We start from the raw sequence: 64,910 nt of genomic DNA, 5'->3' as shown, positions 1-64,910 counted from the left end.
AATACTTGATCAAGGCGTCTTTTCTGTATGGAAACTACGACTTCCGAAGCAAAACACCAGTGTTTGACTTACACCATGGAGTCAATTTTTGGGATACGGCGTCCTTGAAGTCGGTCTCGACTGGATTAGTGGGCACCGAGATAATACATACCCCTCGGCGAGACTACATTTATATATGCCTTATCAATACCGGAACTGGGACACCTTTCATTCAAGCCATAGAGTTGAGAACAGAATGGTGGGCAAATAAACAAGATTTCGAGTATGGGTTCTTGGTCCTAGTGTTTATAATAGAGACTTGCTACTTTTTCACGTAAGTTCTAGCTGACTAAAAATTTGAGCCCGGTTGTCGGCATTGCCTAAAGCCTAATATCTCTATTTCATGGGCCGACATAAAGGTGTCAAAAGGGCTGGGCCAGACTGAGCCGGCCCTTCCTCTTCAAGCCCAAACGAGGCCTGGGCCCAACCCTGGCCCAAACCCTTTTATTTGAGGGACGGGTGGAGTTGGTGATAAGCATGTTCTAGACGTGTTTGTTAGTTCTCTAGACGACGAAACGACGCTAATTTAAGAGCGTTTTGATAGTGTTTTGGAGTTTTTCTTATATTTTCAGAGTTTGGGACTTCATGGCGGCATTTGGAGCATACGAGAAGGATGGGAAGTCTCAAGGAGTGCATAACATTTTCCGGATCACAATTTCGACACCCAGAGCTCAAGATAGGTGGTTCAGTGAACCACCCTAGTCTGGACGCCGCACAGGCTTCACAGAGTATTGTGCGTTTGCATGTGCCGGTGCACTACTTTCCAGTTTTGGCATGTGCAGCGCACAGAAGTGGTGTGCGGTGCACACCCCCCGAAAACAGCAAATCCGACCTTTGTTTTGTAAATGTATTTCGAGCCGTCGGATCATATCCGACGGCTCATACGAGCTCCGGAAAACCTAGAATCCGACGGCTCATACGAGCTCCGGAAAACCTAGAATTCCTTAAAAACACTTTAGTTTATTCATAAACACATCTTTCTTTAGTTTTTAGTTTTTTGCTTTATTATTTTTTGTTGAAAGAGCTCAGGAGAGAGGTTCAGTGAACCATCCTCGTCTGGGTGCCGCACATGCTTCACAGACACCTGTGTGTTTACCTGTGCGGCCCATGTGCGACGCACGACTGCCCATAATTGGAATGTGCGGCGCACACCCCCGAAAACAACAAATCCGACTTTTGTTTATTAAATGTATTTCGAGCCGTCGAATGAGCCAAAAAACTTATGTTGCCTACAAAAACACTTTAGTTTATTCATAAACATATTTTTCTTTACTTTTTTGCTTTATTATTTTCGGTTGAAAGAGCTCGGGAGAGTAGAAGCGTTCGGAGGAGATCATCACCACCACCATCTCGTTTTAATCATTCACAGTTTTTATCTGTACTCTCTGAATCTTTGGAACTTTCGTTTTTATAATTTAATTTAGATTTCTTATTCATTATCATGAGTTCTCTTTATTCATCTTCTTCGTTCATTCTCCGTTCAAGCATGCACTAAATCCATTAAGGACTATGGTGTAGCAAGTTAGGAATATGGTTATGGATTCATGCATGCACGATAATTAATATTCATATGCTCTGTCATGTTTATTTAAATTAATTCCGTGTTTTATGCTTGAATGTGATTAGCTACCTCGTTCATGTTATTAGAATTGATTTGATGCTCGGAAGAGATTAGGTTAGTCGTGCAAAAGAATTAGTTTACCGTAATACATTCCTAGACAAGGGATAGCTAGGCTGTTACGGAGTCGTGTGAACATTCTTATTTTTAATGCTAACCGTTGTTTGTAGGGATTGAGATCGAGAGCAGATATCTCTGCACAGGTTTATATTTTTAGATGTTCGAGAAAAATCTAGGATTACCATTACCATTGACGTGATTAGTAAACTAGGTGCATGTGTATTTGTGCGTTATTTCGGAGAATCCAAACCATAGGAATAACTTGTGAAATCATAGTTCTTTCATTCTCATTATCGTCAACAACTCTACTTTAAATTAATTTTATTTTATTGTTTGAATTTGTCACAATCACAATCACCGCAATCCTCAAGTTCAATTGTGCTAGTGAGTCTTGTCAATTAATTAAACGTTTTCCTCGTGGGATCGATACTCGTACAATTCGTGTACACTTTACTATGGGCAACACGTGCGCTTGCGTATGCGTAAAAATTGCAACAGCCGGGCCTAATGAATATGACCTTAGGCCAAAACCATGATCAAACCCTCGACCCTCGGGGCCAATGATTGGGTTCGGGCCCGGGTTTGAAAAGGGCATAAGTTGGACCTCAAAAAGGCCAAATTATAATCATGAAAAATATAATAAAAAATATTTATCAAATTCATAAAAAAATACAATTTTAATCAAAACAAAAAATTTGGTAGTGAAAAAATTAATTTCACTTATATAAAATTAAATTTATGTCTTAAAAGTATTTACATAAACATATAAACATAAAATTTGAAATAAAAATATAATTTTATTTTATTTAAAAAGGTTTGGGCCCGAACTGAGCTTAATTAGGGTTCGGGCTGGGGCCGGGTTCGGCTTTTTTGACGGCCCGAGCCGGGCTTGGCTTGAGAACCTATACCCTTAGCACAACTCAAGCCCTTCATGAGGCCCGGTTTGGCCCGACTTTTTTCCAAAGAGGACCGGGCTGGCCCGAAACTTAAAAAAAAAGGCCGAGATGTTTAGCCCACGGGCGGTCCGATCCAATTAACAGCACTAGACCGGCATATAAATGATCTTAAATATGTAACTAGCCCCATCTTACACTTCTTATTAGAGGAATAACCCAAGTTTCATTTAATTAAGGAAATAGCCCATTTTTTCTTAGCAGACAATTATACCCTTCGCGAATCAGTTAATTAATTAACAGATTGAATTGAGTTACGTTAATTAATTAACTGAATGTTTGGATTGGAAATTCATAAAAATCAGAACTTGAGTTACGTTAATTAATTAACTGAATGTTTGGATTGGAAATTCATAAAAATCAGAACTTAAGTCAATTCCTATTCATAGCATTCAATTAATTAACCTAATTCCTAATTCAACCAGTTAATAAATTAACTTTACTAAAAAAAAACAGAACCTAAGCTAATTCTTAATTCAACCAGTCAGTTAATTAATTAACCTAATAGAATTTAATCAGTTAATTAATTAACTGATTCGCGAATTAGCACTGAATCAACAAATAGCCCAACAATTCAAGACCAAACCAAGTTCCATATCACTTCAATTCAGACATCAAGCTTATAATTTGTAAATCCCCAATTATTCTCAATCTGAAACCCTAATTCCAAATCTCTTATCTTCGCTTCGTCCTCGTTGCTCTTCTTCCTTGGTCGAAGCTTGGTGAAGGAGGGAGCTCGGAATCGCCGACGTCGAAGGCCGGTCAGGTCGCGCAAAGGGTTGGAGCTCCCCGGAACTTGCGCCGGGCACGCGTCAAAGGTGCGCGTCGGGTGAGCATCAGAACAGAGCGAACATACGAGAGAGAGAGAGAGAGAGAGAGAGAGAGAGAGAGAGAGAGGACGAAGGCGATGGATGGTCGCGCGCTCGGTGTTCGGCGCTGGTGCAAGAAAGGGAGCGCTCGGTGTTCGTCGACTATACTGACGGCGATGGCGAGTCCGACACCGGAGAAGAGAACTTCGGCGACGACGGCCTGGACATTTCGCGCGAGTTTTTTGTATTTTAGAGTAAGCGTCAATGGAGATTTCTAGGGTTTTGGGAAAATTTTGGAGAAAGAGACGGAACAGTGGACCGGTGAGATTGAGTTTGTTTAACTATGAGGGTAATTTTGGAACTGAAATATCACTTGGGCTATTCTCTTAATTAATTCAAACTTTGGCTATTCTCTTAACATAGATGGGTTGTTTGGGCTAGTAGGTTAATTCACCCGGAGGGTTACACAGTCTCTCAATTTAATTGTATCAAAATGGTGAGCCTTTTTTTTTACCTTCTTATCCTATCATTAATACATTAAAAAGGAGTAGATGGTAAAATCGTATTAATTATTGTGAAAAAAGTAGTAAAATTGTATATAAAAAGGAAGAGTCCCTTAATTTTGAGCAGATAGCATATATGAAATAATTTCTTTTTCTTTTGTAACGACATAATAAAGTTTTTAGCCAGCGAATATACAAGGAAGTTTTTTTTTATTTTTTTATTTTTAGATTCTTCTATTAAACCTAATTATTTTTTTTTAGAAACGCCACGTTCGATCAAGCCGGTCTATTGGACCCAAGTGTGGTAAGGCCCAAAATAAAATGTCTCTTTTCATGGGCCGACATAACTAATCGAACCTCAGGTTCTTCTACGTGCAAACTGCAAAGTACATGGAGTCGGAGTAGGTTAGAAAAGTGTCTCCTATATATGTGGCTGAGAAAAGAGAAAAACAAAAACAAAAGAAGAAAAAGATGGAAGATCGGATCTGTAGTTGGGGCGACGGGCTTCCAAACCACTTACTGTATTGTGTTTTAGAGAAAATTGATTCAAGCAAAGATGTTTTGCGTTTCGCTTGCGTGTGCCGAAACTGGCGTTCGACGGTCAAAGACTACGTAGAAAGAGAGCGCGTGGCTGACACGCCGATGCTTCTGGTCGGCGATGAGAAAGACAGCCAAGCGTTTTGGGCCTTCGACGTGGCGGCCGATCGTTTTCTGATATCCAAGCTCTCGGTGCCGTACGGAAAGCGATTCTGCGGGTCGGCCCATGGCTGGCTCGCTGCCGTGAACGAAGACTGGTCGGTGACTCTCTACAAGCCCTTTTCCTCATCAGCGACGGAAATAATGCTTCCGCCGGTGTATCCTCCGCCAGCGGAGTCTGTCGCCTTTCCGGGTAGTATCTTGCCGAGATTCCAACCTTACCACGTCAGGAAATTGTTGATCTCAGCCGATCCAGTGAAGAATCGGGACGAGTGCGTGGTAGCTGCCTCGGTGTGGCCCTCGGAAGACATTGCGGTTTTCAGGGTGGGCCGAGATTCGGCGTGGAGTACAGTGAGAAGCCCCTGGACCGGCTTTCCACCGCATGACTTGATGGTGTTGCGAGGGACGAGTCGGGTTTATGCCGCGGGATGCCTCGGCGACGTTTTTTCCATCGACCTTAACCACATGGACCGAGATTCCGTGCTCGTTCGACCGCCCGACCGAGAGGTGGACACAAGAGAGTTCAACAACTACCTCGTCCAGTCACGCGGCTGCGGCGAGACTACTTACTTTGTCCAAAGGCTCTTCAAGAAGCGCTCCGAGTGGGTTCAAACCCGAAGATACACTACCGGTTTCAACGTGTATTCCCTCGACCTCGCCACCGGAAAATACGAGAGGGTCACGAGTATCGGAGACAATAACGCCTTGTTTTTGGGCGATAATACCTCCTTGTGCATCAAAGCCTCCCCCGCTTATCTGCCCAATTGCATATATTTTACTCACGACGTGGACTCGGATAGCAGTACTCGATGGGAGGTTCGTGATATGGGCATTTATGATCTCCAAACTAACAAGTTTCATGGGCGATACCGCATCCCTGAATCTACTTATCAAGCTATGGGAAAGCGGCCTCCTATTTTTGTCTTCCCCACTTTAACTTTCTAGTATAATGTATACGCTTGGTTTTCTTTGGTAACTTATGCTTTGAATTTGTTATAGTCTACATACTCATGTTTCTTTCAAAATCAATTGAACTCGCCTAATATATGCATGTACTTTTTTTTTTCTTTTTAAAAAAAATATATAATATTTACTTGGATATGGTTCCTTAACCATAAACGTGCAAGTCGAGAGACTTTTATTGGATTTCTAGGGATTTGAGAGAGAAATCGAATTTGGGATGATAAAGCTGTGATCTTGAATGATACACAGTGAAGAAAATTCTTATTCGATTCAATTGAAAAGTGAACAAGACATTCAGTTTATATACAGCTTTGAACTAGACTAAACGACATACTAACTTTCTAAAACACAAAACTAATAAAATGACACACAAAAGAAAAACTGTACAAAACAAAAGAGGAAACAACACAGACTTTTCTATCGCTCCAATACACCCCCTCAAGATGAACCTTCTTGAAAGTTTATCTTGGAATGAACTCGAAACGTAGAAGATAACAGCTTGGTGAAGAAGTCCAAATGCCGGTGATGCGTTCGAATCGGTATAGCCAAGAACATCCACTCCGACAAAGAGCTGTTTCTATTCTTGAGAAACTAAGGCATACGTCTTGTATATCCGAGGAAGCTAAACCAACATGAACCAGCAAAAACTTGACCAAGGTTTTGTGATTTGACTTGCTCAATTTAATCGAGAATCACATAACAAATTCTACTATTCTAGCGTGAAAAGACAGACTCTGAATGCCATCGTAGTACACGTCCACGAACAGCCTTCTTGAAGATACGATCACAGCCCTGAACGCCGCGAATTCCCACGCTCTCTTCACCACGGCAGTGCTGCTTCCCTCCTGGGTCCACGTCTCCAAACTGCAGTTGAAACACAGGAAAAAATTATGGACATTGGAAATTGAGAGTGAGATCGGGACTGAATCTGATATCGGCGACGGATCTACGTGGCTTTGCAGGCAAGGTAGGCAGACTGAATCTGGATGGCTTTGACACGGCGGGACTCGCCGGAGAAGAATCTTGACGGCGTTGACACGGCGGGACTCGCCGGAGAAAAATCTTGATGCTTGACGCAGCGTCTTCGTCAACCTTTCTTGATCATGAAGATCCATCTGAACTTCGAGAATGGAGCGTCGTCTCGAGCCTTCACTGGAATGAGAGAATGTAACGCCATCTCGAGTCTTCATTGGACCGAAAGAATAAGCTCTCCATCGATGAGATTCTTGAATCGGTTTGATATCTTGCATCATCGCCGGTCCAATTTCTTGTTGAAAAACGCTCTGAACTATCCGAAGCATCTCCGTCGATGAAGTCTCTTCCGTCATTGAAGCAGCGGAGAGAAATTCTTGAAATCGAGAAGAAGAGATGCTGAAGAATCGGAATTCTCAGAGGGGAAGGAAATTCGACCTTCGTGAGTTTCCATCTGAGCTTGCGTCGGAGACCTCCATTTCCATCTGAGTTGCCATTGGAGTCCTCGAGAGAAGGAGATGCAGAGATCGATCACTGATTGCAGGAAATCGTGGATGACGAAGGAATCTTTTTGACCTAGAAAAACATACGCGGAAGATTTCGCTCTGATACCATATTGGATTTCTAGGGATTTGAGAGAGAAATCGAATTTGGGATGATAAAGCTATGATCTTGAATAATACACAGTGAAGAAAATTCTTATTCGATTCAATTGAAAAGTGAACAAGACATTCAGCTTATATACGGCTTTGAACTAGACTAAACGACACACTAACTTTCTAAAACACAAAACTAATAAAATGACACACAAAAGAAAAACTGTACAAAACAAAAGAGGAAACAACACAGACTTTTCTATCGCTCCAATAACTTTAGGCCAGAAACTCTAGAAGTCCATATTTCCAGCTTTTTTCGATTTGTTTGGCCAAGTTGACCATCAGCTTTCCCCGAGAAAGCCTCCAATCTTGCACCATTCGCGCCTTGGGACTTGTGGAGCTGTCTCATCTTGATCTCTTTTCAGGTTAAGTCCATGTGACCGTTCAAAAAATTTCCCAGTTTGGGGATGAAGAAACAGAAAACAGCAAGGAAGATTACTTTGGCCCAAAATGCCACCGAGATGTCAACATTGTTGACATTTATGTCAACAATGTTGACATCTCATAGTGAACGGAAAAAATAGATGTCAACATTGTTGACATAGATGGTGACATTTTGGGAAAAAATAGTCTTTTGGTGGAAAGTGAGAAAATGTTATGAAATTGGTGACAAATGAGGCAATTTCTCTATAAAAAGCGCATAGTATTTGTTAAAATAATTGGACATATCAAGATATAAATTTAGAAATATTAACTTTACAGTAAAGTTGTTTTTTGTTAACACGTTATTTAACTACTCCAATTACACATTGTTTAAATATGAATATGGTCTAATAAAAATTATGAAGATCATCGCGCCTATTTATTTTGAATCTTGAACGTATTACTCAAAATAAAATCGTAATAAACTCAATAATCTTTCCCACTTAGCCGTGATATAACAGATTATGTTTAAATTTTTTTAAAAAAGTCAATGTCGTTAATTGAAAGTAGCGGGATAAATTAATTTTGATTTATTTTCTATTTTGTTACAAACGTGTAATACACACAATTTCTTCTTATTTTCGTATAGAAGGCTGTTTCCGCTTATACGCCTAAAATTATCATGTCATCTTTTATGGCTATATTTGAAATTTTATCAAACGTTGGATAAATCACAATCTCAATGTTTATGGTAGCGTCGATCGTCCAATTTTTCATGAAATGATGCTCAATGTTAAAGAATAACTTGGTATTTTAAGGTCAATTTATTAATTAACTAGTTTCTTTTACTAAATCAATAAGCTATTTATATTTTAAATATGTTTAGAGTTGCTTGGTTTATTATTTTTCTTAAAGCACGGCCAAAGTATTTCTACATCGTTAGGAAGGAAATAAAATGCTAAAAGACAACTAAGATTAAGGACCAAAACACCGCAAATATAAAAGATAGAAGGACTATATACGCCAATAAATCATCAAACAAGTGCTCGCATATATCGCGTATCAATGATTGATTGCCTACGACGACTTTAAAAATGGACGGACCCTAGAAAAGTCTTGATGAATTTTACATCCAAGAATGCATGATTATCCACGTTCATACCAATAAATCTCCCTTAAAATTAATAATAAAAACGCAGAGTGAAATCTTTGACCAAGTATATAATGTAATACTTTATTCAACGTAGAATAATTTTTGCAAACCGAACGATCGTTGACATATGCTAAGCTTTATTTACACAGTAAGAGAATTTATATTATTCTTGTTAACACAGTTGAGCACTTATTTTATACGAAATAGAGCTCCATCATGGCATCTTCCTAACCTTTGACTTATTTTATTCCTACGTTGCACGTTATTTAACCGATGAAGTCTAATACCCATAATTCAATCCCTATCATTTTTAGTACGCAGGATTATGGAGATGCCGAAGCGTCATTTCATCTTCATATCGCTTGTTGTTCTTGCTCTTCTCTATCTTGTCAATGCACAGGATCCAGATCAATCAGGCAAAAAACAACTATCTGAATCTTTTTTTTTTCTTCTTCTATAGTCGATTGATACTCATCCACGGAATTTCTAACAAGGTTTATTTCATATTTTTCGTGCCACAGGCTTCATAAGCTTGGACTGTGGTCTGACCGAAGGCTCGAGCTTCACAGTTGAACAGACTGGACTAAATTACACATCAGATGCTTCGTTCATCAGCACCGGAGTGAGCAAAAGCATAGCGCCCGAATACAGAGCCGGTTATCAACAACAGATGACATATCTCAGAAGCTTCCCCGACGGAATCAGAAACTGTTACAAAATAAGCGTAAAGAAAGGCACAAAGTATTTGATTTCGACTACGTTTCTCTACGGAGACTATGACAACAAGAACGTGACACCGAAGTTTGACTTACACGTGGGAGGAAATTTATGGGACACCGTTTACTTCATATCGGCCTCCATCGCGATGGGCAGCGAGATGATATACACGCCTCCGCGGGGCTATCTCCGTCTATGCCTTGTCAACACTGGAAATGGGACACCCTTCATTAATTCCATAGAGCTGAGGCCACTATCGAACGACACGTACGCGATGGCTGACTCTACTGCATTCTTCATGACCCGGCGTTTGGACCTGGGTTCCACCACCAATTCAACGTACAGGTCAGTTATTTTTTACCAAAAAATTAAGTAAATAGTCAACTTAAACTAAACGTTTGAAGTTGCTATATAGCAACCCTTTCGTAAATATTAGGTAAATAGCCACAAATAATACGTGACATTCCTGATTTATATATTATTTACGTCTGACTTTTACATTTCCATTTACTTACTATTACGAAATATTGACTAAATATATATATATATATATATATATATATATATATATATATATATATATATATATATACCTGCTAAACCATTTATTTATTTTTTATACTGTGATTATGAAAATCTACTTATATAATTGTAGCCAAACACTACCTAAATTGTTATGCTAAATTTAGTCCATCAACTTATTGTTTCTAAATATAATAACCTATAACTGTAAATATTATTAGTTTTTTTTTAATATTGTTTATTTATGATGAAATCTATCACCTAAAAAACTTAAACATACATATACCAAATTAAATCATTTGCTAATTTATTATAAAAACAGAGACAAATTTAATTATAACTTAGCAATGTATATCCTAATTAAGAGTATTCTTTTTATGTCAAGTAAGATTCTGTTTACTAAATGTTTATTAAATTATAAGCAAGCTATATTACTTTTTAAACATCTATTTCAGGCATAGAGACTATTTAATGAATATCATTATAAGCAGGTAATGTAAGTTTTCAAAGAATTTCAAGTTGGAATTTTATAACAAATAATTAATAAATTAGTCATATTTGGTGCGACATGTCGTACCGAATATGTTATTTTAATTAAATTTTTTTTTACAAATTTATATATTAGAAAATTAAATCAAAATTAATTTATAATTAAATAAAAATTAATTAACAAAATTATAAATTAGAAATAATATTCTGAAAATAGAATTCTGAATTAAACATATAAATCCAGTCTAATAAAAATGAAAAAGTCAATTCCTAATTTTTTTTCATATACAACTTATCGATAGTAGAATTCCCTCTACCAAATAAGTTGGCAGAACTTCGGGAACCGCTTCCTCGTCCTCGTCCGCCGCTGTTTGACACTGTTGCACACCGAATATGAAATCACACAGCCAAAAAAGTTCGGGGGGATTTTCCTGACCGTTTTAAATTTTAAAACCTTTAGGTGCGACAAAGTCACACCTAAAGGTTTTAGGTGCGACGTTTTCATATTCGGTGCGACACTGTCGCACCGGATACCACCAAACATTAGCAAAATTTTTAATCATCCGGATGGGTATCCAGTGCGACATGTCGCACCTAATATGTGCTTAGGTGCGACATTTATGTGCGACATGTCGCATCTAATACCCTTCCGCACCATAAATGTGAATTTCTAGTAGTGAACTGTGTTCATATATTTACACGTGTAAATTGATTTAAATACCTCATTTTATTTCTCGTCTAGTGTGTTAATAAAATGAAATATTTTAGTCAATTTACGTGTGTAAATAAGTGGACGTGACTATGTACCAAATATTTATTAAAAGTTGACTAAATAAAAATCTAAAATTATAAATATAGTTATATGTGTAAAGGACCCATTTTATAAACAGCAAACATTAGAAATTTAGCTGATGGACAAAAGAAGTGTAACAAACATAATTGTTCACGTGGAACTCTTCTTGCCGACTATGCAATGATCATTTTTTTTTAATGATATTAGATATCCATTAGACGAATATGATCGAGCGTGGAGCCCTTATACTAGCGCAGATTGGACAACAATAAGTACGAATGTGACCTTGGACAAAGAGAAATTCTCGTACCGGCCACCAAGTAGAGTAATGCAAACCGCGGCGGTGCCAAAGAACAACCGGACGGGAGCGATAGAATTTAATCTGGAAGCACCAAATGTAAATATGAAATACTACATGTACGTCTATTTCACGGAGCTCCAAGTCCTCCAACCGGATGAGTTCAGGGCTATGAACATCAAAGTCAACGGAGAACTTTTCTACGGCCCGGTTGTGATGAATTACTTATCCTGGACCGTAATCTTCAGCAAGAAGGGCAACGGCTTCACAGGGAAAACTAACTACAACATTTCCATTGAAAGATATGAAAATTCAACTCTGCCCCCGATTGTCAACGCCGTTGAGATATACTCGGAGCTGGACTTTTCGCAGGCAGAAACTGATGAAATCGATGGTAAAATGCTTTTTATTTACTAGTTCATTTAATTTACTTAAAAAAAAATGCTAGTTAAATTTTTAATTACTAGTATAGGAGAGAGAGAGAGAGAGAGAGAGAGAGAGAGAGAGAGAGAGAGAGTATAGGAGAAGATCCGGGTTCTTTATTTAAGATTTTATTAACGAATTTCTATACCTTACTTTTTATTTTTTATTTTAAATGGGCTGTGAAATGATAATTTTCAGTTGACGCCATTAATAACATAAAGTCAACTTATGGGGTGAAGAGAAATTGGGATGGAGATCCTTGTGTTCCCTCAAAATACCTTTGGACCGGCCTTAATTGCACCTCCAATGTCTTTGACTCTCCTAAAATTACATCCTTGTAAGTTAAATCTGCCTCAGTTATATATAATTTTTACCTGATGTATATATAAATTATTTAGAACTAGGCATCCCCGAATAGTTATTGATGTCTTATTTTATTATTGATCCTGAACAGGGACTTGTCATCCAGTGGGCTGACGGGCAATATAACTGAAAGTTTCTCCAACCTCACTATGATTGAATCACTGTGAGATATGATTTGATTTGAACCCAACTCGATTACAATTTAACGACTAGACTTTGTTAAAAAGAAATAGCGGTTTTACTGACAATCCGGGTATATATGACATTTGTAGGGACTTGTCCGATAATAGCTTGAGTGGATCAGTTCCTGAGTTTTTGGCTTTCTTGCCAAATTTAAAAGTCCTGTAAGTACCGATTCATCGAAGCAGTCATACGACCTATTTTTTTTTTTTCAAAAATTAAAATTTTGGTGTTTTACTTTATTACATCTACAGAAACTTGAGCGGAAACAATTTTACTGGCTCTCTTCCGGCTAAGCTTATTGAAAGATCAACAAATGGCTCACTTTTAATAAGGTACATTATTAGTCTGGTGAAAGGAACATTTACAATTTTCTTGATAATCCAAAATATTGATCCTTGAACACATCCTTAATTTAATTTTATGATCCATCAATTAGTTTTGGAGAAAGTGATGAAAGTGATCCATCAACTGCTAAAAAGAAGAACAACATTGTGATCCCAATAGCAGCATCAATAGGTGGATTGGTCCTCCTGGTCATAATAGTAGCAGCCATTTTCTTTATAATTAGAAAGAAAAAGAAACAAGGTACTTTTTATATTGCCACGTTCAACTATTTTATAGTTTGATGGATGAAAGATAGATAAATCGATTAAAAATACTGGAATATATTCAATGATGACCAGGTGTAACCGCGGTGAATAATGCTGAATCTGTAATTGATAGCGAACAATTCGAGTCAAGAAACAGGCAATTTACGTATGCAGACGTGATAAAAATGACAAACAACTTTGAGAGAGTCATCGGAAAAGGCGGGTTTGGAACTGTTTACTATGGGTTGATTGACAACAATATTCCGGTGGCGGTCAAGATGCTTTCTTCTTCGTCAGCTCAAGGCTTCAATGAATTTCAAGCAGAGGTATGTGATTTATATCTCCCACCGCATTGATTTCATCATAAATTCCTATTATAAAGGCTTTTTTTAGGATTGCTTCCGTATCGCATATTTGCACTTTGGACTCTTTTTTTTTTTTTTTTTTTGTTGGTTATTTAGCACTCTTGATATTGATTGTGCATGTATTTAATCCATTTAAGATAATAACGTTGGGATTTATAAAAAAAGGTTACTCATTTGAGGCTTATAATTAGGGTTTTTTATTTTTATTAATTTTTGTTTTGTTTTTGGTATTAGCGATATCACTAATCATTGAAAGAAATATATTATTACAAATCAAAATATAACTTTTATTTATTGTTGATTTTTGCAGTTTAATGTTGAACTAAATATTTAATGAAATACTTATTGATATATTGTTAAAATATACATTACAAAATGGGTCCATTAGCTATATAATCATATGTACATTTTTACGTTGCTATATAGTCAACGTTTTGTAAATACGAAATCAATGGCAATGTCCATGTATTTACACGCGTAAATTATCGTAAATACCCCACTTTTTTATTTCAATAAAAGGCCAAACTAAGAATGTCACGTTATGTTTGTGGTCGTTTAACTAGTATTAAAGTTGACTATACACAATGAGAAAATGTAAATATGACTAGTTACCTAATTATTTGTTAAAAAATTAGGTTCTTGTTTGAAGTATGAAACCTTTCCGATGAAAATTTGAACATAAATTTAAGAAGTGCTAGAAATTCCCACAGTCAACAAAAGGAATCCAGACCCTCTGTCCACTTTTTGTGTCTAATAAAAATAAGCTAATTTTTATTTTAATTTATTTTTAGGTAATTAAAAATAAATAAAGAATGAAATAAAATGATGATACGGATTATTTTTATTGGAGCGACACAAAATGAGACACGGAAAAGAGAAAGGACAGACGATCCGGGTTCAAAAGGATCTGAATAAAAAAAATTGTTTAATAATAATTAAAGTGCAACTATTCGACAAGTTCAAGGACTAGTACCAAAAAACCTAAAGCATACCTATATGTGCATGTATTTATTTCTTTTTACCATTTTCTTCTTGTCTTCCATTTCCATTATGTCGGTTGCTATATTTCTTTAATTCTCTTTTCTTGACAAATAATACCATTGCGTTATAACTTGACATTCGCCAACAGGTTAAGCTTCTTGTCAGAGTCCACCACAGAAACTTGACCGTCCTGGTTGGGTATTGCAGTGAAGGAACAAACAAGGCTCTCATTTATGAGCATATGGCCAATGGGAACTTAGATACTCATCTTTCAGGTAACTCACATCGCTAAAATTAATCATCACATTTGATAAAAATACGAGCAAAACTAGATATACGGGAGCCAAAAGAATTCATAACACCTACCTTTCTTTAAATCTATAGGTAATAATAAAGGACATTTGAGTTGGGAAGGAAGACTGCAAATCGCAATTGATTCAGCGCAAGGCGAGCAAAATTTTGACTTTATTGGTGCTTAAATCTATTTTGTTACTTAGAAATTAATATTCATGTATAATTACAGGCTTGGAGTACTTGCATAATGGTTGCAAACCTCCAATTGTGCACAGAGATGTGAAGACCTCAAATATATTATTGACTGAGAATTTCCAAGCAAAACTCGCTGATTTTGGTCTCTCCAGAATTTTTCCAACTGATGGCGGTACTCATGTCTCCACAATTGTTGCTGGCACGCCTGGTTACCTCGATCCGGAGTATGTTTTTATTTTAATTCCTGAAATAAGGATATTTGGCTATTGACACAAATAAACTTTTTTATTTTTTATTTTATTCAAATGATAGTCTCTCAAGTACTTTGTGGATAAATGGTTTTTGGTGCAGGTACTACTTAACAAATAGGTTAAATGAGAAAAGTGACGTCTATAGCTTCGGGGTTGTCATGTTACAAATAATCACAGGTAGACCAGCAGTTATTAGCTCAAGCAATGACAGAATTCACATAGGTAGTTGGGTCAATGCCATGGTCAAGAATGGAGACATTGAAAGCATTGTTGATCCGCGACTACTTGGAGATTTTGATATTAACTCAGTTTGGAAAGCGGTTGAAGTGTCATTGGGTTGTGTATCTTCGTCGGCGAACAAAAGGCCAAATATGAGTCAGATGGTGAGCGAACTGAAGGATTGCTTGGCTGTGGAACAAGCTCGAAGAGCCGTTAGTCGTGTCACGGATTCAACCAATTCTATGGAAGCGTTGTCTATCACTATGCAGACAGACCTGAATCCATTGGCAAGGTAGATAATTAATGTGTACAAGATCTCTCAAATCTCTCGGGTTTAATATCCTTCCCTATCCCTATGTAATCTCTTTTCATTGAGAAAGCTAGCCTCTGTAAATTGTAACGTGTCAAAATAATGATTTTAAGGTGGTATGAACAAACTATGCATTCAAATATACACAAAATATGTATCTAAAAATTATATAAATCCCAGCTAATCGTCAAAATCTACAAATGATTGTAGATGAATCTAAAAATAATAGAGAGGTGAAGTATATGTTTTTGTTGTTGTTGAGAATTAGGTTGAAGAATAAACATTGTTTGATTCGATAGAAACTGTATTTTAGAGTGGAAAAAATTACATTTTGGAGTTTTGTGTTGGATATGCTCTTAGGTCATCGAACTTACTTTGAAAAAAGAACTTCAAATATGCCCAAAGTGTCCATTGACTATTGGGAATTAGCCAAAGGTTTTACGAATCGTATAGTCCACCCAACTTTTTTACAAAAACTCTGAATCGTAGCCTTATAAAAATAGACAAATAAAAATGGTACAAAAATACTAGAAAAATTACACAGGCTAGCAACGTTGGAATTGTAAATTAGCCGACATTTCAGATTTTTTTTAAAAAAAATGGCTTTATGAATGACGTAGTAGATTGAAACAAATTTTAACTTCCAAAAAGGCCCTTTAAGAAGCGTTATTTTACTAATTAATTATTAGAGTTTTTTCCCTTATGTGTAGCAATTTCTTTCGTTTTTTACTCTCTCTCTCTCTTCCTTCTTTCTTTGCACGACAGTTTTTTTTTTTTTTGAAAATTATGTGTGGAAATCGATAATGCTCATGGAAGAGAAAAGTCTATTCTTAGAAACCATGTCCTATTCCAGGAAGTCATTAAACTCATTGTCATTATTATATATCGTGTAATTAATCCGATATTATTATTTCAATGGCTGAGGAACGAGAAGTGGTTGACAACCACGGCGGCACTCATGCCACGGTTGTAGTGCGGTCGGCCGGGGCGGAAGAGGACCTTAGCAAGTCCCACCGCATCGAGATCAATTCCACTGCCATTCGAGCTCTCCGACGACCGATCCGAGCTCCTCCGTGATGGCACGGATCACCACCAATTTGTAGTCTTTGTTTGGCTTCATCTTCTCCGTGAGCGGTCTATCACGGCGGAGAAACGCTCCGTCAAAGAGCTCTTGGAGAATCTCGACGAATTGGCTATTCCGATCACCATAAAGGATTCGGACAGAGAAGACGTGGACTGTACGGATCTGAGGATTCGAATCAGCGAACGACGTTTTGCCTTCATTGATTAAGATGTGCGAGCCAAGACTCGTTCCGTCTCTGGACGCAATGCACCGACACAGATCTGCGGCACCAACAACGAGACGGCCATCACGGCGCCGATATATGTAAGCAAATTTGTGTTCATTTATGTTAATTCGGTTTACTTTTGTTTATTTTCATAATTAATTCATGTTAATTCGGTTTATTTTTATTTATTTCATAATTAATTCATGTTAATTCGGTTTATTTCTCTTTATTCTTATTAATTTTGATTTATTTGTAGGAGAATTGGGGACTCTGTATCTCCGGTCGGAGAATTGGCGGTTCGAGACGAATCGGCGGTGAAGATCGGCGAAAAATTGCGTAAGTTGACTTGGCGTTGAAGACCGACGGTGAAGATTGACGGTGAAGACCTCGTAATATCTTTAGAGAATTTTTTAATCTATTAATGAAAGAGTTATTTATTGTAATAATTTTTCATTTATTTATTTATTTTTGTTTACTGATTTATATTAGATAATCATTTATTTTAAATGAAGGGTATTATTGTCTCTTCAAGTGAGTTTATGTAGTTTATTAACTATTGTACAAAATAAATATAACGTTGATTATTTTGACAATTTTATCCTTCAAATTGACTATTATACTCAATCACCCTAAATACTATTGCACTTTCAATTATGGTAGGACGTCAATTACCCTTGATGAATAACTACCCTTAGGTCTCTAAATATTAAAATCAAGACATGTGAACTTGTGAATGTGGGGGAACCCCACTTTCCAAAAGTTGGAGTCGGAATAGATCACCAGAAACATAAAGGAGAATTTAAAGAACATGGATTGATCTAGTTTTACTGGTCAATTCATCGTTTGCAAATGTAATGTCAATTTGATTTAGGTACACTTGAACTTTTTAAATTTTAACTATTTTATTCATTTTAGACAATCATGTTTTATAATTAATTAGTTTCAATGACTCTATAAACATCCATATAATTGTAAGAGACTAGTGCGAACGAGTCTAGTACGAACATGAAATGCAATTTTAGTCGAAAGTCAAATTCTCAACGCATGAAAAAACCACGACTTTCAATAAAAATATATGGTCGGTCACTAGGTTGGAACTTGGAACTTTGGGTATGAACGTCCATGAGCTAGTAATCATTTGCATATTATTTAATGATTTTAATATGTATTTTCAACTTCGAAAAATAAAATGTAATGCCACGACTTTTTGTATTTTTTGTCTTTGTTTTATTACGTGTGGATTGAGCCTACTCGTTGGAAACAGCGTGGCACTAGACAGCTCGCTCCGTTTTGAATTTAGGCAAGACATCTAAGATTCTATTAAAAAAAATGGTATTTGATTGGCAAATGGAATTATTAATTAGGAAATTAGAATTATGGATTAATATGAATCATTAGTCAACATTTTGGGTAGACTTAACTAAAGTATTCGTAACTATGTTATATATTTTAGAATAATTTTTTTTTTATTGTCAAGTGAAGAATCCCATCATTTTTTTTTTAATTTTAAAATATATAAAAATATATGGCTTCACTGTATTGATTATTTGATCACACATATAAGACGACTTTAGCCACTTGATGGTAACATATTTTTTTTTTTCAAATCGTTTCGGGTCTTTTTTTCCGGTTCTTATGACCCTAGAAAAGTCATTATGAATTTTACATCCCCATAATGGTGTATCCACGCAGTGACGGAGCCAGCTAAGGCCCAGGGGGGCTTAAGCCCTCCCTCAAATTTTTTTTTTTTTTTTTTTCACTTTTTGCCCATTTTAAAAAAAAAAATACATTTTTTTCCCTTGAAAATTTATACTTTTGGCTCAATTTTTATAAATTTTTTACAATCAAGCCCTCCCTGAATTTTTTTTTTTCAATAGCCCCCCCTGATGGACTTTTCTGGCTCCGTCACTGAATCCACGCTTATACAAATAAAACTCAGTTGCACTTAAACTTTTTGTATAATATTTTAGTCATAATATGAGTCATTTTGCAACAAAACACATATTAATTATATTCCATTCTACTAATAACCAAACATATTATTATTATGTATTCAATCACCCATTCTGATATGCTTACCAAACAAAATAATAAAAGTTGCATTTCCATTTTATTCTTTCTTTATTCATTATTATTCTCATTCCAAACATGCCGTTAGCATTTAAAAAAAAATTAGCATAGTAAAATATTTGGCCAAGCCTATTGTATTAATTTATTCAACACGAAGTACAAACCAATTATTCAAGTATCTTTTGTGCTTCCACCCTGACATATCTACTACCGAGATAAATCACAAAATAAGAAATAAATTAGTTTGAGCCGGTATTCACGAAAATATACAAAATCTAAGTATTAAATATAAATTAAATTGAATAATTTTGGTTATATTATATTATAATTTTATTACTAATAAAAATAAATATTCGAATAATTATATTAAATTTAAAAGTTATTTTAAATAAGAGTTATGATGAGTATAAAATATTAGTAAGTTAAAAAAAATTATGATGAATTATATTATATTTAAAAATTATTCTAAATTAGAATTATGTGAGTTTAAAATATTGGTAAGTTAAAAAACAATAACTAAATTTTTATAAAGGGTTGTATACGAAAATCAATATGAAAAAAAGATTATATAAAATAATTAAGCGGTTACCATCAATCAAAATTATAGCCTAATTATTATAAGATTAAATATAGATCAATTATATATATATATATATATATATATATATATATATAGCCTTATTTACATATCTAATTTACTATTAAGCCAACATTTAGTAAGTTTTTGTAAATAGCTATAAACCATTATTTACACGTTCAAAAAGCTTAACAGCAACAATAAAAAGAAAAATAAAAATTTGTAAATACATTAGGTTTGCGGCTATTTACCTAATATCTACCAAGACTTGACTAGTAATTTCAAAGTGTAAGTGGATTAGTTTCCTATTTTTTGTATATTATATATAGCCTTACTCGTACATTTGTTCACCTTGTATGACATATGCAAATGATCTTTTGAGCTATTTTGTTAAGTATTAGATTATTAAATTCAAATTTTAACGAAAGAGATCCAAAATAGTCATATACCTCCCTATAAAATACGTTACAAAAAGTTAATTTATTACTAGTAAGTATCTTAATAAATAAGAGGTAAACTGATAAATATTTTGCTAATAACTCGATTACCGTTTAGAGTATACTGTGCCATTTGACTGGTAACTTGTTCCGCCTGGTATACGGATATCGTATGGGTATTCCCCAAAATAAGGATATTCCGAAAGCATTTGAACAAAAAAAAAAAATGATATATAGAGCTCTAGTAATAGATTGTATTGCATAGTAGTTTCATACATAGATAGGCCCACTTACTCTTTAATTTTTTTTTGTTAATTTTAGTTTTGATGAAGACTGCAGTTTTTATGGAATCACGTTACCCCGGTGTATTAATCCAACTAGACAGTTCTTGAAATATTGTAAAGCTGTACTGACATCCACGTTTGTACATGATATAAAACTCACTTGCACTTGATACCACAAGTTGAGCACTTTTTCTACGATATTCATCTCCCTAAACTTTGAATAACTCTGTGTACTAGACTTCCTAAAATAAAATACAAATCATACCAGAAAACAGGTTGTTAATTATTTATTTATTTATATATTTCTTGATAGTCGTCTAATACGAAGACAGCTATTAATATCGTATCATGATCATTACTTCAGAATCATGCCTCTCTGCACTGGCGTAGTTTTGACCAAGACCAAGCACTAACACTTTCAACAATTGATTGAAATAAAAAAAATTTGGTAAACCTCTGCCGAGTTATATATGTTCGTCATTAACAAAAAAATTTATGCTTAACGGCTGCTCCTGGGAATGTAAATGAGGATTATGGAGATGCCAAGACGTCATTTCATCTTCAAGTCACTCGTAGTTCTTGCTCTTCTCTGTCTCGTAAATGCACAGAATCCAGACCAATCAGGCAAAAATTAACTATCCGATCTATAGTCAATGGATAGTTTTACTTTTTTTTTTAAAATAAGATTTCATATTTTCCGTGCCACAGGCTTCATAAGCTTGGACTGCGGTCTCCCTGAAGGCACTAGCTACACCGAGAAATTGACGACACTGAATTACATATCGGACGCTTCGTTCATCAGCACTGGGGTGAGCAAAAGCATATCGCCGCAATACAGAACCAATTATCAGCGACAGATCACATTTCTCAGAAGCTTCCCCGAAGGAATCCGAAACTGTTACAAAATAAGCGTAGAGAAGGGCACAAAGTATTTGATCGCCACTTACTTCTTTTATGGAGACTATGACAGCCTGAACAAGACGCCGAAGTTTGATTTACACATGGGAGGCAATTTCTGGGCAACGATTGCATTCAAGTTGGCCACAGATCCGATGAGCAGCGAGATCATTTACACTCCTCTGCGGGACTATTTCAGTCTATGCCTCGTCAACACCGGAAACGGGACACCTTTTATTAATGCAATAGAGATGAGGCCGCTATTGAACACGACGTACCAGATCGCCAACTCTAGTGCATTGGTCAAAGCTGGGCGTTTGGACATGGGTTCAACCAACAATGTAACATACAGGTCCGTTCATTAATTCACTATAATACTACTTGACCCTCCTTTATTTTTGGAAACCTTTGATTAATCTTTAATTAGTTTTCGGCACAAGTAGTCCATGAACTAGTGTAAAAATAAACTTTTGCTCCTTACAAATATATATGAGTAGAATGTATCGAGGAAGAAACATAAATAATATATGCATCACAATTGTTGGCTTTATAAAATGCAAATTACTTACAACTTAGCCTTAAAAATTCTAGGTAAAAGTTGAACAATTTCGGATTGTTTAGGTGTTACGTTTTAATAATTTTTTAAAAAATTATAAATTAGGTTTTAACACACTATAGCTTGTTTGGGTGTCGGATTTTAATAAAGAAAGTTTAATATTTACGAGAATAAACTAAAAGGCTTGGACACAATTTTACACGTAGAATCAGTATACTGATTTTCAAGATTCTATATCAAGAGTTTATAAAGGTTATGAGTTAGTTATGAAATAGAACCTCTTGATCCATACCGACGGGCAAAGTGGTACACGCTGATAGTTCACATATCATTTGCACAAAAACGCTTTCAAATTTGTTTTGAGATTGGCCGGTGAACTTAACGATTGACAGACCATTAACTTGCATGGGAACTTATTTTCATTTTGTGTATTAGGTATCCATATGACGTTTATGATCGAGCATGGAACCCTTTTAATAGCGATGAGTTGACGGCATTAACCACAAAGCTGACAGCGGACAAAAATACTTACGACCAGCCAGATATCGTGATTCAGTCCGCAGCGGTCCCCAAGAACAATCTCACCGGAGCGATAGAGTTTTATATGGTAGCACCTGATGCAATAACGAGATATTACATGTACGCCCATTTTATGGAGGTTCAAGTGCTCCAACCAGATGAGTTTAGGGCTATGAACATCAAATTGAACGGAGAACTTTTTTATGGCCCGGTTGTGCCGAGTTATTTGTCCTCAAACACCATCTACAGCATTGCTGGCATGACTGGAAAAACTAACTACAGCTTTTCCATTGAAAGATATGAAAATTCAACTCTCCCGCCTATCCTCAACGCCTTCGAAATCTACTCGGAGCTCGATTTTTCGCAGTCGGAAACTGATGATGGAGATGGTAAACTTCCTATTTCCAACTAGTTTATTTAAGGTTTTATAAAATTTCTATATATTATCTAAGTTTAATGTACTTTTATTGGCATCCTATTACTCTAGTTGACGCCATCAACAACATAAAGTCAACTTACGGGGTGAAGAGAAATTGGGACGGAGATCCATGTGTTCCCGCAAAATACTTGTGGACTGGCCTTAATTGCACCTCCAATGTGTTTGACTCTCCTAAAATTATATCCTTGTATGTCAAGTCTACCTTGAATTTTTTTTAATTATCATCCGAGAATAATTACTAATAGGTGATTTGATTGACAATCCTGATCAGGGATTTGTCATCCAGCGGACTGACCGGTAATATAACTGAAAGTTTCTCAAACCTCACTATGATTGAATCACTGTAAGATAGTTACATTTCAATCAACTAGTTTTAACTTAATTATTACAGTTGATATCATAGAAATAGTTCGGTAACCTTCGTCTATTTACGACACATTTATAGGGACTTGTCTGATAATAGCTTGAGTGGTCCAGTACCCGAGTTCTTGGCTTCGTTGCCAAAGCTAAAAGTCCTGTAAGTCCTGAGTCATTGAAGCAGTCTTATCATCTCTTTTCGTTGTTTTAATTTCGCATAATCCACTGTATATACTTGGAATAATAATTTTGTTATATTTTTTTACCTGGACAGGAACCTAAGTGGAAACAATTTTTCTGGGTCTCTTCCAGATAAGCTTATTGAAAGATCCAATAATGGCTCACTTTTATTAAGGTACACTTGTATTTTTAGTCAATTAAAAATTATTTATAATTATTTTAGGGTAGTAATATGAAAACTCAAATTTTGTTGCATAATCAACTTTGTTAAATTTTAAATAAATAACTACGAGATTTTATTAATAAAGTCAAAAATACATTAATAGTTGTTAATAATTGTAGATAACTATCAGACTTCAAAGAAATATATGAAGTGGTAAAAACGTTCAAACATTAACACATTATCATCATGATTATTTACTTAAAATATACAAAAAGTTGACTATTGAACAAATTTCTAAATTTTGATGGCTTAGTTGTTCAATTAATTGATTATTTTATAGTGCTCTGCGTTCAAACCATAATATAAGCTCTTGAATCTAAAAAGTATTCATCCTCCGAGTTAAAATTTTCTGAATCGTCAATTAGTTTTGGAGAAAGCAAAAATAGTTCGGATGGTCGTAAAAAGAAGAGCAACATTGTGATCCCAATAGCAGCATCAATTGGTGGATTGGTCGTCCTGGTAATAATAGTCGCAGCGATTTTCTTATTTCGTAGAAAGAAGATGAATCAAGGTACTTTACTTAAACTATAAAACTTCACTCTAGCTTATTTTCGTTTCTTACATTTACCTTGAGAGATATTAGCTCTCTACAGCATTACTAATTCCAAAAATTAAAAAATATTTGGTTCACCAGGTGTAACTGCAGTGAATACTGCAGAATCTGTAATTGATACCGAACAATTCGAGTCTAGAAATAGGCAGTTCACATACGCAGACGTAATAAAAATGACAAACAACTTTGAAAGAGTCCTTGGAAAGGGCGGATTTGGAACGGTTTACTATGGTTTGATTGATGGCACAATTCCGGTAGCTGTAAAAATGCTTTCTTCTTCATCAGCTCAAGGTTTTAATGAATTTCAAGCTGAGGTATGTGTTGCTCTTTTTTATCAACCTGGTTTCTTTATCTCTTTAATGATAGCTTCTTATTTGTGTTCTTGAACTTTGCGTGTTATAACAGATTGGTCCCAACTATCATTTTTTCGCACGAGCAGTCTCTGAACTTTGAAAACATAACAGATTTGATCGTTTTGCTCAATATGAGACAAATTTTAATGGAATATATAAAGTATTCGACTTATCCGAATCAGTTTGACGGTTGATACCTAACTGCAAGTGATTCGGTTATAAATTTTTTTAATGCAATTTTACCCTGAAAATGGGTCTCGTAGATTAGACGGATGAGATTTCTTAAAAAATATGACTAAAGGTGGAAAAAGGTTAATTTTTTTAAATTTAAAAAATACTCTTTACAATAATAGAAAAAAATACAGGGCAGTGTACATGTAATTATATATTCATTTATGTAGTGTGAAATTTGTTATATTTAGTTCTTTCTATTGTCGTTTTTTCACAGTACTCTTGAATCTTGATGTTCTGAATTTACCCATGTTTAATTTCGTTTCTTTGCCAACAGGTTAAGCTTCTAGTTAGAGTCCACCATAGAAACTTGACCGTCCTGGTTGGGTATTGTAGTGAAGGAACAAACAAGGCTCTCATTTATGAGCATATGGCCAATGGAAACTTAGATACTCATCTCTCAGGTTATCTTCAACTCCGTTGTTTTCCTTCTCTGTTTCAACTCTACATTAGCTATTAGAGTTGCGTTTTAGCAAGACTAAGTACAAAACTAGATATATTGTGGGAACAAGAAATCATAGCAATTACCATTTTTGATCCTTAGGAAATAATAAAGGACATTTGAGTTGGGAAGGAAGACTACAAATCGCAATTGATTCAGCTCAAGGTTAGCCAACTTTTGACTTATTGGTGATTTGAATATGCTTGGATGGCTAAGAAGTGATATATTCATGTATATTTACAGGGTTGGAGTATTTGCATAATGGCTGCAAACCTCCAATAGTGCACAGAGATGTGAAGACCTCAAATATCTTATTGACTGAGAATTTCCAAGCAAAACTCGCTGATTTTGGTCTGTCAAGAATTTTTCCAACTGATGGCGGGACTCATGTCTCTACAATCGTTGCTGGCACGCCTGGTTACCTTGATCCTGAGTATGTTTTGGCCTTGATTTCCTGTTAAAAAAAAAAACCGATTTATTTTCATCTTAAGACAGAAATTGAGACAAGAGATAGTAAACTGTCATTCAATGGTTTTTGTTGCAGGTACTACTTAACAAATAGGTTAAATGAGAAAAGTGACGTTTATAGCTTCGGGGTTGTGATGTTGCAAATAATCACAAGTAGACCTGCGATTATTAGCTTGGGCAATGACAGGACTCATATAGGCAGTTGGGTCAATGCAATGGTCAAGAATGGAGACATTGAAAGCATTGTTGACCCGCGACTGCGCGGGGATTTTGATATTAACTCAGTCTGGAAAGCGGTTGAAGTGTCGTTGGCTTGTGTATCTTCCTCGGCCAACAAAAGGCCGAATATGAGCCAGATGGTCAGCGAACTGAAAGAATGCTTGGCTGTCGAACAAAATCGAAGGACCGCTAGTCGTGTCACGGATTCGACCACTTCTATTGAAGCATTATCTATGACTATGCATACTGACCTTAATCCACTGGCAAGGTAGATAATTGATATCAACTACATTTCTTGAACCTACCGAGTATGTTAATATACCCTTCTTGGAGTCATGTTATTTGTTTTTTTTTTTTAATTTTATTACTTTTCACCTCTTGTAACTTTTTTATTTGTTTATTAAGAAACCTCTGTATATTATAATGTGAGAAAATAATGGTTTTTACGTGATACATGTATCCTTGTTGGTGATAATTTTAAGTTTGATATGTTTGCTAATTATTTGTGTGAATAATCTTCTGGCTAACTATATGTTATAAACCCTGATTTTCGCAAATTTGTCAAAGGTTCAAAAGGGAGATCAAACTACGTAACTTACCCATACTAAAACTGTAAATATTGATAATTAATACTACTACTATGAGAATGTTGTAAATAATAATCAATTTACTTTTTCGACATAAGGTTTGCCTAATTCAAATTGTATGTAAATATCATGTCTCTGCTGTTTATATTATTATTTTGGGTTGTGCAAAGATAAAAACCCGTAAAAATTATAAACCTGACCAGGTGATTGATTTTGTAAACCTGATCTGGTTTAAAATTTTATCCAATTCGGTCCGATATGATTTTTTTAACTGTTTTAAAATGGATTTTAAAAATTCAGACTGCATTTAGACCACACCAGACTGATCATAAGGTTTAAGAATTTTTTAGTAAGTCTAAGACAATAAAACCTACTAATTTGGTAATTTTCTATTTTTTTTAAGTTAAAAAAAAAAGACATCTATTGTTACGTTATGTGTTGTCTTATTTTTTTACTGCAAGTTGTTAACGAAAGATGTCAGTCAACATGCTTCAGGATTAATAGAGATATCTTTCTCTTTATGCGCAAACTGTATTTCTGGTAAGTTTCTTGTTTTGCCAGATCGTATAACTGAAGACTTTCCTTGATGATCTTCACACATTTTTGGGTAAGAAAACCCTAGTTCGACTTCCAGACTTGTATGACTGCTATAAAAGCCGAGTGCTTCCCCTTAACAACTCTTGACGCTTTATCAAATATTTTAGGGTTCCTAGACGTGCTCGATTGGGGGAGTAATTCTACAAACACTATTCAAGGAGTCTGAGTGTCTGTGAGAATTGGGTCTTGTGTATACGTGATTGAAGTCTTCACGTGCGTTGATATTGAAGTTGACCAAGCAACAGAGCGTGCTTGAAGTAATAGTTTGGTAATCACTTGTAGTAATAGTTTCTAGGGCGTTGATGTTTATATTGTTCATGTAAGTCCTTATTTGTACTATTGATTACTTGATACTTAAATCCTTTCCACTGGTTGTGAGCCCCTCAGACGTAAGTGACGTTGCACCGAACTGGGTAACCATATTGCGTGTTTTTACTTTTACTTACTGTTTATTTCATTATCCATAATCTGTGATAAAGCAAGTTGTTGAATATATTACTGCTACATTGTGTGCGACATCTTGCTTCTCCCTCAAAACAGAATTTCAACATCTTCTCTCCAAGCTCTCTCCAAGCTCATCCACAAAAGGCGTCCTCTACTTATTGCCGACACCCACTAAAATCTTCTAATAAACCTTTTAAATGTCCCAACTACATCTCTCCATACTATGACAAACTGTAGCTTCTGACACGGAATGATTCAGACGCAACTAGTCGCGTCCGTATAGACGCAACTTTTAGTATTACGTGAAACAAAATTTCACCCAAATTTTGACCGCTACTTTTGTCCCGCTTTATATTAATTTCGTTTGGTAATAGGCGCGACTTATCGCGTCTTATACAAAGAGTCACGTCTATAAGAAATTGGCGGAAAAAAGGGAAATTTGCCTCCATATTTTTTTGCGCTAAGGAGTAGTTGCATCTGGAATGTGTAGTTGCGTTTGAAGGTTACCGCTCCGCTGCCGCTCCATCTTGGTTTGTGATGAGTGTCTCCCTCGTTTGTACTCTCTACATTTGTCACTCTCTCACTCCCTCATTCTGAACCCAAGTTTCACTCCCAACCCAAGTCCGGTGATTCCTGAAATTGGCTTCTCCCCGCGATTCCGGCCGCCGCTCGTTGAGGTGAATTGATCTCTCTCCTTCTGTCTGTGTTGCTCTCTCTCTATTAACTCTCTCTCTCTCTCACACTCATTCTGACTCGCTATCTCGTTCTGGGTTTGTCTCAACCAGGTATCAACCGCCGTGCGATTCCCAAAAGTTTGTCGCCACTCTGCCGTTCATTCAGGTTTTGTCACTCGCTGATTCCCTCTGGCTCGCTCTCTCTCATTATCTATGTTTCACTCTCTCGTTCTTTGTCATTCTCTCTCAGTCTCGTATTCTGGGAACTTCGCTATATCTTTTGAGTGACAGGTTAGATTCTTCAGACTATGTACCCTTAATTCATTGATTATTATAATCATTTATGAGCAAAATAGTTTAGCTTAATTAATATGTTTTTCTTCTTCTCATTACAAAATAGTACGACTTTCATACATTTTTTAGCAGCTTCACACTTGCCGTTCTCTGTCGTTCATTCTCTGTAATTTCCGCCACTGGCCCAGGCGTCGTTATAAGAGCTGCTCGCATTCAGAACTTTATTGGTATAATTCAATTACGCTTTACAAACACGCCTTACACAAACCTAACATGTTTGTATATGTTTGCATTGTTGCTTTTTTTGTTTTTTTTTTGTTTATCAGCGTTTGGTTACACTGTAGTGTTTATGCTGGGATAGGTTTGTTTAATATTTTGGATTAAAAAAATTAAATTTTGAAGCTGGAATGAATTTATTTGAGAATTGTGGATCTTTATTGCGGTTTGGATTGATTTTAATAGGCGAGGAGGGAAGAAGGATCAGAGAGCTAACTTCAGCTGTTCAGAAGCGTTTCTATCTATCGGAGCTCGGCCCCTGTCCCCGTCTCAGGTATCTCTCTATCTCTGGTAATCTCTCATTCCGTCTCTCTCTCTCTCTCTCAATTTTATCCTCCTCAGGTCTCTCTCCTTGCGAGTCGGATCTCTGCTGCTCTTCCGGTAAGTCTTTCTCACTCCTTTTTACTCTCTCTCACTCCCTCACTCTCTGGTCTCTAGGGTTCTCTCTGAGGCCGCCGTTATTTGTATCTGGTCCGCCGTCGGGTCTGCCACCGGAGTCTCTCGCTCTGTCTCCTAAGGTATGCTCTCTATTTTGCTGCTATATTTTATTATCTGATTCTCTCTCTCTCTCTCTCTCTCTCTATGAGTCTCAGTCTCTCCCGCTCGCTCACTCTCTAAGCTTTGTCGAGGTTAGCTCTCTCTCTCTCTCTCTCTCTCTCTCTCTCTCTCTCTCTCTCTCTTAGGTATGTGTTGAGGTTTCTAGTTTTTTTTTAATCCTGATATGTGTTTATTTCTCTGACCCGCTTGTTGAATGGATTTCCAGTTTTTTTTTTCGATATTTGTGAATAAATTCTGAAAAAACAATATGCTTGATTTAATATGATATATTTATATAAATGACTTAATCTGATATATTCATATTTAAAATGAAGGATCAATTTATACTTGAATAGTTATAAAGGACAATAGCTATCCAAATGACTTAATGTGCGAAGCATTATATGATTAAAAAACACAAGTAAATTAGTATTATTTAAGTAAAAACACAAGTAATTATTGTATAATAATTTTGTTTTTGTTTTTGTATTATTAGGTTTCCATTGCCACATATAGTTGTCACGAGACACTTGTCATTGTCATTGACTCGAGATACTCGATAACGTTTCGAGATACTCGATCTTCCTATTTGTTAGGAAGTCACAAGTTGATATCAAACACGAACAATCACTCTAATACTAATTGATGGGAAGACAATATGGTATCAGACACGAACTATCGCTCTGATATCAATTGTTGAGAAATAAGGTGGTATCAGACACGAACAATCGTTCCGACACAAATTGTTTGGAAGTCACAAAGGTTGTTAGTATCGGACACGAACGATCGCTCTGTTGCCATTTGATGGGTAAATTACTTCCCTAGGGTTAATTATGGTTCTCATTTATTGAACACAAACAATCATTTCAATACTTCTTATTGGATAACCAATCTTTTAACCCTTACAATATATTTACTATTGCGGAATAAAAGAATACACGAACAATCCCTAATCTTTAACGTAAACAATAATTATCAGGATATTCAAAATTATTCAATAACAGATCTAATATTGGGCAAACATTATCAACATAATACCATAAGATTATTTATGTTTACATACCTTTCGGCTCAGATACAGATCATCTACGCTCCTAGCTTTTGGATCTCCTTGCTTTTTGCGTCATGGCTCCAGGAATCTTCAGATCCCGGCTGCTCCTTGCTCCTTTGATATTCGGATCTCCAAGCTCTCGGACTCCTCGGTGACTCCTTACTTCTTGGATCTTCGGATCTTCAAGCCTTCGGATTCTTCGAGGACTCCTTTGCTCCTTGGATCTTCGGGTCTTCAAGATCGGGTTGATAGATACCGTAGTCTTCCAAGATGCAATCTCTGGAAGGAAAGAGAGCGAGGTGTGGGCCAACTCTTTTCTCACTAATTACTCCAATAAGGTGTTGAAATAATTATTTCTTTCTTTGGGAGTTGGCATGAACAAATTTTTCAACTCCGGGAGAGAGGAAAAACGTCCAAGACCAGGGGAAGGGCTGCCAAAAATTCAAAGGTGGAATTGTGATGTGTTGGCCGATTGTTGCCTTAGCCTAAACCTCATATTTATAGCATTCTAACTTACCCAAAATATAATATGCATAGGACATTTCATTTGATCTTATTCCAATTAATGTGAAATATTTATTTTATGAATAGAACAAATCTGATATCTTCAAGATACTTTAATAAATAAAATATTCTATTCAATATGATATATATTTACTTCTTACTTTAGAATATATTAATCATGTAACTGATAAATATAGAATATCTCAATGATATTCTCAATAAATAACATCATTAATATATTATTTATGTAATATACGAACTTTTGTAACGCTCGACTTGTGGATTTGAATTAAATAAACGAGTTTTATTTCAAATCAAATTCTTGTTGCACATGAGACGTCCTTAAATTTTAAATATATTGGAGAAAAAAAATAATAATCATAAATATATTTAAGGTCGATGAAATTTCGGAATAAGGATATTCGAGTAAACTCGATATTAATTTCCGAATAAATTCATTCGGAACGTACTCGGAGACTTAAAATCTCAAGAGTGAAAATAAATTCCGAAATCCCTTAAATATATTTAAAATAACGGGAATTAATAAGAAATTCTCGGTTATTTTTCATGATTATTTTTTTTTATAAATTAAGGACGAGTTTGAGAGGATTTAATTGAAAAGGACTTAAGTGCAACAAAGTGAGGGACGAGAGTGAAAGAAAAAGATTTAATAGGGATTATTTCAGGAGACATGTGGCCCGATGGAGTGCTGCCACGTTCTCCTCTCCCATTCGGCCACGTAACCCCATTTCTCTTTCTTCTTTCCTTCTTCTTCTTTCTTTCTTCTCTCCTTCTTCTCACGCGCGCTGAAGACCTGCAGGAAAAGAAAGAAAAAAAAATTCAACACAACAACAAGAACAAAGCTCGGCCATAAGTCCTTCATCACCGCCATCTTCTACTTCTCTTATTCCTATCTCTTCGCCGAGCTCCATCTTCTCCAGCCGAGTCTCCATCTCCGCGCGCGCCACCGAGGAGAAAATCGAGGTCGCCGAGAGCCACGGTGACGCCGGAGCAAGTCTAAATTTTGACAAGTCTAAATTTTTTATGGCAAGTCTAGAAAATTTTGTGACAAGTCTAAATTTTTTTATGACGAGTCTCGAAATTTTATGACAAGTCTAAAGATTTTGTGACAAGTTGGTTGGATTCGTGTTTGGTTGTGTGACTTGCTTGGGTTCGGGTTTTTGAGTCGAGATGTCGGATTTGGATTTAAGGAATTAACTCGTTATCGGATTCCGCGGTTTGATGACAGATTTGGTCGGACGAGCGGGAACCGGACGAGTCAAAGGCGACGAAGCCGTATTTTGGAGTTTTTAAGAAAAGAGTTATCGAAATTAAAGCTCGATTAACTCTTCTTTTGACCTTTGACAAGTGTCAAGTATTCCGGAGAACGTGAAAAGCAAGACATCGCTGGAAGTTGACGAACTTTCTGTCGAACTATTCCAGGTAAGCGTGGAGACATAAGTCAACTACTTATCAATGGCATAATCTTGTTTACGTGCATTTATGTGTTAATAATAATAAAGAGTAGGAAAAGCCTTAAAAGACACAAACACTGAAGATTAAGGCTTCGGCCACTCTTTATGAAATAATTTTAGTTGGGTTTTTACCCATAGGTTCAAACGCTTACTAGAACCAACCACGTTGCTACTTTGTTGTAGTTAGATCTGTCACGACCCGCGAGCAACAACTCGCCCACGAGCCGCGACCGATAAACTCTCATATCATACATATTAAACAATAGATCATAATACTTTTATTTATTAAAATAGTTTGCGAAAATCCGGGTAAATTTTTCGCTTTTATAACTTAGAGTCTTATAGCGACTCCTATACATATACGTTCCGGAACGTTTTAACAAAAGATACTAACCCCCGGTTAAGAAACCCCATAGCCCATAGGTCAAGGCAATACGTGCTCGGTCTCGGTCTTCGATCTTCGTTTCCATTGCTTACATCGCTGCCTTACCCTTATCTACATTACCAAGGGTCATAAAGCTATGAGTCGATTGACTCAGTAAGCGGGGAGTCTAACCTATGAAAGGAAAACATCTAATGCAAAGCCATGTGACGTGCAAACAAACACATAAGAATGCATGATGCCATTGTCGCTAATTCTATAGCATGCATAATGTGTGATCACATCCTAACTAACACTTGTCACTCCGCAAGGTCATACATTTCTCTGTTCTAACCTCCGGAATGGCAAGAGACCAACTTCAGACTTCGAGCAGCCGTCTTCCGCTGGCCTAGAGTTTTCGTTTTTTCTAGGGTCCACTAGTGGTACCATTTCCTTTTTCATTATGACTTCAGCGCATACTGGGCTCTTGACGGCAATGAGCTCGCGAATCGCGACCTTCACCCATTCCGCCGTACGGTGCCTGCATCAGCTACCGTCGAGTCTCCAGACCCACAATGAGCTCGCGAATCGCGACCTTCACCCATTGCGTAAAGAGTACTCAGGGCACAGATTTCTAAATCTGCTTCATACAAGTCAGTGACTTGTAGGTACCACCGACAACGTTTTTAATCTTTGGATACTCTAGCGTATAGAGTACACAACTAAGCATATACAGGAGAGCGTCTCGGGTTAAATCCCGAAAGAATTATTGTTTCCCTTTCATGCTCGTTAAGTGTTTTAGATTGAAGACTCAGGACGTGACTCCTGGTACTTCTACCCTCACCTCGAATCCGAGAGTCCAACCTGCTCTCCTGTCACATTAGATCTAGCCAAAGTTTATGGTTAGCAGAGGGATCTAACTACAAAAAAGTAGCAACGTGGCTGGTTCAAGTTAGCGTTTGAACCTATGGGTAAAAACCCGACTAAAATTTTCCATAAAGAGTGGCCGAAGCCTTAGTCTTCAGTGTTTGTGTCTTTTAAGGTTTTTCCTACTCTTCATTATTATTAACACGTAAATGCACGTAAACAGGATTATTCACTTGGTAAGTAGTTGACTTATGTCTCCACGCTTACCTGGAACAGCTCGACAGAAAGTTCGACAACTTCCAGCGATGTCTTGCTTTTCACGTTCTCCGGAATACTTGACACCTATCGAAACGTCAAAGGAAGAGTTAATCGAGTTTTAACATCGATAACACTTTCCTCGAAACTTCAAATTCCTGCTTCGTTGCCTTTGACTCTGTCGGTTCCCGCTCGTCCGTCTAAATCTGTAATCCCTTTCGCGGAATCCGATAACTAGTCAAATTCATGATTCCAAGCTCACATAAATTTCCGAAATCAAGACTAAATTTCTCGAGACAATTCAACGAGCCCGGAAACATACTCTATTCAAAATCCAGACCTAAGCAATTCACACAACCAAACACGAATCCAACCAACTTGTTACAAAACCTTTAGACTTGTCATAAAATTTCGAGACTCGTCATAAAAAAATTTAGACTTGTCACAAAATTTTCTAGACTTGTCATAAAAATTTTATACTCGTCATAAAGTTCAAATTTCAAGAACCCGAGCCTGATCGAACAATCAATCTCAAATCTGTTTTCTCAAATCAATTCCAAAACCAATCACAACTTCAAAAGTCATTTCAAAGGCTCGGAATCAAATTACGTTCACACTCGTTTAAAAACCAAAAACAATCACAAGCTCAAGCTACACAGCCACACAACATACACGGCCAAGAATCCAATTCCAAACCAAACAATTTCAACCCCCAAGCTTCAGAATTTCCAGCTTTAATACCCTGTTTTCAAAAATTCATAACTCACTCAATTCTCAACGGATTTACACGTTCTTGGTCATTTTAGAAACCTCATAACGTCTATTATCCAAGAAAAATATCAACAAATCCAAATTAAATCGGTACCAAACTGTCCACGTCAATTTACAGAGGCTGTTCACAGCGAGCTCAAAATCGACTCAATTACCCAAATCCGAGTTAGGAACATCATTAATCAAGTCCAACAACCAAATAAAACCCATCAATTCCACTGATTTTGACCCGGAATCAAAAAGCCCCAAATCAATCATACTCATGAACCCTAAAATGTGAAATTCGGCCAAAATCAATCCAAAACCAAGAAATTCGTTTTCAATCCTCAATTTCATCTCATAAACATAAGTAATCAAGCTCAATGAACATCACAACCAAGCCAAAACCTCAGATTTCACTCGGAATTCAAAACCCCCAAATTGAGCTATGAACCCTAGATTTCAATCAAACCAAGGAGATGAAATTTCTCACCGAATCAGCGAAATACCATTCACCCATTGCTTCCTCGTCCTCTTCCCGATGATCTCCCCTTGCTCCGACGTCCCGGTGCTCCACGGCGGCCTCGCTCTTCCTCTCGGTGGCGCGCGCGCGGTAGAGAGCTCGGCTGGAGGATGATGACGCTCGACGAGGAGAAAGGAAGAAGAGGTTGAGGTCGGGTGCTAGTGAAGAGGATCGATGAAAATTTTAGTCGGGTTTTTACCCATAGGTTCAAACGCTAACTTGAACCAGCCACGTTGCTACTTTTTTGTAGTTAGATCCCTCTGCTAACCATAGACTTTGGCTAGATCTGAGGTGACAGGACAGCAGGTTGGACTCTCGGATTCGAGCCGAGGGTAGAAGTACCAGGAGTCACGTCCTGAGTCTTCAATCTAAAACACTTAACGAGCATGAAAGGGAAACAATAATTCTTTCGGGATTTAAGCCGAGACGCTCTCCTGTATATGCTTAGTTGTGTACTCTATACGCTAGAGTACCCAAAGATTAAAAACGTTGTCGGTGGTACCTACAAGTCACTGACTTGTATAAAGCGGATTTAGAAATCTGTGCCCTGAGTACTCTTTACGCAATGGGTGAAGGTCGCGATTCGCGAGCTCATTGCGGGTCTGGAGACTCGACGGTAGCTGATGCAGGCACCGTACGGCGGAATGGGTGAAGGTCGTGATTCGCGAGCTCATTGCCGTCAAGAGCCCAGTATGCGCTGAAGTCATAATGAAAAAAGGAAATGGTACCACTAGTGGACCCCAGAAAAAACGAAAACTCTAGGCCAGCGGAAGACGGTTGCTCGAAGTCTGAAGTTAGTCTCTTGCCATTCTGAAGGTTAGAACAAAGAAATGTATAACCTTGCGGAGTGACAAGTGTTAGCTAGGATGTGATCACACATTATGCATGCTATAGAATTAGCGGCAATGGCATCCTGCATTCTTATGTGATTGTTTGCACGTCACATGGCTCTGCATTAGATGTTTTCCTTTCATAGGTTAGACTCCCGCTTATTGAGTAAATCGACTCATAGTTTTATGACCCTTGGTAATGTAGATAAGGGAAAAGCTTGTAAGCGTGAAACGAGATCGAAGACCGAGACCGAGCGCGTATTGCCTTGACCTATGGGCTATGGGGTTTCTTAAACGGGGGTAAGTGTCTTTTGTGAAAACGTTCCGGAACGCATTTGTATAGGAGTCGCTATAAGACTCTAAGTTATAAAAGCGAAAAATTTCTCTGGATTTTCGCAAACTATTTTAATATATAAAATTATTATGATCTATTGTTTAATATGTATGATATGAGAGTTGATCGGTCGTGGCTCGTGGGCGAGTTGTTGCTCGCGGGTCGTGACAGATTTTGTGGTATCAGAGCCCCAGGTTTAGACGTTTCTCTAGACTTGGGATACGTGTTCTCGGTATAGGTCGCGAGTATGCCATGAGATAATGTTGTGCTTAGAGTCGACCTGTCTAGAGATAGGTTCGACATGTTGCAGGATGTGTTGCTCGGAGTTAGATTTCTCCTCCTCGATGAGATTTGTATGTAGCGCTTTGCGGTCACATAAATTCCTTCAATCGCAAGTACGTTCAATGTCGTGAGAGGCACCATCACTTAGGGGCCGGTAGACCGGTCCGACTTGAGAGTGGATGAGTGTCGTCTCGACGCTTCACTGCTCCCGTACTAGTATCGCGACGACCCCTCCATATTGACCCAACGTCGAGTCGATGGACTCGTTTCACCGCTGACGGCAATGTCAGCCGAGATTGGGAGATGTTCCCGAAGGTGATATAATACACGTTCGGGGCCAGGGGAGAGGGACGAATGATAGGAGCAAACTTACGGATTCTACCAGCTCGGTTTTGAATCGATTGTCCAATTTAGAGATCGATTTGTCCAGAAATTCTGGACCGGTTTCCATTGTGCTCGGGGATAGATTCCAGCCAAGTATTGACTTTTGGGGGCTACACGTAGAGCTTCGATATTCGATGCTGGTATCTGATTGTCCCTCGTATGTTGTCTTGCAATTGCAGATTGAGTTCCTCATCATGAAGCGATGTGGTATATGAGTACCTTACCCCCGATGATTATTTTTCCGGTGGTTGTTCCGCATGATGACTAGAGGGTTGAATTTGACGAGGGAACTTCCGAGGATTATCCCGCTGAGCCTCCGGCTGACCCAGCTGCGTTGACATTTGCTTGTCAACCATGGGAGTGGTTGTTTTGTGTGTAACGAGAGAACTAGCGTTTTGTGTTTAAGTCTCTCGTTGGACTAGGCCTTGAGAGGCTAGTTCGTATTGGTTATACATTCTCGTTATGGTTGATTGTGATGCTCAACCATGCCTATCCTCTTACATGTGAAAATAAGAAGGAAGTGGGGTCTAGACGAAGTACGTCTAATGTCGAGAATGTTTCAGCTGCGGATCTCACGGAGATTTCACGCATCCTGAAAAATATGAGTTGACGCTGTTCGATGAGACGAGCATAAGGAGCGTCGATATCAAGCTCTACTCAACGGATAGAGTAGCTTAACCGCACGATTGCGGATGTCTTGACGAGATTGAACGCACCACCCCAGCCGATCCCTGAACCTCCATCTCAGAACGAACGACGTGAGAAGCCACCGCAATTGCGTGTGTATCCTCTGGAAGAATTGAACTTCCAGATGCCAGACACCGTTCCTCCGATAGGTGAGCCGGTGTGCGAGAGGTTTCGAAAGCAGAAGCCTCCGACTTTTGACGGCAACGTCGAACCAGCTGCGGCTGAGAAATGGTTGAAGAAGATTCAGCAGATCTATAATTATATGCAGCTGCCAGACACCGAGAAAATGGCGCGTGGTGTTAATCAATTGGAGGAGAAAGCAAAGGGTTGGTGGGAGATAGTGGCTCATATGAGGATATTAACACAATGACATGGGTGTACTTTCTGAACCTGTTTATTGGGAAGTATTTAAGCGAAGCCAACTTATTAAATAAGGTACGTGACTTCATGACTCTTCGTCGAGGTTCGCTGCGAAGTTCGATTCCTTGGCAAGGTTCGCTCCTTCTCTGGTACCCATAGATCAGGCTCGTAAGATGAAGTATATGCACGGGCTTAACGTGAATGTTGTGAATCACGTGGATAGTGGAGATGTTGGGCCCCGCACTTATGCAAACGCCGTGCAAAGGGCTTTGCGCTTCGCGGGTTGGAATGGCAATGAGCAGGCCCTTGCCCCGTAATCAACTGCCACAGCACCTTAAGAGTCCGCTGATGCGATTCATGGTAGTTCGCGGAAAAGAGCGAAATTTCAGCAGAGGTGGCAGGATCGACAGCAGTAGGGAAGTGGAACGAGGTCCCAACAAAGCTCCAGTAATTGGTTCCAAGCGAGTTCGGGGAACCATTCACGTTCAGTGAATCAGGAAAGGAACTGTGGGAACAACAAACGTTCAGGGTCATCTTCGAAGAAGACCCAATCTGCTGGTGGATCACAACCGTTCCAATGCGGTAGATGCGGGGTAATGCACGTAGGTGAATGTTTTGCCCGTAATCTGGTGTGCTAACTGTTAGGAATATTGCCCACCTGAAGATAATGAATAAATGATTACTAAATTCGATAATAAGATAACTTTATTAGCATTATATGATTAGTGGGTTGAGTTCTAAACAATTAGAATCAATAACAACTATCTTCCATAGCCTCCGTATCTAACTGAGTCACGTGCTGGGCACCTGAGTTCGGGCGGTGAGCTAAAACGAGGTCGATGACTGATATATGCCTGGAAAGCTATATCTAAAGTCATATATGTGGAACACATAGTGAAGGCTGATCACTATGTGGGAGCATTCTACACTTGTGGTAAGTGTACGACCTGGACAGGTCTTGGTGTAGATGTGTCGTTTAAGGACCGTTACGACACACTAACCGAGGCCACTATGATGGTCACAGTGAGACTTGATCTAAATCCTGAAGTGATCATGGACACTGGGTTATGTTACTGGGCTCTTTGACTCATTCGCTAAAAGGCTATTCATGCTAATCACAGCTTATGTCTTGGGAGTTTTCTCAGAGCATAATTCGAGTGGGAAGTGATTTACAGATACGGAATCCAGCCTTCCTGAAAGAAGGTTAATGTTCACTCACCTAAGGGTTGATTCCAGAACCGATAGATTGCTAGCACTTTCGAAGTAAGTAACGTTCGAAAGAATCTTTCGCTGGGGAAGCAACAATGCTTAGGGCTGATATGTATCAAGAGAAGTATAACGGATAAATTGACTTCTCTTGACACGGGCTGAACCTGGAGGATCTTGATCACGAACTGACTATATCAGTGGACACTCGTCACGATGAGTAAATATAATTCTAGTATAAAGGAGAGTTCAGTCTTGGCTTACAAGGTGGAGTATTTGACCAAGATTAGACGAATCGATGGACAAAAGAGAAAGGATTATTTGGTCTTTTTCATCGGATTTGTTAAGCTCCTATTACTAGGTCCATAGTCTCCGATTCGGCTCTGATAAAGGCGGATAAGAACTTTCTTATAATAATGTTTATCATTATTAATCTCACTTGCTGTAATTGTGATTGACAACATTAATTCTGGAAAACGGGTATTCGCATAATTAAATAAATATTTATGGTAGAATTGTTTATTTATTGTTTGATCAAGTAAATAAACAATTATTAATTATTTGTTTATTGTTGGACCAAGTAAATAAATAATTAATTGGGTTTTAAGCAATTGGGCCTTGCACAAAATATGAAAGTCGGATTTAGGGTTTTGGCACTAGGGTTTGCGCAAATCCCCTTGGCCGTGTGCCTAAAAACCGATTTTTATAATATTGGTATTTACCAATATTTTCTCTTTAGTTGTTTAAATAAAGGAGAGAGAATAATATAAGATATTTTCCTATATTTTCTCCTTATTTAAAGGAGAATATTTAGGAGAATATTTAGGAGAAAATTTAGGAGAATAATATATTCTCCTTTATTATCTCACTAAATAAATTATTCTCTATTTAAATATCCCATAGATATTGATCTGATGGATGAGAGAAAAAGTAGGATTCACTTGTTGAGATCCAAGGGCCTAGATTAAATCCATTAGTGTGAACACAATAAAAGGAAATAAAATATTCTGGAAGATTCCATGAATATCTCCTTTTTACTACTATAAATAGGGGTTCATGAGAAGGCAAAAATTAAGGATTTTGACCTAGAAATTTCGTGGCTCTCCCTCTTGGCCGTGCGAAATTCGCTGCTTCTCCCCCTCGGAAATTTGTTTCCATTCTTAGTAAAATAAGAGAGAGATCTCGAAACACCTAGTTTCGTGATCTAGTGAGATAAAGACTGTGCCCACTCATCTTTCTTATTCGCCTCGGAGATTACGTTTCGGAAGACTAAGGTGTCATCCTCGAGTCCTTCATCAAGACGTTCAAGACGAAGACGGATTGTGAAAGCTTTCAGTACGTGAGCCAAAAACTGTAAGTATTCGTTTTCGCTCTATATCGGTTGCTTGACTTATATGCTCTCGTGAATTGCATTAATTAAACATAACTAGATCTTGTTAATTATAACCATAATTTAATTAGCTTATGATCAGCCTAATTAATTATTTTTCCGCATTAATATGGTTATATGGTGGAATCATCCCAAAAGAGGCGCGTCGGAGCGATCGTTCGTGTCCGATGCGCGCTCGATCCACCAACAAGTGGTATCAGAGCTAGTTGTTATGATTAATTAATCGATTCGTTCTTGTAATTAATTTAAATATGGTTTGAATGAAATTATATGTGGATGTGAATTTCATGCAATTCAATATATGATATGTGAATTGTGATTCGAGGTTTGATCGTAGAATATTTGATTCTCGCTTTTCTAGATTTTTTGTAAACCCGAAATTCAAAGGGTATAGGTTTTATGTAATTATTATTATTATTGTTGTAATCCGATGGTGCGACGTTCTTGATCACGACGATCGGCGAGAGACGGATACAAAACGAAGAAGCATGACGGACGAAGAAAGCCTCCACGACTACGCCACAAGAAAACTTGTCACAAAATTTTGTGATAAGTTTCGGCCGTCCTCTTCGTGCCGGGCCGCGCCCTCGTGGCGGCGGCGGTCCGGTGCAGCCTCAAGTCTAATCTTGACCTAGGTCAAGATTAGAGGATTCGTCCGGGCCTCAGCCCGGAAACCCTAGTGGGCCCACGGGCCCACTCATTAAAAAAAAATTAAGTTTTTTAAATGTTTTATTTAAATAATTGTATGGGTTGAGCCCTAATGATTTTTTATTTAAAACATTACAAAATAAATGATTATGATATCGATTTATTTTAAATGGGACATTGGAATGTGCCCTTACTTAATTAATTTTTTCGATAAAAAATTAGAAAAATTAAATAATTTGATATTGATTTATTTTTCTAAGGGACATAAGAATGGGCCCAATTGAATCCATGGGCCAATATGATTGGGCTCATCTTGATTTACTTTATAGAATCAAATAGGAAACGATCAATCCGAATCAAACCATTCTTGCATGCTCTTGCTTGTTTATTTAATTACTATGTCATGCTTGTATCCTATAACTTAGATCATGTATCGTATGTTAATGGTTGTCATGGGCTTTCATTCATTAAAATTGTCTAATTGGATTAGGATAGTTAATTAATGAATGAGTTGAACGGATCGGAGAGCTCTGTCACCAAGCCGATAAGAGGCTAAGCTGAGAGGTACTTAAGAAGATCTAGTGTCTCACCTTCTCTACTGGGAGCTTTTCCGTGATGGAATACTTTTAGGATAATCAAGACTAGATGTCACGAATTCCTAATCACTAAGCTATATCGAAACATCTGTTTTTAAGGGTAGCTTAGAAACACTCGAGTTTTTAATATGACTTAGTTAACTCGAGTGGATCACCTAGATTAAAGTTAATGCTAGGAAAATTAAAATACTGAAAGTATATTGAGTCGTAGGTCTCCAACATTGACACAACACCGTGAGGATGAAAGATCCCCTCGTGACCGGCGGTTTTCTAAACATGGTGGTCAGTTCCATTCGGAAGGGCTTTTCTGATTCCAATACCAAGGTTGTGTCTCTGACGATAGGTGGGAGGGTTGATCTCTGCGTGTACTAGTTACGCTAGTGCGTATGAGCTAGATTTCTTTCACTGAAATGTTGGGTTGACTCATGCATGAACCAACCGGTGGTTGCTCATGTGGCCAAAGATTCCTATAAAATTGGTAGTTAGTGAGCATAGTTATGAAGGTGCATGTACTATGATTGCTCACTAATCTGAGATGGTTCTCATTTTCACTAGGTGCACTCCGTTACGTCACCAGAGTGAAACGGACTGTGGCTATTAGTCGAATTACCTTGGAATATAAAAACTGGGTTCTTTTGTTTAGTATTTTATCCCGTGCATGTTTGCATTATAGTTTTTATTTCCTAAATTATATTGATAGTTGTTTCTTTTCATATTGTTAATAAATGTACTTTTATGTTTTTAGTAATCATGTCGAACCCTATTATGGCCCTGTTGTCAAAAGACGTCCTGACTGGAGATAACTTCCCTAAGTGGAAGTCGAATCTCAACATTGTGCTTGTGAGTGAAAGCATTCGATTTATCCTCACTGAAGACAGACCTCCTCTTCCTGCTCATGGTGCCTCCAAGAACTTGAGGGAGGACTATGACAAGTGGACTACTGCCAATAACAAGGCGGTGGCCTACATGCTCGCAAGCATATTTGATGCGTTGCGAACTAAGATGGAAGGGAAGGAGACCGCTGTGGAGATCCTTGACTCGTTGCAACAAATGTTTGGGATGCAAAGCGAGCAAGCCCGCATTGAGCTCACCCGTAAGTGCACTAGCACTAGGATGACTGCGGGAACTCCGGTGAGGGATCATGTCATGAAGATGACTAACTACTTCACCGAAGCTGAACTCCATGGGGCACAGATGGATGAGGTTACTCAGGTGGGAATAATCCTGAATTCCCTTTCGAGTGACTTCATACAGTTTACGTCCAACTACATCATGAACAAGTTGACGTATGGACTGTCTCAGCTGTTGAATGAACTACAGACTTTCGAGTCTATCACTCGACATGGGAAGAACAAAGGGTCAGCTCTCTATGCTGACAAGAGTTCTTCGCTTAAAACCAAGAAGAAGTTGACTTCTGGTGCTGAGTCATCTAAGGCACGTCCGAATACTTCAAAGGGGAAAGGTCCCGCTAAGAAGGAAAGGAAGAACTTCAAGAGAAGTGGAAAAGGAAAAGAAAAGAAGCGAGAAAGCATTGGTAAATGCAACCACTGCAACACTGAAGGCCATTGGAAGATGCATTGTCCTCTGTACTTGGCTGAGCTTGAGAAAAACAAGAAGAATGCTGGTATGGTACCTTAAAATTCATGATTAAAGATATCCTAAAAATGTTTTGAGGATAATTATTCATGAGCATACTTCTTTTCTTGTTGCAGAGCAGATCTGATGGAGCACACATGTGTAGACGAGCTTGCTGAGCAATGTCGGATTCAAGCCCGAATTGTAGAGAAGCTCATGCTCCGTTTGAAGATCTAATTTCCCGCTAGTTTTATTACTTTCATTTTTGGATTTATTTTTGAACATGGGATGTGTCATTTAATAATCCGAGGTTTTCTGGATTGTAGCCTTTATGGCTATTCCAGAAAGGATGAATCTTTCTTTCTTTATGTTTTATTACATTATTTATGAACACATGGTTGTGTCTTTAAATATTTCCTTCTATTGAATGCCTTGATTGCTTTTATGATATTTGAATATGCATGAATGCTTATGTCCTTATGAAAAAGATATAGAATATGAAGGTCACGTTTTTCCGTTCATATGCTATATAGAAGCACAATAAATAAATATAAATATTTTCTAAGTTATTATCTCTGTTAGAATTTAATTAGCTTTTATTGCTTCATTAAATTCTTATGTTGAATATGTTTTATTGTTTAAGAACTATTTAGAGCTTTGAAAGCGTCTAAATAAATATTACCATTATTCGACAATGACTTGTGCGAATAATAAGTAATAAAGGAGACACAACTAAAAGTTAGTGTTGATGATGAATTAAATTAGTGGGAGCTTCCTTAATTGGAACCTAGTCACTAATATTCGTATTGATTGAGTGGGAGCATCCTTGAATGGAACCTAGTAACTCTAGATTTATTGATTGAGTGGGAGCATCCTTAATTGGAACCTAGCCAGTCTAAAATTCAATAATCGAGTAGGAGATCCTTAGCTGGAACCTAGCTACTCTTATTCATTGACATAGTGGGAGCATCCATAAATGGAACCTAGCCACTAAATAACCAATATTATTGAGTGGGAGCATCCTTAATTGGATTCTAGTCACTATTGTTCAATAAAAGAGTGGGAGCTTTCTTTAATGAAATCTAGCCACTTGTTGTTCAATAAATAGCAACATCCTTCACAAGATTAAACCCATCATTGAAGATGGCATCCTTAACCGGAATGTATATGCTATTATTCAATAATTAAAGTGAAAGAGTAATCAATGATTACCTTGCCACATAAATCAATGAATTGAAAGGAAGGATAATTTTGAATTATCTTGTCGTTAAAATCAATAACCTAGTGGGAGCATCCTAGAATGGATCCTTGTCACTATCATCAACAATAAACTTTCCTTAAATGGAAAGACGTGATCTTGAGATATCACTCTCGATCATACTAACTTGTCTAAAAGTTATTAGCCCATATTTAATAGATCTACTTGTTAAGCTATTAGCTTAAAGGAATATAGAGATCTATAAAAGGATTAATGAAATGGTTTAAGCTTTAATAAGCTATAAGGTAAGGGATTGAGCCCTTAAGGAGAGACATTATCATCAATGATACTCTTCTTTCTGATACCACAAACCACTTCATTAGGGATCTTCAAAATTGAAGATGAACTGTCCTTTGAGGATGAAGTTCCAATAACATGAAGACATGGATCGAAGTAGTTATACTACTAAACCTTTTCAAATATGAAAGGTAGATCCTAAGTACTTAACAAACTAGTCATGATTGTACATGGATGTTTGTTATAATCGATATTTTGAGAATGATCGATAAGTATAGCTCCTAAACAAGTGTCATGAATAAAGTCATTACTATTATAGTTCAAGACCTCATTATGACACAAGTAAATTGACTGAGCTAACTGTTTCTAAAATTAAATTTAGAAACGACATGTTCATTCCATTATGTCTCAAACATACTTATTGAGATAAGGTATGAGCTGAAAGTTGAGGCTATTGACATTGTCTTTAAAAGGACTAATAATTGGACCTTAGACAATGTCGTATTTCCGAGAATAAGTATATGTGTTGTAAACACTGTAGTTTCTGGAAATAGTGAGATACTTCGTTATTTAAATATAGTAGATCCTTAAAGTCCTGTGTATATATTGAATATGAACACGACAAACAAGGATGAACTATAAATAACCAAGTAATGGAAATAGGTCAATAAAGTTCTTATTTAAACACGTTCAATAAATCACACTATAGTAAGTGGTGATGAGATCAAACCATGCAATGGTGCAACCTGTTTTGGCACCAAAGGGATGTACACCTTGATAGGGAGACTTGTTATCTTTAGATATAAAGTCTGGTGTATAATCTAAAGGTATGCGAAGTGTTAATTTGTTCTAAAGTAAATTTATTTACTAGGAACAATTTGACTTGACCTTAAAAATGGTAAGTCAAAGATCACTTGCAAAAATGCATGAACTGGAATAATATGAAAATGGGACATATGTCAGATCGACATAAATGATAGAGAATAGATAAAGTGGGAATCCATATGATGGGAATCTCAATCCTGGGTCAAAGTCTAAACCGTTTATAATGATGGCAAAGAATTAAATTGGCTGAAGGAAACTTATCTTCTCTGGTCAAAGTGGGAGATTGTTAGGAATATTGCCCACCTGAAGATAATGAATAAATGATTACTAAATTCGATAATAAGATAACTTTATTAGCATTATATGATTAGTGGGTTGAGTTCTAAACAATTAGAATCAATAACAACTATCTTCCATAGCCTCCGTATCTAACTGAGTCACGTGCTGGGCACCTGAGTTCGGGCGGTGAGCTAAAACGAGGTCGATGACTGATATATGCCTGGAAAGCTATATCTAAAGTCATATATGTGGAACACATAGTGAAGGCTGATCACTATGTGGGAGCATTCTACACTTGTGGTAAGTGTACGACCTGGACAGGTCTTGGTGTAGATGTGTCGTTTAAGGACCGTTACGACACACTAACCGAGGCCACTATGATGGTCACAGTGAGACTTGATCTAAATCCTGAAGTGATCATGGACACTGGGTTATGTTACTGGGCTCTTTGACTCATTCGCTAAAAGGCTATTCATGCTAATCACAGCTTATGTCTTGGGAGTTTTCTCAGAGCATAATTCGAGTGGGAAGTGATTTACAGATACGGAATCCAGCCTTCCTGAAAGAAGGTTAATGTTCACTCACCTAAGGGTTGATTCCAGAACCGATAGATTGCTAGCACTTTCGAAGTAAGTAACGTTCGAAAGAATCTTTCGCTGGGGAAGCAACAATGCTTAGGGCTGATATGTATCAAGAGAAGTATAACGGATAAATTGACTTCTCTTGACACGGGCTGAACCTGGAGGATCTTGATCACGAACTGACTATATCAGTGGACACTCGTCACGATGAGTAAATATAATTCTAGTATAAAGGAGAGTTCAGTCTTGGCTTACAAGGTGGAGTATTTGACCAAGATTAGACGAATCGATGGACAAAAGAGAAAGGATTATTTGGTCTTTTTCATCGGATTTGTTAAGCTCCTATTACTAGGTCCATAGTCTCCGATTCGGCTCTGATAAAGGCGGATAAGAACTTTCTTATAATAATGTTTATCATTATTAATCTCACTTGCTGTAATTGTGATTGACAACATTAATTCTGGAAAACGGGTATTCGCATAATTAAATAAATATTTATGGTAGAATTGTTTATTTATTGTTTGATCAAGTAAATAAACAATTATTAATTATTTGTTTATTGTTGGACCAAGTAAATAAATAATTAATTGGGTTTTAAGCAATTGGGCCTTGCACAAAATATGAAAGTCGGATTTAGGGTTTTGGCACTAGGGTTTGCGCAAATCCCCTTGGCCGTGTGCCTAAAAACCGATTTTTATAATATTGGTATTTACCAATATTTTCTCTTTAGTTGTTTAAATAAAGGAGAGAGAATAATATAAGATATTTTCCTATATTTTCTCCTTATTTAAAGGAGAATATTTAGGAGAATATTTAGGAGAAAATTTAGGAGAATAATATATTCTCCTTTATTATCTCACTAAATAAATTATTCTCTATTTAAATATCCCATAGATATTGATCTGATGGATGAGAGAAAAAGTAGGATTCACTTGTTGAGATCCAAGGGCCTAGATTAAATCCATTAGTGTGAACACAATAAAAGGAAATAAAATATTCTGGAAGATTCCATGAATATCTCCTTTTTACTACTATAAATAGGGGTTCATGAGAAGGCAAAAATTAAGGATTTTGACCTAGAAATTTCGTGGCTCTCCCTCTTGGCCGTGCGAAATTCGCTGCTTCTCCCCCTCGGAAATTTGTTTCCATTCTTAGTAAAATAAGAGAGAGATCTCGAAACACCTAGTTTCGTGATCTAGTGAGATAAAGACTGTGCCCACTCATCTTTCTTATTCGCCTCGGAGATTACGTTTCGGAAGACTAAGGTGTCATCCTCGAGTCCTTCATCAAGACGTTCAAGACGAAGACGGATTGTGAAAGCTTTCAGTACGTGAGCCAAAAACTGTAAGTATTCGTTTTCGCTCTATATCGGTTGCTTGACTTATATGCTCTCGTGAATTGCATTAATTAAACATAACTAGATCTTGTTAATTATAACCATAATTTAATTAGCTTATGATCAGCCTAATTAATTATTTTTCCGCATTAATATGGTTATATGGTGGAATCATCCCAAAAGAGGCGCGTCGGAGCGATCGTTCGTGTCCGATGCGCGCTCGATCCACCAACAAGTGGTATCAGAGCTAGTTGTTATGATTAATTAATCGATTCGTTCTTGTAATTAATTTAAATATGGTTTGAATGAAATTATATGTGGATGTGAATTTCATGCAATTCAATATATGATATGTGAATTGTGATTCGAGGTTTGATCGTAGAATATTTGATTCTCGCTTTTCTAGATTTTTTGTAAACCCGAAATTCAAAGGGTATAGGTTTTATGTAATTATTATTATTATTGTTGTAATCCGATGGTGCGACGTTCTTGATCACGACGATCGGCGAGAGACGGATACAAAACGAAGAAGCATGACGGACGAAGAAAGCCTCCACGACTACGCCACAAGAAAACTTGTCACAAAATTTTGTGATAAGTTTCGGCCGTCCTCTTCGTGCCGGGCCGCGCCCTCGTGGCGGCGGCGGTCCGGTGCAGCCTCAAGTCTAATCTTGACCTAGGTCAAGATTAGAGGATTCGTCCGGGCCTCAGCCCGGAAACCCTAGTGGGCCCACGGGCCCACTCATTAAAAAAAAATTAAGTTTTTTAAATGTTTTATTTAAATAATTGTATGGGTTGAGCCCTAATGATTTTTTATTTAAAACATTACAAAATAAATGATTATGATATCGATTTATTTTAAATGGGACATTGGAATGTGCCCTTACTTAATTAATTTTTTCGATAAAAAATTAGAAAAATTAAATAATTTGATATTGATTTATTTTTCTAAGGGACATAAGAATGGGCCCAATTGAATCCATGGGCCAATATGATTGGGCTCATCTTGATTTACTTTATAGAATCAAATAGGAAACGATCAATCCGAATCAAACCATTCTTGCATGCTCTTGCTTGTTTATTTAATTACTATGTCATGCTTGTATCCTATAACTTAGATCATGTATCGTATGTTAATGGTTGTCATGGGCTTTCATTCATTAAAATTGTCTAATTGGATTAGGATAGTTAATTAATGAATGAGTTGAACGGATCGGAGAGCTCTGTCACCAAGCCGATAAGAGGCTAAGCTGAGAGGTACTTAAGAAGATCTAGTGTCTCACCTTCTCTACTGGGAGCTTTTCCGTGATGGAATACTTTTAGGATAATCAAGACTAGATGTCACGAATTCCTAATCACTAAGCTATATCGAAACATCTGTTTTTAAGGGTAGCTTAGAAACACTCGAGTTTTTAATATGACTTAGTTAACTCGAGTGGATCACCTAGATTAAAGTTAATGCTAGGAAAATTAAAATACTGAAAGTATATTGAGTCGTAGGTCTCCAACATTGACACAACACCGTGAGGATGAAAGATCCCCTCGTGACCGGCGGTTTTCTAAACATGGTGGTCAGTTCCATTCGGAAGGGCTTTTCTGATTCCAATACCAAGGTTGTGTCTCTGACGATAGGTGGGAGGGTTGATCTCTGCGTGTACTAGTTACGCTAGTGCGTATGAGCTAGATTTCTTTCACTGAAATGTTGGGTTGACTCATGCATGAACCAACCGGTGGTTGCTCATGTGGCCAAAGATTCCTATAAAATTGGTAGTTAGTGAGCATAGTTATGAAGGTGCATGTACTATGATTGCTCACTAATCTGAGATGGTTCTCATTTTCACTAGGTGCACTCCGTTACGTCACCAGAGTGAAACGGACTGTGGCTATTAGTCGAATTACCTTGGAATATAAAAACTGGGTTCTTTTGTTTAGTATTTTATCCCGTGCATGTTTGCATTATAGTTTTTATTTCCTAAATTATATTGATAGTTGTTTCTTTTCATATTGTTAATAAATGTACTTTTATGTTTTTAGTAATCATGTCGAACCCTATTATGGCCCTGTTGTCAAAAGACGTCCTGACTGGAGATAACTTCCCTAAGTGGAAGTCGAATCTCAACATTGTGCTTGTGAGTGAAAGCATTCGATTTATCCTCACTGAAGACAGATCTCCTCTTCCTGCTCATGGTGCCTCCAAGAACTTGAGGGAGGACTATGACAAGTGGACTACTGCCAATAACAAGGCGGTGGCCTACATGCTCGCAAGCATATCTGATGCGTTGCGAACTAAGATGGAAGGGAAGGAGACCGCTGTGGAGATCCTTGACTCGTTGCAACAAATGTTTGGGATGCAAAGCGAGCAAGCCCGCATTGAGCTCACCCGTAAGTGCACTAGCACTAGGATGACTGCGGGAACTCCGGTGAGGGATCATGTCATGAAGATGACTAACTACTTCACCGAAGCTGAACTCCATGGGGCACAGATGGATGAGGTTACTCAGGTGGGAATAATCCTGAATTCCCTTTCGAGTGACTTCATACAGTTTACGTCCAACTACATCATGAACAAGTTGACGTATGGACTGTCTCAGCTGTTGAATGAACTACAGACTTTCGAGTCTATCACTCGACATGGGAAGAACAAAGGGTCAGCTCTCTATGCTGACAAGAGTTCTTCGCTTAAAACCAAGAAGAAGTTGACTTCTGGTGCTGAGTCATCTAAGGCACGTCCGAATACTTCAAAGGGGAAAGGTCCCGCTAAGAAGGAAAGGAAGAACTTCAAGAGAAGTGGAAAAGGAAAAGAAAAGAAGCGAGAAAGCATTGGTAAATGCAACCACTGCAACACTGAAGGCCATTGGAAGATGCATTGTCCTCTGTACTTGGCTGAGCTTGAGAAAAACAAGAAGAATGCTGGTATGGTACCTTAAAATTCATGATTAAAGATATCCTAAAAATGTTTTGAGGATAATTATTCATGAGCATACTTCTTTTCTTGTTGCAGAGCAGATCTGATGGAGCACACATGTGTAGACGAGCTTGCTGAGCAATGTCGGATTCAAGCCCGAATTGTAGAGAAGCTCATGCTCCGTTTGAAGATCTAATTTCCCGCTAGTTTTATTACTTTCATTTTTGGATTTATTTTTGAACATGGGATGTGTCATTTAATAATCCGAGGTTTTCTGGATTGTAGCCTTTATGGCTATTCCAGAAAGGATGAATCTTTCTTTCTTTATGTTTTATTACATTATTTATGAACACATGGTTGTGTCTTTAAATATTTCCTTCTATTGAATGCCTTGATTGCTTTTATGATATTTGAATATGCATGAATGCTTATGTCCTTATGAAAAAGATATAGAATATGAAGGTCACGTTTTTCCGTTCATATGCTATATAGAAGCACAATAAATAAATATAAATATTTTCTAAGTTATTATCTCTGTTAGAATTTAATTAGCTTTTATTGCTTCATTAAATTCTTATGTTGAATATGTTTTATTGTTTAAGAACTATTTAGAGCTTTGAAAGCGTCTAAATAAATATTACCATTATTCGACAATGACTTGTGCGAATAATAAGTAATAAAGGAGACACAACTAAAAGTTAGTGTTGATGATGAATTAAATTAGTGGGAGCTTCCTTAATTGGAACCTAGTCACTAATATTCGTATTGATTGAGTGGGAGCATCCTTGAATGGAACCTAGTAACTCTAGATTTATTGATTGAGTGGGAGCATCCTTAATTGGAACCTAGCCAGTCTAAAATTCAATAATCGAGTAGGAGATCCTTAGCTGGAACCTAGCTACTCTTATTCATTGACATAGTGGGAGCATCCATAAATGGAACCTAGCCACTAAATAACCAATATTATTGAGTGGGAGCATCCTTAATTGGATTCTAGTCACTATTGTTCAATAAAAGAGTGGGAGCTTTCTTTAATGAAATCTAGCCACTTGTTGTTCAATAAATAGCAACATCCTTCACAAGATTAAACCCATCATTGAAGATGGCATCCTTAACCGGAATGTATATGCTATTATTCAATAATTAAAGTGAAAGAGTAATCAATGATTACCTTGCCACATAAATCAATGAATTGAAAGGAAGGATAATTTTGAATTATCTTGTCGTTAAAATCAATAACCTAGTGGGAGCATCCTAGAATGGATCCTTGTCACTATCATCAACAATAAACTTTCCTTAAATGGAAAGACGTGATCTTGAGATATCACTCTCGATCATACTAACTTGTCTAAAAGTTATTAGCCCATATTTAATAGATCTACTTGTTAAGCTATTAGCTTAAAGGAATATAGAGATCTATAAAAGGATTAATGAAATGGTTTAAGCTTTAATAAGCTATAAGGTAAGGGATTGAGCCCTTAAGGAGAGACATTATCATCAATGATACTCTTCTTTCTGATACCACAAACCACTTCATTAGGGATCTTCAAAATTGAAGATGAACTGTCCTTTGAGGATGAAGTTCCAATAACATGAAGACATGGATCGAAGTAGTTATACTACTAAACCTTTTCAAATATGAAAGGTAGATCCTAAGTACTTAACAAACTAGTCATGATTGTACATGGATGTTTGTTATAATCGATATTTTGAGAATGATCGATAAGTATAGCTCCTAAACAAGTGTCATGAATAAAGTCATTACTATTATAGTTCAAGACCTCATTATGACACAAGTAAATTGACTGAGCTAACTGTTTCTAAAATTAAATTTAGAAACGACATGTTCATTCCATTATGTCTCAAACATACTTATTGAGATAAGGTATGAGCTGAAAGTTGAGGCTATTGACATTGTCTTTAAAAGGACTAATAATTGGACCTTAGACAATGTCGTATTTCCGAGAATAAGTATATGTGTTGTAAACACTGTAGTTTCTGGAAATAGTGAGATACTTCGTTATTTAAATATAGTAGATCCTTAAAGTCCTGTGTATATATTGAATATGAACACGACAAACAAGGATGAACTATAAATAACCAAGTAATGGAAATAGGTCAATAAAGTTCTTATTTAAACACGTTCAATAAATCACACTATAGTAAGTGGTGATGAGATCAAACCATGCAATGGTGCAACCTGTTTTGGCACCAAAGGGATGTACACCTTGATAGGGAGACTTGTTATCTTTAGATATAAAGTCTGGTGTATAATCTAAAGGTATGCGAAGTGTTAATTTGTTCTAAAGTAAATTTATTTACTAGGAACAATTTGACTTGACCTTAAAAATGGTAAGTCAAAGATCACTTGCAAAAATGCATGAACTGGAATAATATGAAAATGGGACATATGTCAGATCGACATAAATGATAGAGAATAGATAAAGTGGGAATCCATATGATGGGAATCTCAATCCTGGGTCAAAGTCTAAACCGTTTATAATGATGGCAAAGAATTAAATTGGCTGAAGGAAACTTATCTTCTCTGGTCAAAGTGGGAGATTGTTAGGAATATTGCCCACCTGAAGATAATGAATAAATGATTACTAAATTCGATAATAAGATAACTTTATTAGCATTATATGATTAGTGGGTTGAGTTCTAAACAATTAGAATCAATAACAACTATCTTCCATAGCCTCCGTATCTAACTGAGTCACGTGCTGGGCACCTGAGTTCGGGCGGTGAGCTAAAACGAGGTCGATGACTGATATATGCCTGGAAAGCTATATCTAAAGTCATATATGTGGAACACATAGTGAAGGCTGATCACTATGTGGGAGCATTCTACACTTGTGGTAAGTGTACGACCTGGACAGGTCTTGGTGTAGATGTGTCGTTTAAGGACCGTTACGACACACTAACCGAGGCCACTATGATGGTCACAGTGAGACTTGATCTAAATCCTGAAGTGATCATGGACACTGGGTTATGTTACTGGGCTCTTTGACTCATTCGCTAAAAGGCTATTCATGCTAATCACAGCTTATGTCTTGGGAGTTTTCTCAGAGCATAATTCGAGTGGGAAGTGATTTACAGATACGGAATCCAGCCTTCCTGAAAGAAGGTTAATGTTCACTCACCTAAGGGTTGATTCCAGAACCGATAGATTGCTAGTACTTTCGAAGTAAGTAACATTCGAAAGAATCTTTCGCTGGGGAAGCAACAATGCTTAGGGCTGATATGTATCAAGAGAAGTATAACGGATAAATTGACTTCTCTTGACACGGGCTGAACCTGGAGGATCTTGATCACGAACTGACTATATCAGTGGACACTCGTCACGATGAGTAAATATAATTCTAGTATAAAGGAGAGTTCAGTCTTGGCTTACAAGGTGGAGTATTTGACCAAGATTAGACGAATCGATGGACAAAAGAGAAAGGATTATTTGGTCTTTTTCATCGGATTTGTTAAGCTCCTATTACTAGGTCCATAGTCTCCGATTCGGCTCTGATAAAGGCGGATAAGAACTTTCTTATAATAATGTTTATCATTATTAATCTCACTTGCTGTAATTGTGATTGACAACATTAATTCTGGAAAACGGGTATTCGCATAATTAAATAAATATTTATGGTAGAATTGTTTATTTATTGTTTGATCAAGTAAATAAACAATTATTAATTATTTGTTTATTGTTGGACCAAGTAAATAAATAATTAATTGGGTTTTAAGCAATTGGGCCTTGCACAAAATATGAAAGTCGGATTTAGGGTTTTGGCACTAGGGTTTGCGCAAATCCCCTTGGCCGTGTGCCTAAAAACCGATTTTTATAATATTGGTATTTACCAATATTTTCTCTTTAGTTGTTTAAATAAAGGAGAGAGAATAATATAAGATATTTTCCTATATTTTCTCCTTATTTAAAGGAGAATATTTAGGAGAATATTTAGGAGAAAATTTAGGAGAATAATATATTCTCCTTTATTATCTCACTAAATAAATTATTCTCTATTTAAATATCCCATAGATATTGATCTGATGGATGAGAGAAAAAGTAGGATTCACTTGTTGAGATCCAAGGGCCTAGATTAAATCCATTAGTGTGAACACAATAAAAGGAAATAAAATATTCTGGAAGATTCCATGAATATCTCCTTTTTACTACTATAAATAGGGGTTCATGAGAAGGCAAAAATTAAGGATTTTGACCTAGAAATTTCGTGGCTCTCCCTCTTGGCCGTGCGAAATTTGCTGCTTCTCCCCCTCGGAAATTTGTTTCCATTCTTAGTAAAATAAGAGAGAGATCTCGAAACACCTAGTTTCGTGATCTAGTGAGATAAAGACTGTGCCCACTCATCTTTCTTATTCGCCTCGGAGATTACGTTTCGGAAGACTAAGGTGTCATCCTCGAGTCCTTCATCAAGACGTTCAAGACGAAGACGGATTGTGAAAGCTTTCAGTACGTGAGCCAAAAACTGTAAGTATTCGTTTTCGCTCTATATCGGTTGCTTGACTTATATGCTCTCGTGAATTACATTAATTAAACATAACTAGATCTTGTTAATTATAACCATAATTTAATTAGCTTATGATCAGCGTAATTAATTATTTTTCCGCATTAATATGGTTATATGGTGGAATCATCCCAAAAGAGGCGCGTCGGAACGATCGTTCGTGTCCGATGCGCGCTCGATCCACCAACACTAACGTTGCGGGAAAGAGGGTCACCTGTCGCGGGTATGCAAAACTCCGGAAGAAATGATCCCCGCCTCGAAAGAGCAATCGAAGGCTATTGCGAGGGTGTACTCTATACGTGAAGATGAAGTCCGAGCAGGATCGTCGAATACCGTCGCAGGTCAGATTTTCGTAGACTCCTTCTCTGCATATGCATTGATAGATTCAGGAGCTACACATTCATTTATTGCATCTAGGAAGTCTGATCAGCTAGGTGGAAATAGGAAGAAGTTTTCGTATCCGTTCTTGATGGCTACGCCTTCCGGAGATAGATATCAGTCGATGTACTGGTATGAGAATGTGCCGATTCAGGTCCAGGATCGGATACTGAAGGCGAACTTGATTGAACTGGAAATGGTAGATTATGATGTGATCCTTGAGATGGATTGGCTGAGTAACTTCCATGCACTCATTGATTGCCGGAAAAAGTCGGTTTTGTTCAAAAACCCCGGACTTGAACCGTTCCAGTTCCAAGTTTCTTCTCGAAAATCAAGTTTTCCGGTTATATCGGCACTAAAGGCTGTGAAGATGATGCATCAAGGATGCATGGGATATCTTGCTAGTGTTGTAGACGTCACAAAGACGGTTAAGTCACAGCCGCAAGACATTCCAATTGTTAGAGATTTTCTTGACGTTTTTCCCGAAGATCTTCCCGGCCTGCCTCTTGATCGCGAGGTGGAGTTCAATATTGAACTTATCCCAGGTACATCACCAATATCTAAAACCCTATACCGTATGGCTCCAGCAGAGTTGAAAGAACTCAAAATACAGCTTCAGGATTTGCTTGATAAGGGGTTCATTCGACCGAGCCATTCACCATGGGGAGCGCGAACCAAGTGACAGTCAAGAACAGATATCCACTGCCGCATTGATGATCTTTTCGACCAACTGGCTGGAGCAACTATATTCTCCAAGGTCGACTTGCGTTCTGGGTACCATCAGCTGAAAGTTCGAGACGAAGACATCCCGAAAACTGCTTTTCGTACTCATTATGGTCATTACGAGTTTTTAGTGATGTCGTTTGGATTGACTAATGCACCAGCAGCGTTCATGAACTTGATGAACCGAGTGTTTGAAGATTTTCTGGATAAGTTTGTGATCGTGTTCATCGACGACATTCTAATCTACTCGAAGACTAAAGAAGAGCATGAACAGCATCTGGAGCTAGCGCTAAGCAGGCTGAGGGAAAAACGATTGTATGCCAAGTTCTCCAAGTGTGAATTTTGGCTGAAGCATGTTGTTTTTCTCGGCCAGTGGTCAGTAGCGCAGGAATCATGGTAGATCCGGCCAAAGTGGAAGCTGTGAAGCAATGGAGTCAGCCGAAAATGGTAACTGAAATAAGAAGTTTCTTGGGCCTAGCGGGCTACTATAGAAAGTTCGTGGATGGATTTTCTAAATTAGCCATGCCGTTGACCCAATTGACTCGCAAAGGACATAAGTTTATCTGGTCGGAAACGTGTGAGAAAAGTTTCCAAGAGATGAAAAGTCGGTTGACAACGGCGCCAGTGCTCACAATTCCACAGGGAGAAGATGGATTCTCCATATATTGTGATGCGTCTAAACAAGGTTTGGGTGCAGTACTGATGCAACATGGGAAAGTCATCGCATACGCCTCTCGACAGTTGAAAGATTATGAAACTCGATACCCTACACACGATCTAGAGCTTGCAGCTGTCGTTTTTGCTCTGAAAGTTTGGAGACACTATCTGTATAGAGTGCATTGCGACATCTATACGGATCATAAGACGCTGAAATATCTCTTCACTCAGAAAGAGCTTAACCTGCGCCAAGGACGTTGGATGGAACTTCTGAATGACTATGACTTTGATTTGCATTATCATCCTGGTAAGGCAAATAAAGTCGCAGATGCGCTTAGCCGCAAATCTGTAGCGTCCTTAGCAAGTTTGGTTGAAACGTCTCTTTAACTAAAAGATGATGTTCATCAGCTAGAAATTCAGCTGATCACTGGGAGATTAGCTGCTCTTAGCGTACGTCCGATGTTGCTGGAACAGATCAAAGATGGTCAGTACGCAGACGAATATCTTCTTGGGAAGATGTTTGAGGCTCAAAATGGTAAAGAAGGTGATTTCAAGTTAGATGAGAACGATGTTTTAAGATGTAATGGAAGAGTTTGTGTGCCATCTAACGAGGAAGTCAGAAAGCAGTTGATGGTGGAAGCTCACGGGACATCATATTCGGTACATCCAGGTGTGACAAAGATGTATCAAGACTTAAAAAAAGGTATATTGGTGGCCATGAATGAAGAGAGATGTAGCTGAGTTTGTTCACAACTGTCTAACTTGTCAACAAGTTAAGGCAGAGCATTAAAAGCCAGCTGGACTGCTGCAACCACTTGAGATTCCACAATGGAAGTGGGAGCAGATAACGATGGATTTCGTGTTAGGTTTGCCAAAAACCACAGCTGGTCACGACTCAGTATGGGTCATTGTCGACAGGTTGACTAAATCAGCTCATTTTATGCCCATCAAGACCACTCACACCATGGATAAACTCGCTGAACTTTACATCAAAGAGATTGCTCGTCTACATGGAGTTCCTAGCTCAATCGTCTCTGACCGTGATGCTCGTTTTACGTCCAAATTTTGGAAGAGTTTACAACAGCATTTGGGGACGCGACTGAAATTCAGCACTGCATTTCATCCCCAAACTGACAGCCAGAGTGAACGCACGATCCAAGTGTTATGAAGCTTTTTATGGGCGAAAGTGTCGCTCTCCAGTTCATTGGGATGAAGCTGGTGAGAGCGATTTCATCGGGCCTGAATTGCTCGAGCGGACCACCGAAGCGATCAAGAAAATTCAAGCCTGGATGAAGACCGCACAAAGTCGTCAGAAGAGCTACGCAGATAAGCATAGAAGACCTCTATTGTTTAAGGCCGGAGAGAAAGTCTTTTTGAAAGTCTCTCCGATGCGTGGCGTCATGAGATTCGGGAAGAAAGGGAAGCTCAGCCCGAGATATGTTGGACCTTTTGAGATATTGGAACGAGTAGGCAAGGCAGCGTATCGCCTAGCCCTATCGCCGTCTATGTCAAATCTTCATGATGCGTTTCACGTATCGATGTTGCGGAAATACTTGTCTGATCCTTCATGTGTACTGCAAGATCAAGAGGTTGAGATTTCTCCTGACGTCAGATATGAAGAACCATCTGTTTCAATCTTAGATCGCAAGGAGAAAGTCTTGAGGAATAAGACTATACCTCTAGTCAAAGTACTATGGAAGAAACACTCCGCGGAAGAAGCTACTTGGGAGCTTGAAAGCAAAATGCAAAAGAAATACCCTGCCTTGTTCTAAGTTTCGAGGACGAAACTCTTCTAAGGGGGTAGGGATTGTAATATATATTTACTCTTCTAAGGGGGTAGGGATTGTAATATATATTTACTTCTTACTTTAGAAAATATTAATCAGGTAACGGATTACTATAGAATATCTCAATGATATTCTCAATAAATAACATCATTAATATATTATTTATGTAATATACGAACTTTTGTAGCGCTCGACTTGTGGATTTGAATAAAATAAACGAGTTTTATTTCAAATCAAATTCTTGTTGCTCATGAGACGTCCTTAAATTTCAAATATATTGGAGAAAAAAAAATAATAATCATAAATATATTTAAGGTCGATGAAATTTCGGAATAAGGATATTCGAGTAAACTCGATATTAATTTCCGAATAAATTCATTCGGAACGTACTCGGAGACTTAAAATCTCAAGAGTGAAAATAAATTCCGAAATCTCTTAAATATATTTAAAATAACGGGAATTAATAAGAAATTCTCGGTTATTTTTCATGATTATTTTTTTTTTTTTTTATAAATTAAGGACGAGTTTGAGAGGATTTAATTGGAAAGGACTTAAGTGCAACAAAGTGAGGGACGAGAGTGAAAGAAAAAATTTAAGAGGGGTTATTTCAGGAGACATGTGGCCCAATGGAGTGCTGCCACGTTCTCCTCTCCCATTCGGCCACGTAACCCCCTTTCTCTTTCTTCTTTCCTTCTTCTCTCCTTCTTCTCACGCGCGCTGGAGACCTGCAGGAAAAGAAAGAAAAAAAATTCAACACAACAACCGAGTCTTTCATCACCGCCATCTTCTCCAGCCGAGTCTCCATCTCCGCGCGTGCCACCGAGGAGAAGATCAAGGTCGCCGAGAGCCACGGTGACGCCGGAGCAAGAGAAAACGCCGGGGAAGGCGTGGTGACTTACCGGGGAAGCTTATATCACGGGTTGAGGTGAGGATTTCATCTCCTTGGTTTGATTTGATTCAAGGGTTCATAGAGTCAAAAATTGGGGGTTTTTTATCCGAGATGAAATCTGAGATTTTTGTTGGTTTTGATTGTTCATTGAGCTTGATTGGTGATGATTATGAGATGAATTTGAGGATTGAGCACGAAATTCTTGGTTGGATTGGATTTTTGGTCGAAAATCTTTTTTTTAGGGTTCATGGAAGTAAATTTTTTTGGGGCTTTTTTATTCTGAAGGGTTGTTGATGAATTTGAGACTGTTGTGAACATGTTTGATGGCTGGATATTGATTGAAAATGGCTGGTTGGATTTATGAGAAATTTTGGAAGAATTTTGGTTGTTTGTTTTATCTTGGCCGTGTGAATATTGTTAAGGATTTGAGTTGGCCACGTTTATGTCTTGGCCGTGAGCTTGGTTTGCTTGTTTTTGGCCGTGAGTTTTCTGGATGTTTTGAATTTGACGCTTGGTTGTTGTCTTGGCCGAGGACTTGTCTTGACCGGGTTGTGTTTCGTGAATCTGAGCCTCGGGTTTTTGAAATTTGAACTTTATGACGACTCTAAAATTTTTTATGACAAGTCTAAAATTTTTTATGACGAGTCTCGAAATTTTATGACAAGTCTAAAGATTTTGTGACAAGTTGGTTGGATTCGTGTTTGGTTGTGTGACTTGCTTGGGTTCGGGTTTTTGAGTCGAGATGTCGGATTTGGATTTAAGGAATTAACTCGTTATCGGATTCCGCGGTTTGATGACAGATTTGGTCGGACAAGCAGGAACCGGAGGAGTCAAAGGAGACGAAGCCGTATTTTGGAGTTTTCAAGAAAAGAGTTATCGAAATTAAAGCTCGATTAACTCTTCTTTTGACCGGCAACAAGTGTCAAGTATTCCGGAGAACGTGAAAAGCAAGACATCGCTGGAAGTTGACGAACTTTCTGTCGATCTATTCCAGGTAAGCGTGGAGACATAAGTCAACTACTTATCAAGGGAATAATCTTGTTTACGTGTATTTACGTGTTAATAATAATAAAGAGTAGGAAAAGTCTTAAAAGACACAAACACTGAAGATTAAGGCTTCAGCCACTCTTTATGAAAAATTTTAGTTGGGTTTTTACCCATAGGTTCAAACGCTAACTTGAACCAACCAGTTGCTACTTTGTTGTAGTTAGATCCCTCTGCTAACCATAGACTTTGGCTAGATCTGAGGTGACAGGAGAGCAGGTTGGACTTTCGGATTCGAGCTGAGGGTAGAAGTACCAGGAGTCACGTCCTGAGTCTTCAATCTAATACACTTAACGAGCATGAAAGGGAAACAATAAGTCTTTCGGGATTTAACCCGAGACGCTCTCATCTATATGCTTAGTTGTGTACTCTATACGCTAGAGTACCCAAAGATTAAAAACGTTGTCGGTGGTACCTACAAGTCAATGACTTGTATGAAGCGGATTTAAAAATCCTTGCGCTAAGTACTCTTTACGCAATGGGTGAACGTCGCGATTCGCGAGCTCATTGCGGGACTGGAGACTCGACGGTAGCTGATGCTGGCACCATATGGCGGAATGGGTGAAGGTCAGAGCCCAGTATGCGCTGACGTCTTCCTGCTTTCTTATGTGATTGTTTGCACGTCACATGGCTCTGCATTAGATGTTTTCCTTTCATAGGTTAGACTCTCGCTTACTGAGTCAATCGACTCATAGTTTTATGACCCTTGGTAATGTAGATAAGGGAAAAACTTGTAAGCGGGAAACGAGATCGAAGACCGAGACCGAGCGCGTATTGCCTTGACCTATGGGCTATGGGGTTTCTTAACCGGGGGTTAGTGTCTTTTGTTAAAACGTTCCGGAACGTATTTGTATAGGAGTCGCTATAAGACTCTAAGTTATAAAAGCGAAAAATTTCCCCGGATTTTCGCAAACTATTTTGATATATAAAATTATTATGATCTATTGTTAGAGTTGATCGGTCGCGGCTCGTGGGCGAGTTGTTGCTCGCAGGTCGTGACAATTTATTTATCATTATAAGAGATACTATTCTATAAATAGTATAGTATAGAATATCTCCATGATACTCTAAATAAATAACACAATTAATATATTATTTGTTTCTCACAATATGATATACTATTCCATAAAAGGAAAAGATAGAATATCTCCATGATACTCTCATAAATAACTATTACAATAAATACTTAGCAAATCGGAACATATTTTATATATGATATTTATTTCATATTTAAGAAAAACCATATTCATATTTGGCTTTGATTAAACAAATTCAATGCCCATGTACCTCTATGTACACGCCTACCATAAGCCATTTTATGAGCTGATTTAAATTGCTCTTTTACAAGTCCATTTAAATATAAGTGATATTTCAAACTTACTTAAACAATTAATAACTTATTCATAAAATACTTTATTACGAATGCGAAATAAATTTGCAACAAAGTTGCAGTAGTGATAGTGCAATCAATTATGTAATTATTACGAGCATCTCTATTCATCTTATCAGAACCACCTTGGAGATTATGGACCTAGTAACTGAAGCTCCTACGAATTCGAACAAAGTAGACGAAATCTATGTTTTCTCTTATTCATTTGATTCGTTAATCTCGGCATCAATAACTAAAGTCTGTCTAGGTCGTACACATACTGAATGTGCAGAATGCTCTCCCCAAGTGATCAACCTTTCATTTGTGTTCCACATATGTGATTTTAGATCCAGCTATCTAGGCATGGATCAATCACCGATCATATTTTAACTCATAGTCCGAACATAGATGCCCAACATGTAATTCAGTTTAATGATAGTTGTCATTGATTTTAACTAGAAAACAACCCACTAATCAATAATGCTAATAAAGTAAAGTTCGTATTATATTTAGTAATCATTCATGTTTATTTTATAATCTTCTAGTGGACAATATTCTTAACAAGACTCGCATTTCGTTGGAGATATTGTTCTCTGTCGTAACCTTGAAATACATTAATCAGACTGCGGATGTGCTTACCAAGAGCTTGTCCGTCACTCGCTTAATTCCTGAAACTCAAGTCCAAGCTTGTCGTTGGCATCATCACCGCCTACGTTGAGGGGGTTAATAGAGTAGTTGAAGCCACGTCAGCAGCATCATCATCGAATATAAGAAATGGAAAGACTTATTGTGGAGTTAATGTAATCAAAGAGTGTTAGTTAAGTTAACTATTTTGAGGTTAGATCTTAGTTGTACTAACTGATGTAGCATATATTACAATAGTGTAACCAATATTACGATTAATGAATCTTTTCGGAAGAAAAAGTGACTTTATCTCTCCAAATTTGAATACTTCATTTTAAAAATCTTTCAAAATACTATATTATTTTACTTCGGCGTAGTGAAAATTGTGTTTACCATTTAGGCATTGATCATCCTTCTATTCGAACACACGAAATAGTTTGAGTGCTCTAGTTTAAATAAGAATGGACAGTCGATTCTATTTAGGGGAATTTTGAATACTTAAAATGGCGAATATTTCAGCTCTTTGATTAGGTCTAACTAAAAAAGTCTTCGCAAGCACATAACGTTGGCACTTGCAAGTTGACTTGTAAAGATGATATAAGATCTGAAAGCTATTGCGAAGACTTCTTCAAAGATTATCTAAGCGCCGATAATGCTTTGAAAATAACTACATGCATCGGTTATTCTGCTCCTTTTCTCTAACTTCGTAATTTATGCACGAAAATACGTACCCAGTAAGGGGATTCATAAATGTTAAAATTTTAGTTAATATTTTAATTTTCCACTTGTAAATATTAAACCATCTGTCAAGTTGCATGTACACTAAAAAATTGCTCCACGTCACATTTTTGTGTGACTTTTTTTGCTGAGATTTCGCAACATTTTCATTATTTACCTTTGTTTAATCTTTGCGGTTTTCTTTGCCCAAAAGAACAAGTTTTGCGCGGTAATTTTCTTCTATTTTTCTCATTATCCCGAATTTTCAAGAGCAAGTTGGCAAGTTGTTGGCGTACAAAATTGTCGTCAATGATAAACCATATATCATCATGTGTCAATAAGTACAGCCCGTTCAAAAAGTTTAACTGCAACATAACAACAAAGTAAATATACGTAAATACATTAGTAAACCTGAAGGAACCTCTCCTACGATTTCAAAAATTAAAAAATTACACCACCTGATTCAATAAGAGAAAATCCAGACATGGTGTGGATAAGTGATATCCCAGCGTTTGAATTTACATAAGCGGTGAAAAATAAAAAAAATTTAAATATGATAAACGAGTCAAGAAAAATAAAGCACTAAATACAGAATAATATATATAAGGATACAAATAACTTTACAATGCCACGTACAAAACAGTTCATACATATAAGGAATAATTAAGTACACTTTATCCTGTTCACACTTGAAATCAGGAAATTTAAGTTCAAAAATTCGGGTTAGTTATATAATTCGAATTTCAAAAAAAATCGAAATTCAAAACTCAAATAAGGGCAATTTTTGGAGATGAAAAAATTTATAATTGGGCCACGTCATCCGAGTGGCTATTTACTTAATATTCACTTGCATCCACTTTAGCTCCTCGATTCTCATCATTCTCCCACTCTTGAAAGCGATTTGTCCTCAAATCATCACCTACATCAAAAGATGATAGATCAGAAACATTAAAGCTTGCACTAACACCATACTCACCAAGTAAGTCAAGCTTGTAGTCATTGTCATTGATGCGCTCCAGAACTTGGAATGGTCCGTCACCACTTGGAAGTAATTTGGAACGCCTTTGTTCAGGGAATCGCTCATTCCTCATGTGCAACCAAACCCAATCCCCTGGCTCAAAAATCTCTTTCTTGTGGCTCTTGTTGGCATTCTTTGCGTATTGCTCAGTTCGTCGCTCTATGTTTTGCCTTGTCTTCTCATGAATCTGTTTCACAAAATCTGCTTTCTTTTTCGCATCCAGGTTAACTTGATCACCAATAGGTAAAAGAATCAAATCCAAAGGTGTTATTGGATTAAAACCATAAACAATTTCAAAAGGAAAGAACTTAGTTGGAGAGTGAACAATACGATTATATGCAAATTCAACATGTGGCAAACAATCTTCCCAAGATTTCAAGTTCTTTTGAATGATAGCATGCAAC

The 64,910-nt window shown here is 37.4% G+C and overlaps 3 protein-coding genes and 1 long non-coding RNA gene across 8 annotated transcripts; all 4 read left to right on the top strand.

The window, feature by feature from the left end:
* Positions 1-4,453: 4,453 nt before the first annotated feature.
* On the top strand, positions 4,454-5,623 carry LOC149385866 (F-box protein SKIP23-like). Its single transcript, XM_089626430.1, has one exon. It carries the CDS (start codon positions 4,454-4,456, stop codon positions 5,621-5,623), a length of 1,170 nt encoding a protein of 389 aa, XP_089482556.1.
* A 3,487-nt stretch (positions 5,624-9,110) lies between these two features.
* LOC149385865 (LRR receptor-like serine/threonine-protein kinase IOS1) lies at positions 9,111-15,953 on the top strand. The gene is made up of 13 exons (XM_089625213.1): positions 9,111-9,201; positions 9,307-9,847; positions 11,514-11,998; positions 12,226-12,364; positions 12,482-12,553; positions 12,663-12,734; positions 12,825-12,905; positions 13,010-13,158; positions 13,257-13,489; positions 14,658-14,784; positions 14,894-14,956; positions 15,033-15,222; positions 15,350-15,953. The coding sequence occupies exons 1-13, from the start codon at positions 9,111-9,113 to the stop codon at positions 15,762-15,764; spliced, it is 2,658 nt and encodes an 885-aa protein (XP_089481339.1). The 3' UTR covers positions 15,765-15,953.
* Positions 15,954-20,959: 5,006 nt separating this feature from the next.
* On the top strand, positions 20,960-27,195 carry LOC149385864 (LRR receptor-like serine/threonine-protein kinase IOS1). Of its 4 annotated transcripts, none has more exons than XM_089625209.1 (13): positions 20,960-21,059; positions 21,144-21,684; positions 22,324-22,796; positions 22,895-23,033; positions 23,118-23,189; positions 23,292-23,363; positions 23,478-23,558; positions 23,972-24,117; positions 24,241-24,473; positions 25,021-25,147; positions 25,288-25,350; positions 25,429-25,618; positions 25,730-27,195. In XM_089625209.1, exons 1-13 carry the CDS (start codon positions 20,960-20,962, stop codon positions 26,142-26,144), a joined length of 2,652 nt encoding a protein of 883 aa, XP_089481335.1. In that variant the 3' UTR covers positions 26,145-27,195. The 4 variants fall into 4 exon arrangements, with proteins under 4 accessions (XP_089481335.1, XP_089481338.1, XP_089481336.1 ...); XM_089625212.1 differs by having other exon boundaries at positions 20,969-21,059; positions 24,265-24,473; positions 25,021-25,162; positions 25,300-25,350; XM_089625210.1 differs by having other exon boundaries at positions 20,969-21,059; positions 24,253-24,473.
* Positions 27,196-59,631: 32,436 nt separating this feature from the next.
* LOC149385863 (uncharacterized) lies at positions 59,632-63,139 on the top strand. 2 transcript variants are annotated; one of them, XR_016301415.1, is made up of 3 exons: positions 59,632-59,770; positions 60,535-60,728; positions 62,770-63,139. It is a non-coding gene; the product is annotated as an uncharacterized LOC149385863 (long non-coding RNA). The 2 variants fall into 2 exon arrangements; XR_016301414.1 differs by having other exon boundaries at positions 62,693-63,139.
* Positions 63,140-64,910: the final 1,771 nt, after the last annotated feature.

Source organism: Urtica dioica, chromosome 9, assembly GCF_054948205.1.
Source record: "Urtica dioica subsp. dioica isolate 48M chromosome 9, U.dioica_male_clone48M_v1_H2, whole genome shotgun sequence".
Taxonomy (NCBI): domain Eukaryota; kingdom Viridiplantae; phylum Streptophyta; class Magnoliopsida; order Rosales; family Urticaceae; genus Urtica; species Urtica dioica.
The sequence above is the reverse complement of the archived record's forward strand: the minus strand, read 5'-3'. Positions and strand labels throughout refer to the sequence as shown.

Bases quoted from the DNA above. Each gene is read 5' to 3' on its own strand.
- LOC149385864 (XM_089625209.1), top strand. From the start codon at position 20,960: ATGAGGATTATGGAGATGCCAAGACGTCATTTCATCTTCAAGTCACTC. The intron at 23,364-23,477 runs GTAAGTCCTGAG...TTACCTGGACAG, and splicing joins TTGCCAAAGCTAAAAGTCCT to GAACCTAAGTGGAAACAATT. The intron at 23,559-23,971 runs GTACACTTGTAT...ATCGTCAATTAG, and splicing joins AATGGCTCACTTTTATTAAG to TTTTGGAGAAAGCAAAAATA.
- LOC149385866 (XM_089626430.1), top strand. From the start codon at position 4,454: ATGGAAGATCGGATCTGTAGTTGGGGCGACGGGCTTCCAAACCACTTA.
- LOC149385865 (XM_089625213.1), top strand. From the start codon at position 9,111: ATGGAGATGCCGAAGCGTCATTTCATCTTCATATCGCTTGTTGTTCTT. The intron at 11,999-12,225 runs GTAAAATGCTTT...GATAATTTTCAG, and splicing joins AGAAACTGATGAAATCGATG to TTGACGCCATTAATAACATA. The intron at 12,735-12,824 runs GTAAGTACCGAT...TTACATCTACAG, and splicing joins TTGCCAAATTTAAAAGTCCT to AAACTTGAGCGGAAACAATT.